Below are 71,589 nucleotides of genomic sequence, written 5' to 3'. Positions count from 1 at the left end.
GTTCCAGCACCAAACTACTTCAGGTGAAGCTGGTAGGTAGGTCACTATCAGTTCTTGTCCCATCTTAGGCACCTGTTCTCTCAAGAGTTTTCAGCTTGTGTGATCTGGGTCCAGCTCATTCCTTCTCAAGCCTCGACCTCCCTCTTCTCGAGTTCTAAATTTGCTTCCTATGAGGCTAGTGTTAGGCTGACTGGAATAGAACCCTGCACAATGAAGTCAACTTGGGGTGAGGGTAGGGAAAGGAATGGAAGAGTGGGGTCCAGAGTTGATGTTCACTTACTTACCTATTGTCTCCTCCCTTTAGGACATTCTTAGACCATGGGATGTAGACCAGTAGATTGTGAAACAAATCAAGATGTGATTTCTTTGGCCCATCCAGTATTTTTAAAAATTTGAATCATTTCTTAACATCATAAAATTGAGGATTTGGGGCTTCTCCTAATAAAATCTGAAGATGTAAAAAAAAAAAAAACAGTTTTCATTGCTGCACGACAAGAATTAGCTAAAGCTAAGGGCATCTGCCTCTTTTAGACAGAGCCTGTACTTTCTGGTTTACCCCAGTCCCCACCATTCCCTGCTGCTTTACACCTAGCCTGCCTAGGTATTTGAATTTACAATCCATGCTTTGGACTTCCTTCTCTTTATTCTTAGTGACCGCATTTTGGCAAAGCCGAGCGTGATTCCCAGATTCATCTACTGCTTAATCATTTTCAAGCCTCTGTCAGCTGGGGAAGTGGTAGTCTTTCTTTCCACTCTGGTAGAGGAAGATGCCAAGTTGTGACTCATCTGAAGTCCCAACACAGGGTCTAAAAAAAATGTAGGATAAAATGTCAATTCAAAAAAAATAGTGTTTCCCTAAACCAGCAATATAAGATGTTTAGTATTTCCTATACTAAATAAAATACTAAATAATTAAAATATTAATTTCCTTTATAACAACACAGTTTAAAAATGTCCAGTAATTAACCCAACAGTAAATTCACTAGATCTTTACAAAGAAAACTAAAAGATATTAAAGTGCATAAAAGAAGATATAAATAAATAAATGATATGCCATCTCCATGGATCGAATAATAACATATAAATATGTTAATTTCCTCAAAATTAATGTATGAATTCAATATTTCAGTCAAAGTCCTGATTTTGTGTTTGTGAGGAACTGACAAACAGATTTTAAAATGTATGGAGGGGCGCCCGGGTGGCTCAGTGGGTTAAGCATCTACCTTTGGCTCAGGTCTTAGTCCTGGGGTCCTGGGATGGAGCCCCACATCAAGTCCCACATTGGGCTCCCAGTGGGGGCCCTGTTCCTCCCTTCCCCTCTACAGCTCCCCCTGCTTGTGCTCTCTCTCACTCTCTCCTTCTCTCTCTCAAATAAATAAATAAAATCTTAAAAAATAAAATAAAATGTGTATGGAAGAATATAAGTCAATGCACAGGTAAAGAAAATTTGAAAAAGAAGAGGGAAGAGAATTCACCTACCAAACATCATTTTACTACAAACACAGTAACACAAACAGTGGGGTGGTGAGGGAGGAATGGACAAATGGTTCAAAGGGGAACGATGGAGAGCCCAGGAACAGACCAATTACAAATGGACATTTGGTATATGATAAAGTGTCATCACAAACCAGTTGGACTAAGAATGGAATATTTAGTAGACAGAGTTAGGAAATTGGCTCTTCATAGGTAGAAAAATAAGATGCAAACTGTATTTCATGTCCTTTATACAAAAAAAAATAAATGTCAAATTTAATTAAAGACTTAGCTGTGAAAGGCAGACCTGGAAAGCTAGTAGGAGAAAATACAGGACAGTATTTTACTGATTTTGAATCAGAAAAGATTTTTTAAACAATAGATAGATTTCTTTTTTTCAAAAGTAAAGGATTTCTGCTCTGATGACCATAGACGAAATTGGCAGATGGGTGACGGATTGGGAGGAGGCATTTGCAGCATCCATCACCACAAAGGATCGATACCTACAACGTACAATGAATGCACACTAATCGACCACAACAGAAAACCCAGTAGAAAAATATTCAAAGCATAGGATCAGGCAACTCATGGAAAGAGAAAAATCTAACAACTTAAAAGGAGAAAAGGCCGCTCAATCCAACCTGAAGTCAAAGAAATACAAATTGAAATTAGAAGATATTACTTCATATCCACATGTGTGAAAAATGAGAAAGAAAACACTCTGAGATATGGGGGAATAGAAGCTCTCGTGCCTGGCTGGCAGGAGGGCAAACTGGTGTGCAATATGGCAGTAAGGTACTTAGGGAAAAGTAAGGGTTTATTACCCAGCAAGCCTACGCTTGAGGATGGGCTCCACGGACTGCACAGGTCTGATGGGATGAAGTATGAGAGAGGATAAGATCACAGCCCTGTCTCAGAGAGCAGGAGACGGAACAGCCTGGATGTCCATCAGTAGGAGAACGGATGCAACAGATGAATGTAATGAAAACAACGCATCAGTCAGAACGGAAGGAACTAGACTTATGAGCAGCCACACAGAAAGATGTCAACAAACATATTAACACATGAAAAAAGTAAGAAACTGAATAAGATCCGTATTTCAATACTATTTGTGTATATTAAAAATCAAACTCCCAAAGAGTATTATATACACACATAAGTATATGTATATAGTCATGTGTGGATATATTTATACTTTTTTTTCCAGGACGCACATATAGCTCTAAGCCTTCGTGATATCCACATTTGGGGCTACCTAGTTCTTTGTTGTGGGGGTTTATCCTATGCATTGTAGGATGCTTACCAGCATCTCTGATTTCTCTCTCCTAAATGCCAGTAGCACCTCTTCAGGACAACCAAAATTTTCTCCAAACATTTCCAGATGTTTCCTGGTGGGGATGGAGGAAGTTTGTCCTGGTTGAGAATCATTGGCTCAAATCACCTATCACTGGCTCAGACTATTAGAGCGGCTGGTGAAGTATTCAGAGGCAGGGACAGGGAGAAAGACTGTGTGAGCAAAGGAAAAGTATTACAACAACAAGAAGAGCAGCAATGGTGTGCCATGAACTCAAGAGAACGATTAACTCAACTTTGGGTACCTGAGGTCCAAATACAAGAAATGAAGAAACACTGAACAAACTAAAATTGTCCTTAGTGCTCAGAATCGGCTGGTGTTTGTTGGAGTTCAGTCTGCTACTTGTAAATATCCTTGAAGGGGAAAAAAATGGGTGGACCCTGTAATCTCTTGATTCGGGCTTTCACTGTGACTCTAGCCTTGGCTTTCCTTTAATGAGTCTGTGTGAAAGCACATTTTGCAAAAGCTCTGGTGTCGTGAAGACAGTGTTGGATTAACCAATGGACAGAAAAAGCACAGGCTACGGAAATCAGCAAAGCAGAGAACCAACCACTGGTGAGAAAAAGTCAACCCTGATGAAATTGCCTGGATTTTAATATTTTTTTTAAAGATTTTATTTATCTATATAGAGACAGCCAGCGAGAGAGGGAACACAAGCAGGGGGAGTGGGAGAGAAAGAAGCAGGCTCATAGCAGAAGAGTCTGATGTGGGGCTCGATCCCAGTTCGCCGGGATCACGCCCTGAGCCGAAGGCAGACGCTCAACCGCTGTGCCACCCAGGCGCCCCGAAATTGCCTGGATTTTAAAATTAGAAAAAGCTAGAAAGAAGCCTTTAAAAATACGTAGCATTTTCTAAAAGTAGCACATTACTAAAAGATATAAATGGGGAATAAGAAAGCTAGGGGAGCTTTATTAACATCGGGCAAAATAGACCTTAAGACAAGGAGTGTTACAAGAGACAAAAAAGGATACTTCATTATGTTAAAAGGGACAATAAATCAGGAAGATGGAATAAATAGAAATAAGGAGAAATAGATAAATCCACAAATTGTAAACATTAACACACTTCTTTCAGTAATAGAACAACCAAAAATAAATCATTAAGTATACAGAAGACCTGAATAACAAAAACACTTTATACCCTCAAATCACAAAATACACATTCCTTTGAGGACACATGGAATGTTTATGAAGATTAAACTATATCCTGAGCCATAAAACAAGTCTCAATAGAATTCAAAATGTAGAAATCTTACAGAATATATTATCTGACCACAATGGAAATAAATTAGAAGTTAAAAATAAAGCAACTAGAATAGCTGGAAAAGAAACAATACATTGTCAAACAACCCATTGATCAAAGAAGAAATCTCAAAGGAAATCAGAAAATATTTTGAACTGAATAATAATAAACACGTGACACATCAAAATTTGTAGGACCGTATGACATTAACTGTTTATAAGAAAAGAGGCCCCTGGGTGGCTTAGTTGGTGAAGTGGCTGACTCTTGATTTTGGCTCAGGTCATAATCTCCGGGTCCTCGAATCGAGCCCCAAGTTGGGCTCTGTGCTCAGCAGGGAGTCTGCTTGAGGACCTTCTCTCTCTCTGCCTCTGTCCCTTCCTCTGCTCGTGCTCTCTCATGCTCTCACTAAACTAAATAAATAAATCTAAAAAAAAAAAAAAAAAAAAGAGGTAGTTCTCAAATCAATGATCTAAATTTCTACCATAAGGAAAAAGAAGAGCAAAATAAACTCAAAGTAAACAGAAGAAAAGAAATAATAAGGAAAAGAGAAGATATTAATGAAATTGAAACCAGAAAAGTAAAGAAAATCAATGAAATCAAAGCTGGTTATTTGAGAAAAATGAATCAATGAAATTCATAAAGCTCTGGAGAAAAGATAAAAAATTGCCAGTATCAGGAATAAATTAATAATATCACTACAGATCTTACAGACATAAAAAGATTAATAAGGGAATATTATGAAAACTTTACACCAATACATTTGACATCATACATAAGATGGAAAATTCCCTAAAAGACATGAACTGACTGCCAAGGCTAATGCAAGAATAGATAACGTGAATAGTCCACAGCTTTTAAGGAAATTGAATTCCTAGTTTAAAAACCTTTCCAAAAAGAAATTTCCACGCCCAGATGACTATAGTGGTCAACTCTATCAAAAATTTAAGAAATGAAAACAAAGCAAAAACGTCTGCTCTCGTCAGTTCTATTTAGTATTGTACTGAAAGTCCTCTGTAAAACTTCTAAGGAATACACAAAAAAGATACTATAACAACTAAATGACTTCAGTAAGCTTGTGGGACCCAAAGTCAACATACAAAACTGGGTTATATTTTGATACATTACCAAGAAAAAGTTGAAATGTGAAATTTTTTTAAAAAACTATTTACAAGAGCATCAGATAATATGAAACATCTAGGGATAAATTTAACCAAAGATACATAAGATCTGTATTCTGAAACTAAGAACATTACTGAAAAAAATTAAAGAAAAGCTAAATAAAATGAAAAGATGGATCATGTTCATGGGTCAAAAGACTTAATATTTTCCAGATGTCAATCTTCACCAAATTGATTTATATGTTCAATGCAATAGCAATCAAAATCTCGGCAGGACTTTTTTGGGTAGAAATTGCCAAGCTGATTCTAAAATTTGTATAGAAATACAAAGGACCTAGAACAACTAAGGCAATACTAAAAAAACAAAAAAAACAGAAAAAAAAAACCCCAAACTAGAGGACTGACACTACCTGATTTTAAGACTTACAATAAAGCTACAGTTATTAAGACAGCATGGTAATGCCTCGGAAATAGACATATAGATAAATGGCACAGAATAGAAATTTTAGAAATTCCCACACATATATGGTCAATTGATTTTCAGCAAATTGGCCAAGACATTCAACTGCCTTGGAGAAAGAATAATCTCTTCTTAAAAAGAACAACTTGATATTTATAAGCAAAAAATTGAACTTGAACCTTACCTTACACCATATATAAAAATTAACTCAAAGTAGATCATAAGTCTAAATGTACAGGCTAAAACTATAAAACTTCTAAAAAAATATTAGTAATCTTGAATTGGCAAAGATTTTTTACAAAGGACACAAAAGCATGAAGTATAAGAGAAAAATATCAACAAATCAGATTTGATCAAAATGAAAAATTCTTCCTCTTCAAAAGACATTGTTAACACAAATGATAAAAACATGCTACAAACTGGGAGAATATATCTGCAAAAAAAGATGTATATGATAAAGGACTTGTATACAGCATATGTAAAGAATTCTTAGAACTCAATAATAAGACCTCAGAAATCCAATACAAAAAAAGGGGGGGGGTGGATAAACTGAACAGACTCCTCATCAAGCTAGCTCTAGGCATGCCGAAGCAGCACATTAAAAATATACTCAGTATCAGTAGTCACTATGGAAATGCAAGTTAAAATCACACTGCTACACCCCTGCATACCTCCTAGCACGGCTAAAATGAAAAGATTGATCATACTAAGTGTTGATGGGAACATGAAGGAGCTGGAACTCTCAGTTACTGTGTGTGGGAATGTTAGTGTTACGACCACTTCAGAAAAACGGTTGGCAGTTTCTTAAAAAGTTAATAGCATTCATTAAGTGTTCATTTAGTTAATTTAGCGTTGTTGGAGAAAATGAAGGGAGTTAAATTTGAACCTCACATAAATAATAAATAATTTTTAACATAGGTATGGCCTAAAAAATTAATGAGACATATATATTAAAAAAGTCACTTGCTGTTTATCTGAAATTCAGGGGCGCCTGGGTGGCTCAGTCGTTAAGCGTCTGCCTTCGGCTCAGGGCATGATCCTGGCGTTCTGGGATCAAGCCCCACATCAGGCTCCTCCACTGGGAGCCTGCTTCTTCCTCTCCCACTCCCCCTGCTTGTGTTCCCTCTCTCGCTGGCTGTCTCTCTCTCTGTCAAATAAATAAATAAAATCTTTTAAATAAAATGCAATTTAATTGGGTACTTTGTATTTTTATTTACTGAATCTGGCAACTCTACTTTCCCCATACGGCCCAGTCATTCCACTCCCAGGTATTTACCCAAGAAAAATAAAAATGTGAATCCACTTGTATGCAGTGTTCATAGCAGCTTCCTTTGTAATAGCCCTAAACTGGAAACAACTCAAATGTGCATGAACAAAAGAAGGGATAAACAAATTACGGTATATCCATACAACGCACTACTACTCAGTATAAAATAAAAGGGAATGAGCTATGGCTACACATAAGCTATGGATGAATGTCACATTAATTATGCTGAGTGAGAGAAGCCAGACAAGAAAGAGTACATACCAAATTCTACCATTTACATGAAATTCGAGAAAATGCCAACTAATCTATAAGGACAGAAGGCTGATCGGTGATTACTTAAGGCACATAAGGGTTGAAGTGAGATGCGGGGGCAGGGAAGATGCTTTGAAACTTCTGGGCATGATAGATATGTTCATTATCTAGATTTTGATGGTGGTTTCACGGGTGTTTACATATGTCAAAACCTATCAAATTGTATTCTTTAAACATGTGCACTACGTCGTGTGTCAATGACACTTCGATGAAGCTGTAAAATTTTGTTTCTAATTTTCCTGTGTGAATTTACTCTGTATGTAACAGCGTGTGAAACTCCGTGGTGGATGAAACAGGCATTTTACTTTCTTGGAAAGAGAGGACCAACAAATGTAAAAAGTTAAATAAAAGCACAAGCGTTCAACAAGATGAAATTTGGGACAATATTTGCAAATATTAAACCAATGTATTTTAATTTCTCCCACAACTCCTGTTCCTTTGAAGCTTTCTCCCCCAGAGAGAGCCCTAAAGCTTATAACCAGAGAGTGGAAGAAAACAGATATTTGACTTCATTAACAGGATGATGGGCTTGCCAACTAGGCCTGGTGGGGAAAGAATGGGTTTCTTACATTTCTTTAGTTATATCAGAGGATAGATTTGGAGAATTAGCTCAAAGATGTTTCTACCAATAGTGGAGAGCCAATACTCCTTCCACTTGTGACAACTAGATACTTATGGTTCAAAGAGTTATTATAAAATCACTCTTTATAGCCCATGGTGGGGAAAAGAAGAGAGGAACAGAGTTTGAAAGCAGATGCCGTGGTCCCCCTTTTCTACATCCTCTCAATGGCCTCTGTGCCCACCAGTCTTGCTGACCCTCTGCCCATACCTAGGGTTCAACCAGTGCCTCTGCTTGCTGTGGCCAAGAGCAAGAGTCTGAGGCCTCCCCGAGTCTTCTTGACTTTCTGTGTGATTTGAAGGTGAGCAGAAACATGTGTGTGCCCTGAGGAAGACATGGGGAAGGTAGTTGAGGGTGCTGGCTGTCTTCTTTAAGAGGGGCTGCAGCAATGGGAATCTTGATTTATTTTTTTAAGTAGGCTCCAACACGGAGCTCAAACTCACAACCCTGAGCTCAAGCCCTGAGCTGGGATGAAGAATCGGATGCTTAACTGACTGAGCCACCCAGGCGCCCCGGCTATGGAAGTCTTTACACATCAGTGAAAGCCAGAGTGGGGGTCACTGGTGAGCAGCAGTCGGAGAGGTTGGCCCTGAAGCACTGTCCACGCCAAGGGAAGGGACCCCACGTATCCCGACAGCACTTCAGACTTCAGACACCACCCTAAGAATCCTGCAGCTTCTACCATTCTACCATCTTACAAGGGAGTTGTGGGGGTGGGGTGGGGGATGATTCTGAAAGAGGAGGCATTTTACCTAAAGAAACTGAACATCCAGGGGCGCCTGGGTAGCGCAGTCGTTAAGCGTCTGCCTTCGGCTCAGGGCATGATCCTGGCGTTCCGGGATCGAGTCCCACATCGGGCTCCTCGGCTAGGAGCCTGCTTCTTCCTCTCCCTCTCCCCTGCTGTGTTCCCTCTCTCGCTGGCTGTCTCTCTGTCACATAAATAAATAAAATCTTTAAAAAAAAAAAAAAAAAGAAACTGAACATCCCCCGGAGATACTGCATTAGTTCATCACTTTGGACTAAATAGCTCCCTCACCCTACTCCCCCCGCCATCCCCACCAATACCCAGAGGATGTGTGCTCAAAGTAAGTCTAGACTATGGACAAATTAAAGAAAATATATTTCCAGTGCACATGTTGGTGTAATGTACGTACATTTGCAACCTATTACCAAGATAATACGAGATATGTTTCAAGGCATTCAGTGATGGAGAGCGAGAGTGGTAGCCAGGAAGCGAGAGCTAGTCACAGAGGTGGGGGCTGAGTCCTGTGGGCTGGGCAGGGTTTTAGCCAGGCAGCTAGGAGGGCATGTCAGGTGGGGAGAACTGCCTGAATGAGGGTCTGTAGGTGAAGACATGTGCAGTGAGGAGAGAGCAGAGCAGAGAGCTCCTGTTGACAGGTGGGCCTCTGGTTTCCCACTTGGTTAGCATGACCCGGGAACTCAGCAGTGAGTGAGCTCAGAAAAGGCTGCCTCTGAACAGGCATGGACTTGCTTTCTGGAAAGTTTGCAAAAAGAAAGCCAGAGAACGTGGCCACCCGAACATCAGTTGATCTCTCAATAGGTCAAGAAGCTGAACGTGGCCATCTGATGGCTCCTGGTGCTTACCGAGTGGCAAATAGCTTCAACAGGGCGCTCAGAGGGACTGAGATGATTCTTTATTATTATTATTTTAAGATTTTATTTGTTTATTTGACAGAGATAGAGACAGCCAGCGAGAGAGGGAACACAAGCAGGGGGAGTGGGAGAGGAAGACGCAGGCTCATAGCAGAGGAGCCCAATGTGGGGCTCGATCCCACAGTGCTGGGATCATGCCCTGAGCCGAAGGCAGACGCCCAATGACTGCGCCCCCCACCCCCCGGCGCCCCCTGAGATGATTTTTTAGAGGGCAAGTCGAAGGCACTAGAAACACCAAGGGTCATTCTCCTAGTAAGTCAACCTAAGGAAACCAAGGACTCAGAATGAAGGTTGGCTGGTACCCAGTAAAGAGAGATCTTACTTTCTAGTTTCTACTCGGTCCATGAAGAATACACTCTGAATCGATCACTGAGAACTGGCCTGGTTCATATTTCGTGTCCCTTCCTGCGGCCGGGCTGCTCAGCCAGGCAGAAATTGCTGAGAGGTCATGGAATAGGAAGGCGGTTTCTCCTTGCAGTTCTGATGCCTCGACACAGCCTGCCCTCCCACTCCCCCTGCCCCACATCCCGCCTCTTGTGTTTTTAATTGGTCGCCACTTTCAAGCACCTTCTCCCTCTGCCTCTCTGACCTAGGCCTCCTGCAGCAGGTCACATAGTCATGGGACAGACACCAGGCCTCCTGTCTGCACCTGGAGTGCCCACGTATCTCAGGTGAGTGCTGGGTTGAGAACCTACTGATTCCCCCCATATGGCATGAGGACAGATTGTGTCTGGAAGGGCTCACCGCTGTGAAGAGGAAGAACAGAGTTGTTTGGGCAGGACCACAGGCCAGGTCAAACAGTGCCCATACTGATTATACGTAAGGGTCCCACTTTGACCCCAAAATAAAGCAACAAAAAGCTTACACCCATTAGAATGGCCCAAATTGGGAATACTGACCACACCAAACACTGGCAAAGGTGGAGCAACAGGAACTCCCATTCATTGCTGATGGGAATGTGACATGGTACAGCCACTCTGGAAGACAGGTTGGTGGTTTCTTACAAAACCAAATGCACTCTTGACATACAACCCAGCAATTGCATTTGGTATTTATCAAATGAATTGAGAACTTCTGTCCGCATGAAAACCTGCACATGCCTGTTTATGGCAGCTTTATGAATAATTGCCAAAATGAGGAAGGAATTAAGATGCCCTTTGGTCGGTGAATGGATAAACTGTGGTATGTCCAGACAGTGGGATAATATGCAGAGCTAAAAAGAAATGTGCTGTCAAGCCAGGAGAAGACATAGAAGAAACTTAAATGCATATTACTAAGTGAAGGAGCCCAATCTGAAAAGGTTACACTCTATATGACTGCAACTATATGACATTCTGGAAAAGGCAGAACTATGGAGACAGTAAAAAGGTTAGTGGTTGCAAGAGGTGTGTGATCGGGAAGGGCAGAGATGAATAGGTGGAACAGAGAGGATTTTTAGGGCAGTGAAAATGCGCTGTAAGATACCCCATCATGATGGATCCATGTCATTATACATTTGTCCAAACCCAGACTGCACAACACCATGAGTAAACCCTAATCTACACTATGGTCTTAGAGTGACAATGACATGTCACTGTAGGTTCATCGACTGTAATAAATATACCAGTCTGGTGGGGGATGTTGATTTGGGGAAGGCTACACAGTGTGGGGGCAAGCGGTATACGGGAAATCTCTGTATCTTTGCTTGAATTTTACTGTGAACCTAAAAGGCGGAGGGCTCCGCCGGTTAAGCATCTAACTCTTTCTTATTCATGATCTCTGATGTAGAACTCAAAACTGCTTCGAGGGGGCTCCTGGGCAGCTCAGTGGGTTAAGCCTCTGCCTTCGGCTCAGGTCATGATCTCCAGGGCCTGCGATTGATCGAGCCCCCCACCCCACCCCTGTGGGGAGTCTGCACCTCCCTCTCCATCTGCTCCCCCCTCCTGCTTGTGCTCTCTCTCTCTCTCTCAAATAAATAAAGTCTTAAAAAAAAAAAAAAAGCATCTAACTCTTTGTTTCTGCTCAGGTCGTGATATCATGACCCTGAGATCGAGCCCGTGTCAGGCTTCCTGCTCAGCATGGAGTCTGCTTGAGAGTCTCTCTCTCCCTCTCCCTCTGCACCACACCCCTCACTTGCACTCTCTCTCTATCTAAAATAAATAAATCTTTAAAAAACTAGTCTTAATTAAAAAAGATTAAAAATAGGGGGTTAAAATAAAATAAAAATAAAAGCTAATGGGGGTTAGTAACAGGTTAAATGAATAATGTTCACATTTGAAGAAGACTCACAAATGTGAGAAAAACAGTATGACTTTAGGAAACGTTATAGGAATTCTGGGAGGCCTTATAATTTCATCACCGAAAGGGTATGTGAGACCCCCAGGTCTGCAATCACCCAGAGCAGGCTCACCTGGTGTACGTTACTTGCTAGGATCCCCGAGCAATCAGCAGACCAGCTGGGCTCAGTTCACTGGTCTCGTTCTGTCATCTCTGAGCCGACGTCAAGGTCTGATATACAAGGATTGGGCTTTTTTACTCATACCAGGCACAGAGACTTCAGACCCCCTCCTTTTCTCATTTCAACTATTCTATAATCCAGCTCAAGTTTCTTGGCCTCCGGAAGTGAAAGAGAATTGACACTCTCGACTACCTACCATTTACTTGGTACTTTCTGTACATTAATTCTGTCTCTGTAAGCAGGGATCCTAGTAGGGCCCAATCTACCCATTGAGAGCGGTTGAAGGATACCCCACCTCACAAGAAGCTGTTTGCAGACTCGGATTTGCATGGAAGCTAGAATGTTTTCTGTGATCGTATCTTGATTGCTGTTCACGGTTGGGGTTCAGACAAGTCTGAGCGACTTGAGGGCCATGGATTGGCAAGGACTTACAGAGGGCAGGGAGGAAAATGACCCTGGGGACTCAGAATCAGCAACAGTTCCCAAGGGCAGTGTGGGAAAACTGAACTGGGTTTGCTGTGGTAGGTGTCAGAGGGTCTTTCCTTAATCCTGCCATTCTAGAACATTCCACACTGGAAAGGGCTGTTTCACTAAATTCTGACAAAATTCTGACCAGGCCGTGGAGTTCACCAATTGAATATAAACAAGGGAGAGAGTATTTTCTATCCTTATCAAAGCAATTACCCAAGTCAATAACCTAGGGCAGTGTCCCACTGAAGTACAAGGCTCAGCAGGCAAAGATAGTTGTTAAGTGTGTGAGTCAAGCAGTCCTGCATCATAAAATCCAAGTCCTCTGCTGTTTATCCGTGACTCTCTGTCGCAGCCCCACCGAATGGCCAGCCTGAGCCGCTCAGCAGAAGCAGAACCCAAGCTTAGAACCCTGGCAGGGTTCTGGGGACTGGGGGCTGGTGGGGAGAGGGGGTGCCCCCCACACTGAGAAACATCAGGACTATTGATAATCTGTTGTCCGAGGAGGGAATTTCCTCTTGCGTAGAGGAGCTGCTGCAAATCAGGGATCAGTATTAATGCACCTCAGTTATACTCTCGGGGTATTGAACTCTGAGACATTCGGCTTACATTGCACTTAATGCTCACCATACCACTGAAAGGAAGACACGTATTTCCCCCATTTCACAGATGCATAAACTGCTGTCGCAGTCATACCGGGTAGCAAGCCGCTGTAAAGCTCAGTGGCGCGCAGCCATAAGCAGTTACTTCTCACTCAGGCACCTGTCGGTTGGCTGCAGTTCAGCTGATCTAAGTGGGACTCAGCTGGGCTTGTTTCCAGGCTGTGAGGTGAGTCCAGGCATGCTCAACATGTCAATCGCATGGCAAAGGGCTCAAAAATCCAACAGCGCAAGCATAAAGCCTTCATTTGGGGGCCCCTGAGTAGCTCGGTTGTTGAGCCTCCTACTTGGGATTTTCAGGTCATGATCTCCCGGGTGGTGGAATGGAGCCTGGCATTGGGCTCCGTGCTCAGCAGGGAGTCTGCTTGAGATTCTCTCCCTCTCCCTCTGCCCCTCCCCCCACTCTCTCTTTCTTAAATCACTAAATAAATCTTTTTGAAAAACTTTAAAAATAAAACCTTCATTCACATCACTTCTCCTAACACCCCATTGGTTAAAGCAAGTCCCGCGGGTAAGACACGTGGGCAGGGAAGAGGGTGCTTCCTGTGGAGGAGGGAAGGGGGTTGCTTTCAACTTCTTACTCGTCTGATGTCAAAGCTAGAGCGGCTCTCTGGCAGCCTTTGCTCACTGCCCCCTCCCATGAGTTCCCTGGTGTGTTGCTTTTACCACTCAATGAAGCAAGTAATTACGTACTTTTGTCCTATTGTTCAGGTCTTTGTGCTTTGCCTCCCCAGTGGGACTGATGAGGTATTAAAGCAGGGACGCTCTGGGTCGCCCCCGCCCCACACAACGCTGACACAGAGAAGGACCACAGTGAGTAATTACAGAAGGACTGGTATCTTCCTACCAAGAAGGCTGCAGTAAGTGCGCTTTGAGTATTCTGGCAGATCATGTGAAAACAAGCCCAAAAGAGCTGAGTGTGTAACTGTGGCCCCCCAGTGCTGGAGGAAGATGACAGCTCTTTGTTACTTCCGGGGATCCGCCACCAGCAGGTACAGCTGGATTAATCAGCGCTGTGTCCTCCTTGCAGACTTAATTAGCAGCTCTCGTGGAAACGCAGCTTCTTGTTAAAACCAGACTTTAAAAAGAAACTGTTCCAAGCTTATATCCTTACTTTCAGTTACATGTCATCCAGATACGAGACTAAAATCTCACTGTTTTAAATTGAGTTATAATTGACATATAGCATTTGTGAAGTTCAAAGCATACAGCGTGTTGATTTGATACACGGCTATGTTGCTGTAGGAGGGCTACCACAGCGTTAGCTAACTCGTGCACCCATCACATAATTGTCGTTTCTTTTTTGTGGTGAGAACATTTAAGATCTAATCTCTGAGAAACTTTCAAGTATATAATACAGTATTGTTAAAAATTAAAAATAGGGAGGGCCTGGGTGGCTCAGTCGTTAAGCGTCTGCCTTCGGCTCAGGGTGTGATCCTGGAGTCCTGGGATCGAGCCCCACATCGGGCTCCATGCTCCGCTGGGAGCCTGCTTCTTCCTCTCCCAGTCCCCCTGCTTGTGTTCCCTCTCTTGCTGCCTGTCTCTCTCTCTCTTAAATAAATAAATAAAATCTTTTAAAAAAATTAAAAATAGAACTACCATATGATCCAGCAATCTCAGTTCTGGGTATATACCCAAAAGAAGTGGAAACAGGATATAGAAAAGATGTCTGAACTCCCATGTTTATTGCACCATTATTCACAATAGCCAAGATATAGAAACCATATGTGTCCATCAATGAATAAATGGATGAAGAAGACGTGTGTGTGTGTGTGTGTGTGTGTGTGTGTGTAAATATATAATGGAATATTATTCAGCCATGAGAAAGAAGGACATCCTTCCATTTGCATCAATATGGATGGAGCTTGAGGGAATTATGCTGAGATAAGTCAGACAGACAAAAATAAATACTTTGCGATATCACTTATATGTGGAATCTGAAAAGGCTAAACTAGAAACAAAGAGTGGAATCGTGGTTACCAGGGCCTTAGGGGTGTGAGAATTTAGGATGTGGGTCAAAGTACAAATTTGCAATTAGAAAACACATAAATTCAGGATGCCTGGGTGGCTCAGTCGGTTAAGCAGCTCCCTTCAGCTCAGGTCATGATCCCAGGTCCTGGGATCGAGTCCCCCGTGGGGCTCCTTGCTCAGCCCGGAGCCTGCTTCTCTCTCTGCCTGCTTCTCCCTCTGTCTGCCGTTCCCCCTGCTTGTGCTCCCTCTCTCTCTCTGACAAATAAATAAAATCTTTTAAAAATACATAAATTCTGGGGATCTGATGCACAAAATCTCATTTTCTGAAGAGAGTCAAGAAACGAGAGTCAGAGTGATTGCAGAATGCCCCTCCCCTAGTCAAACTGAGATGATAATGAGAGTTAACACTTAACTAAACACTTACTGTGTACAAGGATCATGCATTCATCACCTTGTTCAACCTTCATCTTACCTAATCTTACAGTTATTATAATTATAACTTTATAATTATTATAATCATTCCCCATTTTGCAGCTGGGGAAAATGAGGTTTAAAGAGGTAAAGGGACTTGCCCAGGGCCCCAGTGCTTACAAATGGTTGTGTTGGGAAGTAAAACCCTGACAAAAAAATTTTGTGTCCTTTCATACTCACTGCTCAATACCGATGGCATTCTTGTTTATTTTACTGAAGTTATTTCAAACACTATAAAGTATAGCAAATAATATTTGTGTACCCACCAATCAGTTTTGTAAAATGCTACCTTTTTTTTTTTTTTTTTTTGTCTTTTGTCTTTCAGGGATTGGTTTTAAAACACCAAAATACTACAGACACAGAACATGGCCCACAGCCATCCCTCCTCTCCACTCGGGGTAACCATTACTTGAATTTAGTATTTTTAGTTCCAGCATATTTTTAATGTTTATTACATGTGTAAATCAAGACAAACATTATATAGAATTATTTTGAATGTTTCAAGATTTTCTTTACATAATATCCTTCTAAAATTTGCTCTTCATCCCACCTGATGTGTTTGAGATCTAACCATGTTGATGCATATAGGAATATTGCTATATATTTTACTTTGTGATTATACCATTAATTATTCATTTTCCTGTTGTTTTTTTTTTGTTCAAACAATACATCAATGGATATTTTCTGTCTGTGTTTCTTCACGTACATTTGCCAGAAGTTTTCTGTGAAAAGAACCAAAAAGTGATACTCCTGTGTCGAAGGGTGTATTTTCTACCTGATTGCTGTGTGGGTCTCCAGTGTGGTCATACCAGTTTCCACTGCCACCAGCAGGCCCTGGGAGCCCCACATGGTTTATATCCTCACCCACACTTAAGATTGTTAGAATTTTAAATATTTTCCAATCTAATGGCAGTAAAATGGCAGCTCATTTTAATTTATAGTCTTTGGTTGTTAGAAGAAGCGCATCTTAATACTCCATTGACCAGTCATGTTTCCTCTTCTGTGAATGTTTTGGTCTTACTATCTGTCCATTTTCATACGGAACCGTCTGTCTTTCTTACTGATTTGGAACTCTGGATACTAACCGTTAGTTACATGTGCTGAAAATATATTCATTCCCCTGGTATATGACCTATCTTTTCACCTTTTTAATGATGTCTATAATTGTACAGAAAATTTAAATTCCAATATAGTTAATTTGCTAAACTTTAAATATATTAATCTTTTATTTGAAAGGCAATGCATACAGCTTAAAATTCAAGAGATACAAAGAGCATATAGTGGCAAGTCCCCTCTTGCTCTTCCTCCGTCACCCAGTTTCCTTTGGCATCCTTCTAGAATTATTTTATTGCCCATAAAAACAAACTATAAATATTTTCACCTTTGAACCCCAATATTAACATCCTGTGTACACTGTTGTGTGTGGTGTGTTAGGGTTTTTTCACCCGTTATCTATACCTTGAAGATGATTCCATATCAGTATTAAAGAGTTTACATTTTACAGCTCCAGTATCCTGTAGTATGAATATATTATAATTAATATTTAAACAGTTACTGATTAATATTTGGTAATTTGCCAACTTTTGAGGAATACAAACAATGTTGCACTGAGTAACCTTATTCTTTTATCATTACACACATGTGTGCATATGTCTAGGGAAAAATCCTTAGATACTGTAATGCATGGTCAAAGGGTATGTGCAACTGTATTTTTGATAGATATTGCCAAATTCTTTCTGTAGGGGTTGTAAAAATTTGTTCTCCACAGCACTGGAAGAGGGTCTGTTTTCTATACCATGGGTGATACTATAAATCAGACTTTTGGATTTTTACCAACGTGAGAGGTAAAAAATAGTATCTCAGGGGCGCCTGGGTGGCGCAGTTGTTAAGCATCTGCTTTAGGCTCAGGGCGTGATCCCGGCGTTGTAGGATCGAGTCCCACATCGGGCTCCTCCGCTGGGAGCCTGCTTCTTCCTCTCCCACTCCCCCTGCTTGTGTTCCCTCTCTCACTGGCTGTCTCTCTCTGTCAAATAAATAAATAAAATCTTAAAAAAAAAATAGTATCTCAGTGTGGTTGTAATTTCCGTTTCTGTTACTATTAGTGAAATTCAAATAAATAAAATATTTTTAGATCTTTTAAAGACCATTTGTATATATTTTTCTGTGATCTATTTGTTCATATCAAATTATTGGTGCTTTATTAATTTGCAAAAAGACCTTTATTTCTTAGTGAAATTAGCTCTTTGTGATGTAAGTTGTACATTTTTTTCCAAATGGTTCCTTAGCTTTTTGACTATACTTAGCTGTCGTTGTTGTTGTTTTAGTAACCTCTACACCCAACATGGGGCTTGAATTTACAACCCCGAGATCAGGAGTTGCATGCTGTACTGACTGAGGCCGTCAGGCGCCCCCATGGTGTTTCTCTACTTTTGCTAAATTCTTCCCTGATCTGAAGTCATCAAAATATTTCTCTTGGGTTTTCTTCTTAAAACTTGTAGTATTTTCCTTTATTACATTTACTTTTTCAATTCATCTGAAATTGATTATTGTTTATGGTGTTAGGTAAAAAAGCAATTTTAGTTTATTTCCTGCATATTATATATATATTATAATTCGTTATTATATATATAGTTATATATATTTTAGTTATAACTATATTAGAACATATATACATATGTGTATGTGTTTGTGTGTGTGTGTGTGTGTATTTGTATCACTTGTTGAAAAATCCTTTCAGGGGCACCTGGGTGGCTCAGTCGGTTAAGCATCTACCTTCAGCTCAGGTTCTCAGATCGAGCCCTGTGTCAGGCTCCCTGCAAAGTAGGGAGTCTGCTTCTCCCTCTCCCGCTGCTCCTCCCCCGGCTCATTCTTTCTCACACTCTCCCTCTCTCTCTCAAATGACTAAATAAAATATTTTTTAAAAAAAGAAAAGAAAAAGAAAAATCCTTTCTGTCCCGATAGAGTAGTAATGGAACTCTTGAAGATAATAAAATTTCCACGAATATGAGGATCTGAGTTCTCTATTCTAGTCTGCTTGTCTATCCCAGCGCTTTGTGACCTTCCCACATCATGAAAACATAGAAAAATATCATCTTCAAATTGCACATTGGAGTAAACAGAAGAGGCTGATGGACCCTCCTGGGGCTTCAGCTGCTTCAGGCCACCCCAGGCCTCCCTAACAACCCCAAGAACTGACTGGATCAGTATCGCAGCACATGTTTAACAAAATGGAGGACTGTTGAGTCTGCTTACCTTAATGACAAGCTACTTTATTTCTATAATTATAGTTGGCTCTCAAGTTTTGGGGGAATGAAAAGTTATATGCAGATTTTCAACTACACAGGGTGGGGGAAGGGGATGGTTCCTGTAACAATAAATCTTGATATTTGTCTGGTAAGGCAAGTTACTCGTCTATTTTTTCTTCAGGATTGTCTTAGCTAATTCCTTTCTGTCCCTTTGCTTTTCTAGAAGAAGTTTTTTTTTTTTTAAAGATTTTATTTATTTATGTGACAGAGAGACAGCCAGCGAGAGAGGGAACACAAGCAGGGGGAGTGGGAGAGGAAGAAGCAGGCTCCCAGCAGAGGAGCCCGATGTGGGACTCGATCCCGGAACACCGGGATCACACCCTGAGCCGAAGGCAGATGCTTAACAACTGCACTACCCAGGCGCCCCTCTAGAAGAAGTTTAAAATCGGGTAGCTTACAGATTAATTTTTGGAGACTTGAAATATTTATGTTATTCAGTCTCCTTTTCCATGAACATGGAACACATCATTTAGTCATTATCATATTCCTAAAGCTTTAAAAAGCTTTCAATAAAGTTTTACAATTTTAATTCTAAAGGTTTTTTTTTAAGATTTTATTTATTTGTCAGAGAGAGAGCAAGAGCATGTGCGAGTGTGCACGCATGCGCACACGAGAGAGAGAGAGAGAGAGAGAGAGAGAGAGCACACACAAGCAGGGGGAGTGGCAGGCAGAGGGAGGAGCAAACTTCCCCCTGAGCAGGGAGCCCAATGTGGGACTCAATCCCAGGACCCTGGGATCATGACCTGAGCCAAAGGCAGATGTTTAACCGCCTGAGCCACCCAAGCATCACTATTCTAAAAGTTTAACAAATCTTTTGTTAGATCTATACTTTGGTATATTATTGCTTTGTGGATATTGTGTATAAATTGTGCCTTTTTCTCTTGCAAGAATGAGGAGAACATGATAATAATAACAACAATATTAACAATACTACTGCTAATACAATAGTAAATATTTACCTCCTATATAGACAAGCATTATTCTAAGGACTTTACATATTTTAACTTATTTGATCTTCAGAAAAAACTTATTAAGTAGTTTTACTATTATTCCCATTTATAAATGAAGGAACTGAGGCACTGACAAATTATTTAATTTGCCCAATGTCATCCAGTTGGTGGATGGCAGTCTTGCTTCAGAGAATGAATTTTTAAAAATTTGAGGATCCCAGAGGAGGAGTCCAAGACGGCAGAGGAGTAGGAGACCTTAGTTTTGTCTGGTCCCAGAAATTCAGCTAGTTCGTTATCAAATCATTCGGAACACCTGTAAACTCAACCAGAGATCTAAGGAAAGAATAGCTGCAACTCCAGAAATAGAAAAGTGACCACTTTCTGCAAGAATAACAAGATGGAGAAACTCACCTCAAAAAAGAGAACAAGAGGCAGTACTGACTGCCAGGGATATAATCACTAAGGACATAAGTAAGATGTTGGAACTAGAGTTCAGAATGACGATTACAAAGATACTCACTGGGCCGGAAAAGAGCATAGAAGATACTAGAGAATCCCTTTCTGGAGAAATAAAAGAACTAAAATCTAATCAAGTCAAAATAAAAAAGGCTATTAAAGGGTGCAATAAAAAATGGAGGCTCTAACTGCTAGAATAAATGAGGCAGAAGAGAGAATTTGTGATCTAGAAGACCAAACGATGGAGAATAAAGAAGCTGAGAAAAAGAGAGATAAAGAACTACTGGATCACTGTAATAAAAGATGAAGAAGGACGCTGTACCATAATTAAAGGGTCTATCCAACAAGAAGATCTAACGATTGTGAATATTTATACCCCTAACATGGGAACAACCAATTATATAAGCCAATTAATAACAAAATTAAAGAAACACATTGATAATAACACAATAATAGTAGGGACTTTCACACCCCACTCACTGCAATGGACAGATCATCTAAGCAGAAGATCAACAAGGTAACAAGGGCTTTGAATGACAGACTGGACCAGATGGACTTCACAGATATCAACAGAGCATTTCATCTTAAAGCAACAGAATACACATTCCTCTGGAGTGTACATGGAACATTCTCCAGAATAGATCACATATTGGGTCACAAGTCAGGTCTCAACCAGTACCAAAAGACTGGGATGGTTCCCTGCATATTTTCAGACCACAATGCTGTGAAACAACCAACATTGAAGAAATACAAACAATTCTAAGAACATATTATGAACAACCAAATGCCAACAAATTAGGCAATCTGGAAGAAATGGATGCATTCCTAGAGATGTATGAACTACCAAAACTGAAACAGGAAGAAATAGAAAACCCAAACAGACCCATAACCAGTAAGGAAATTAAAGCAATAATCAAAAATCTCCCAACAAATGAGAGTCCAGGGCTGGATGGCTTCCCAGGGAATTCTACCAAACATTTAAAGAAGAGTTAATACCTATTCTTCTGAAGCTGTTTCCAAAAATAGGAATGGAAGGAAAACTTCCAAACTCTTTCTATGAGGCCAGCTTTACCTTGATCCCAAAGCCAGACAAAGACCCCACCAAAAAGGAGAATTAAAGACCATTATCCCTGATGGACATGGATGCAAAAATTCTCACCAAGATACTAGCCAGCAGGCTCCAACGATACATTAAAAGGATTAGTCACCATGACCAAGTGGGATTTATTCCTGGGCTGCAAGGGTGATTTAACATGCACAAACCAATCAACATGATACATCAATAAAAGAAAGGACAAGAATCATATAATCCTCTCAACAGATGCAGAAAAAGCATTTGACAAAGTACAGCATCCTTTCTTGATTAAAACTCTTCACGGTGTAGGGAAAGAGGGAACATACCTCAATATCATAAAAGCCATATATGAAAATCCCACAGAAAATATCATTCTCAGTGGGGAAACACTGAGAGCTTTCCCTTGAGGTCAGGGACATGGCAGGCATGCCCACTCTCACCACAGCTGTTCAACATAGTACTAGAAGTCCTAGCCTCAGCAACCAGACAACAAAAAGAAAGAAAAGGCATCCAAATCGGCAAAGAAGTCAAACTCTCACTCTTTGCAGATGACATGATATGCTAGGTGGAAAACCCAAAACACTCCACCCCAAAATTGCTAGAACTTAAACAGGAATTTAGCAAAGTGGCGGGATATAAAATCAATGCACAGAAATCAGTTGCATTTCTATACTCTCACAATGAGACAGAGGAAGGAGAAATGAAGGAGTTGATCCCATTTACAATTGCACCAAAACCTAAGATACCTAGGAACAAACTTAACCAAAGAGGCAAAGGATCTGTACTCAGAAAACTACAGAACACTCGTGAAAGAAATCGAGGAAAACACCAAGAAGTGGAAAAATGTTCCATGTTCATGGATCGGAAGGACAAACATTGTTAAAATGTCTATGCTACCCAGAGCAATCTATACATGCAATGCAATCCCTATCAAAATGCCATCAACTTTTTTCACAGAGCTGGAACAAGTAATCCTAAAACGTGTATGGAACCAGAAAAGACCCCGAATAGCCAAAGGAATGTTGAAAAAGAAAACCAAAGCTGGCTGCATCACAATTCCGGACTTCAAGCTCTATGACAAAGCTGTAATCATCAAGACAGTATGGTACTGGCACCAAAGCAGACACAGATCAATGGAACAGAATAGAGACCCCAGAAGTGGACCGTCAACTCTATGGTCAATTCGTCGTCAACAAAGCAGGAAAGAATATCCAGTGGAAAAAGATAGTCTCTTCAACAAATGGTGTTGGGAAAATTGGACAGCCACAAGCAGAAGAATGAAACTGGACCATTTTCTTACTCCATACACAGAAATAGACCTAATGCCAAATATGAATACAAATGAAGCAAAAAAAAAAAAAAAGAGGAAAATGCCTCATCTTTATGAGTCTTTCAAAGTATTGTCAGATCTTCACTATCAGAAGCAGTTAATGAAACATGGGGAGCTTATAGATAGCTGTCCCTCCTGGTTCTGGGAGGGACCTCTACAGAGGGTCAGCACGCTCTATCCATCAGTGAACAAGCATGTGATGAATGGGAATTGTGCGCAGGCCCTAGGTCCTTCTACACTCACTGAGCTGGCTGATACCTGCTCTGTTTAACTACTCAGGGGACATCCCGGTCACAGGGGCCTCATTCCATAGGAGGTAGTGGTCCTAGGGAAAGTGGTACCACAGCCATGATACCTCTGCCCTCAGCTGTGCAGATTGATCAGTGAAATAGACTAAATATATGATTAAAATCACAAGTTTTATCCTCTGGAAAGCAAATTCTATTAAAGTAATGACATCTTAAGTTCTCCAAACAGAGCTATGAGATTCTGGCTCTATTTTAATTTTTGTTTAAATAATATATGTGTGTGTGTGTGTGTGTGTGTGTATGTGTGTGTGTGTGTTTATGTGCAAATATATATATTTTATTTTATTTTTTATCAATTACAAAAGTAACATGTGAATGACAGCAAAATCTGGAGAATATGAGAAAGCACAAAAATCTCCTTAATTTCCCTGGCTGAGGACTCCCATTGCCAATAGGGTTTACACGTCCAGGCTCTGGAGATAGATGATAGCCAGATTAGCAGTCAGTATTACTTTGTAAACTTTTCAACTTAAACCTTGTTTTCACCTAACAGAACAACTAATTAGGTCAAAAAATTTGTTTTTCTTTACCATACTTTTAAAGGCTGAATTATATTACATTATATGGCTGTTTTGTATTTGGTTTATCCAATCCTCCCAAATGGGATATTTATGTTATCTCTGATTTCTGGTTATTATAAAAAAATTATGACCCCCAAAAAAGGTCTTGTAGTCAGATCCATAGTTTCCATACTAATTCCTTTGGGATAAATTCACCGCAGTAGACTTGCGGGATTAATGAGAGTGTACCGTTTAAGACTTGCTGTTCACGGCTGGCTTTGCTTGGCATCTCAGGTTGGGGATGGCACGACCACTCAGCTTAAGACGTTTGGGTTTCCAGCAGGACTCACAGCAAACGCTGGCCTCCAGGGGTAAAGGTGCATTCAGGGGCTCCGAAGCTGGCTTCCCGCTGCCGGCCTGCTGCACTGGGACCCTTGGTAACCAGACGCCCCGCCCCCTGCGGTTCTCACCCTGAAGGATTAAAATCAGGAACCCTCACGGTCTGGCCGAGGTCCTCGGAACTCTAGAGGTTCAGAACCTAGAACTAGCTGGAATCCAGAACTCCTAGAACTAGGAGTGAGAACTGACGTCTCCAGGTTGGAAGCAGCTCTGAAAATCTCTTGCGGGGTCTGTTCGTGGAAAGGGGAACGTAAAACTGCCTCTTGAACTCATCGATTTTAGATAAAGGAGTCAGGGGACTCTCCAACAGGTGCTGACATTCCATAAAATACGAGTTCTGTTCTAGTTTACGAAGGGCCCTTTTGAGAATTCAGCTCAAGTGGCTTAAATATACATAAGCAAGAGAAGCTCCAGTTTGAATTAATTGGGTCATTCTTAGCTTGTTTTTGTTTGTTTGTTTGTTTGTTTTGTTTTTTAATTTTTCATTGCAAGTGAACTCAATTTTGTTTCCACTCTTTACAAGAGAGTGTGTGGACTTTGAAACCATATGATCTAGGCTAAAATCCTAGCTTTTACACTTCTTAGAGATCTGCCTTGAGCAAGTGACTTAATTTCTTTGTGCCTCAGTTTTCACATCTGTAAAATGGGCATCATAATACCTACTTCATAGGTTGCTGCAAGGATTAAACGAGAAAGCAAAGGTTGTGCACCTGAGGGCCTAGCATCCAGTAAATGCTTAGAAAACATGAATCCTCTTTTCCTCTCCTCTTAGCTCAGCAGCAAATCCAGTGTGGCATATGCATTATAAATGTGGAGTCCTTCCCAAGTGTTTTATTTACATTTTCAGGTTCATTGACTATCTCAAATCAGCAGGAGGTCTTATATCAGTCAGGCATCCACTTACAATAACCAAGAGGTAGAAACAGCCCAAATCTCCATTAACAGATGAACAGAGAAGCAATTTGTGGTATATACATACAATGGAGTATCATTCAGCCATAAAAAGGTAGTGATACAATATGGATGAACCTCGAAAATATTATGCTAAGTAAAAAAAGTCAGAAACAAAAAGTCACATATTGTATGATTTCATTTACATGAAATATGCAGAATGGAAAAATTGATAGAGAGAGAGGACATAGATAGATAGTTGCCAGGGGTTGGGACAGGTGTAACAGAGAAGCTGCTTAATGGTAAGGGGTTTGACTTTGGCGTGATGGGAATGTTCTGGAACTAGAGAGAGGTGGGGAGCACACATGTCCTGAATGTACTGAATGCCACTGAATTGTTCACTTCAAAATGGTTAATTTTATGCGATAGGAATTTCGCCTTAATAAATTATTTTTAAAAAATCATGAGCAGACCAAAGCCATTCCTGCCAGAATTCCATTCTAGCATGGACCCAAACTCATAAGCTCCTGGTCCACTACATTGCTTTCTCTGCTCAAAGTCACTCTCTGGGCCAAGCTCTTGAGGGTGACAAGGGTGCAGTGTGAAGTGAGTTGGTTGGTGGGGGGAAGGGGAGAGGGGAGGAAGAGCCCCAGGGCAGAGGGAAAGCCCCGCAGGGGTGTGAAACTCTTTCTGACTGTGACCCGCAACACCACTGACTTTCTAATTGGTCTCAGCCAGTCTTCATTTCTTTCAGGATACATTAATCCCAGGCACCAGACTGGGACCAGACTCATGTGGCCTCGCTGTGCTATATGAACCCGCTGATTTGAAAGGAGTTCTAGAAAATTGGCCAGGAAAGACGCAGGGAAATCTGAGAGCTCGCTCTGTCCTCAGCTCCCACCTCACCCCACCCCATTACTGCTGCATCGCCCAGTGCTGCAGTCATGCCAGATGTGAGGGTTTCATGGCGGACATGCTGCCCCAATCAGGCTCTGAGACGGTAATGCCTTATCCCCGCCCTCCGCCACCCTCCAAAGCCCCAGTATCCCACTCAGTGGATCAAGTTGCCTGTGTAATCAGCAGTCTAAAGCTGGTCAGGGTGTGGAAGAAGGACCTCAGCAAATCCGCAGATGCTTTAATAGTTTGGGGCCAGGACCAAGCAAGAGGTGAGGGAGGGGGATGTTTCCTTTGTTGGAAGGTTGAGCTGGGGGTGAGAGAAAGCAGAGATCTATGCTTTAATCCTGAAAGGTACCAGTATTAGCCAGCCTGTGTCTGCTCAGGGTGGATGGCAGATCTCTGTCCCCGAATGGCCTGGGCCCCTGGGACACCCGGACTCCTGTCCTCCCCAAGAAGACCCCCACCGCATGATGTCACTGTAACCCTAAACCTCCCCACGCCTCCCCTCTTCCTCTGCTCCCTTGGGTCTGATGGGACCTGGAAGGAGCCATCAGGCGCTTGCTTGCTTTTTTACTAACAGCTGGAGAGTCTAGTTCTCTGTGTAAAAGGACCAGTCAATTAGAGGGAAACAAAGCAGATTACAACCCTACTTTTGGAACTAGGGCGTACAATTTAAGGGAGCACTTGTGTGACCTGGAGAACAAGCGCCTCCTTAAATTTCGTGCCCCTGGTGCCTCTCCGGCCTCAGCCTAGACTCGCCCCATTGATCCTCAGCCTCACCTGGTTCAGTAATCTGCACACAGAGATCAGTAATCTGCACGTAGGCTCCCACGAACTCAGTCCAAGAGGCTGGTGACTAACACCAGAAGGTCAGTTGGTTCACTATTTATAGAGTGTGGTTATTTTAGGCAGCCGTTGATTGCACAGCGGAGGAGGGGAGGGAGCTCTCCTATTAACACCAAACCTTTGCCCAACTTCTACCATGTGCCCCGCGCTATAGCGAAGTGCCATCCACTCGGTGTCTCCTGTAATCGCCACCACAACCCTACAAGACAGGTGCATGGATATGGCATCCCCGTTTGATGGAGGGGAAACAGGGACCTAGTAAGAGTAAGGGATGTGCTTGGGACCCTGGAGGAATCCACCAGCAGGGAGCCCAGCACAGAGACGCGAACAGTCTGAACTGCAGGGGCAGATCGAGCAGCCGAGGGACAAGATTGGATCAGGATCGAAAAGGGGAAATGGACAGGCCCGCAAGCCCCTGGAAGGAGTAATTGAAGACAGTTCCCGGTTTTCCGGCTTTCACCACCGGGTGGGTGAATGACGACTGAACAGCCTTCGCTCTTCCGGACAGTAGAAGCTGCTCTCAGACACGGAGCTCATTCCTGCTGAAATAAATACTTGCCTGCGGGCGGCATTATCTGGAAGCCCCAGCGAGTGAATGAAGGGAGGGAAGAGGTGTTTTCGCAGATTTATCAGGCAGCCTCAGTGCCTGCAGCCTTGGAACCTTCTGCCTTGAGCCCCTGTGAACGGGCTCTGAGATCTTCTTAGGCCGTCCGTATGGACATGTGACTTCTCAGCAAGTTTCCCCATATCCATGAGGATCAAGTCCAAACTCCGCACAACTCCCACATCACTATCTGAGCCGCCTTATCTCTCTCCAGGCTCATCGCTCCCAGGCTGGCCCGCAGCAATTCCTCGACGTTCTAAGGTCCCCTTCTGATCCTGGCCTTTGTTCCCTTTTCTTGGAAAGCGCCTCCCCTTCCCCTCCCCCCTTCCTCAAGCCCTTTCACGTGTCCGGTGACTGACCGCTCAGGCTTCAGTGCTCTGTTCAGAGATCACCCCCTCGGTGAAGCCTTTCTCCCCCCGACCCCCCACCTCGAAGGCACTGGGTCCTCCCTCTCACCTCCTCAGAATCACGGAATCGTGTGCTTGTAGGCCTTCTATGCACCAAGCAACGTGCTGGGTGCTTTAATTATGACTTAATTGTTTTCCGAAATGTAGCATTTATATCCCTGGGGACACATGAAATGTGTCCGACCCAATGAACTTTAAAATTTTGAATAGCAGTGCATTTGCTTTAGTGTTCATTAGAAAAAAAAATAGGCCTCACACACTAAACCCAAGATCTCACAACTTCTGCTGCTTAGGACGAAGCCAAGGTGGGTGGCAATGTTAAGGAACTAATTGTACAGGCAGCGGGAGACGCAGCAAACACTTTAAAGGGGGGAGGTGCTAATACCTGAGGTTTGGGGAAATCTCATTTAATCCGTACAACAGCCCTGTGAAAATGCTATCTTCGCATTGCTGAGATAGAAGCCGGTGGGTCACAGAGGTTAAATGACTTGCCTCTGGTCACAGCCCTGGCAAGGAGGGCATAGGGTTGGCTCTCAGTCTGGCCTGGCTTCTCCTGCCCTAGCAGAGCTCCTGTCCCAACTTTGTCTCCCTCTCTGGGTGGGGAAGGTCCTGGAAAGCAGGAACACGCCTTTATCGTCCCTGCGTCCTGTGCCCCGTGCACGTCCGGACACAGCAGAATTCACTAAGGTTCTGTGGAAAGAATCTCCTGCCCGAGTGCCTGGCACATGGTTTGCAAGGCCCTCACCAGCATTTCACTCACTTCACCCAACACTTGTCGGAAGAAAGGTTTATTAGTTCCATTTTCTGCTTCCCAGGTGAGATCACGGCCATCAAAGTCTCACCTTCAAGCTAGGAGCATCAGAGAGGGACCCAAGTCACGGGGCCCACAGAGGCCGGGGGAGTCTAGTGGGGCAGGGGGGTGGGGGCAGAGAGGGACAGAAGGGAACACTGATCAGGTCCCCCTCTGCACACCCCAGGAGAGGGAACTTCACCCTTGAGCGCTTCTCCCCTTTCCAAGCTCAGAGCCCAGGGGGCCAAAGGCGCAAGAACTTCCTGTCGTTGGGACTTAGATAAGATACTAAGAGCTGAAGCCTCGTCCTTGAGCCAGCTCAGATCCAGTTTCCCAATTCACACACTTCCTGGGGGTCATTTGCGTTTTTCTTTTCTTTACTCATTTTCTCACTCATGACAAAATAATGTAAGTTCATTATCAAACAATTGGGAGGAGGGAGATACATACAAGTAGTATAATTTTGATATAGTCTCATGTGACTACGGATATAGTTATAAATATATAATATAAATAAATATATAACGTATATAATTGTATATAATTTTCTTTATCAATATTTCTTACCACTCAGAAATGACTAACATTTGCATGTGTAGACAGAAGGCCCAGGAGGAAGAGGAGAGGAAGTGAGGAAGGCTGTCCCTTGACAAGGCAAGCTGTGTTTAAAAAGGTCTTAATTTTTTGCTGCTCCCTGACTGGGGGCTTCCTCTATAGACACCTGGGACGGACGGAGTCTGGAGGTCCCTGGGCCTAGGGGGGAGGGAGAAAAGAATTGGGGCGAGATCTGAGAAGCAGCCGCTGGCTGCGGTAGGCCAAGGAGAAAGCTGGACAGGAAGGCTCGCCAGGTGATCCCCTGGGGCCCACAGACTGAGTTGAGACGGAAGTTGTCTTTCTTGGGCTGTCCACTCGTGACATTTTCAAATTTTTAGGAAAGCCCATGACTTTAACCGGCTAGTCTTGGTGCTCTGGGGACAAGGAGGAAAGGGTAAAGCACCAAATAAGCAAGTAGCCATGTGTGGACCAGGAGCGAAGGGCAGGAGGCGGAACCACTCCCAGAGACCCTCAGGAGTGACTCCGAGAGAACCAGACTTCCTGTTACCCTAGACAGAGGGGGGTGAGTTTGGGGGTTTTGTTTTTCTGTTCTGTCTTTTCCCCCAAGTTTTTATTTAAATTCTGGTTAGGTCGCATATAGTATAATATTCGTTTCAGGAGTAGAATTTACTGATGCATCATAACGCCCGGTGCTCCTCACAGTACACGCGCCCCTTAATCCCCATCCCCCATTTAAGCCCACCCGCCGCCTCAGAGGGTGAGTGTTTGGTTTGGCTTAAGATTTTATTTTTTTAGGGCGCCTGGATGGCTCGGTTAAGCGTCTGCCTTCGGCTCAGATCATGATCCCGGGGTCCTGGGATCCAGTCCCTAGTTGGGGGGGGGGGGTCCCCTGCTCAGCGGGGAGCGTGCTTCTCCCTCTGCCCCTCCTCCACCTGTGGGCGCACATGCTGTCTCTCTCTCTCTCATAAATATATAAATAAGTAAAATCAATCTTTAAAAAGAAGATTTTATTTACTTATTTTGGGGGGGAGCAGAGGGAGAGGGAGAAGCAGACTCGCTGCTGAGCAGGAAGTCGGACTTAAGGCTGGATCACGGGACCCGGAGATCATGACCAGAGTCAAAGGCAGAAGCTTTAACCGACTGAGCCTCCCACATGCCTCCAAAGGGTAAGTTTTAAAGGAAATGTCTGGGGCACCTGGGTGGCTAAGTCAGTGAAGCATGGGACTCTTGGTTTTGGCTCAGTCTGTGATCTTGGGGGTCATGAGATGGAGCCCCGCCCCCAGCTCTGTGCCCAGCTGGGAATCCCTTTGGGATTCTCTCTCTCCCTCTCCCTCCTCCTCTGCCCCTCCCCCTCTCCTCCTCCTCTCCCCTCCCCAGCTAGTACTCTTGCTCTCTCTCTCAGATAAATAATTCTTTTTAATAAATAAAGGAAATGTCTGGAGAATATAGACACTTTTATAGACACAACACACACACACACGCACACCTCTTCTTCCCCCTCTCCAGGTTGACGCGGGGAAACCAGAAGTAAAAAATAAAGTTGGCCGGAAAACACTCATGCTCGCCCTGGCCTGGGACCACGTGTCCCGGAGAAAAGCTGGGCCTGGGCCCCAAAGCCCACCGTCAGGCTGTCTGGGACTGAGGACTTTAACCGGTCGGTTGGGAAAACGCTATCACAGCCCATGCTTGGCCTCTGCCGGCGTTTACAGCCTCCGATTGTCGGCAAGTTTCAGCTTGACTCACTGAGGAATTTGGACCTCAGGTTCTAAGAGACAGTCTCCTTCATCTCTGGAAACACAGAGACGTAGTCCAGAAAGCAGGATTTCCGAAGACGTCCTTGGCACCGAAGGGCGTGCACCTCGGTTTCAAGCCGTTCCCTTTCCCAACGACCCCCACCCGCCACCGCCAACTCACCCCAGTTCCCTTCCAGCTCTCCCTAGGGACTCTTTTTCTTTGTGGGTGTTACGGATCTTTTCCTAACTGTACAGTTCAGCTTATGCTAAATCGAAGGTTTAGGAAAGAATTTAAAAAGTTGCTCACTGTCTCTACTAACATCTCGTAAAGATTATATATATATATATAATTTTGATTCCTTCTCTTTTTACATTTCTTCCTAGGCTTATTCCTGGAGAGCGAACAGCGTTGATACTATATTGTAAATGGGATTTTTTTTCTTTGCATTATTTAGGAACAGCTAAAACTTCTGGAATAATGGTAAATCATTGTGGGGATACCTGAATCTTTGTCTTGTTCCTGATTTTAATGGGAGTGCCTTTGCTGTATCACTTCTGTTTTTTTTAAAGATTTATTTATTTTAAAGAGAGAGCGCGCAGGGGGAGGGGCATAGGGAGAGAGAAATTCTGCAGCAGACTCCCCGCTGAGCCGAGAGCCCAGCCCTGGGCTGGATCTCAGGACCCTGAGACCGTGACCTGAGCCAAAATCCAAAGTCGGCGGCTTAAGCTTAGTGGACTGAGCCACCCAGATGTCCCTGCTGTGCCACTTTTAAGTATGAGGTTGATTCTTATTTATAGCAGTTAGACTTTGGGGTTGAGACCGATGTTCTTCACCAAGAAAAAGAAAGCATACTTTTTAAAACCAAAGTTTACTATTTAAAAATAAATAAAAAATAGTAAAAAATTAAATCAGAAATGGATATTGAAATTTATCAAATTTTTCAAAAATAGCAGTCAAGAGGACAGATATTGATGTGAATTTTATGAGTAGATTTTTAAAATTAAACTATCCATATATTTCTAATATAACATCACTTGGCATTTCATGGTCTACGGGGCTTATTTGCTGGACTTTTGTTTAAAATTTTTGTTTCTATATACATGAGTGAAAGTCGTCTATACTTTTCTTATAAACTCTGTGCTGAATTAGCCTTATAAACTGAAGTGTGATGCAATCCATAGTTTCCTGTCCCCTGTCCCAGAACAAGTTCTTTATCATGGGAATTATCTCTTCCTTCAAAGTCTTTTTTAAAAGAGTTTTCTCTTGTAGTCACTTAGCCCAGCATCTTCTGTGAAGGCAATCAACTTCTCTTTCATGGTTATTGGTTGTTTAAGTTATTATCCGTTTCTTGATTCAAGTTTGGTAATTTACATTTTCCTGGAGAATCATACCTTTCAAGTGTGTCGCCGAGTTGCACACAATTTAAAAATTTCTGTATCTGTAATTTTCTCCACTACTCAGTAACGTGTAGAGATTTAAAATGGCAGGACCATCGGGCACCTGGGCGGCATAGGTAGAGTGCTACCCGCAATGCCTAGAACGTGCAAATAGTCAGTAAATGTGGGCTCTGTTTTTATGTATCTAATATTAATATATTAATGAAATGTTTTACATCTTTGTCTACTAAGTCTTCAATTCAATGTATCTTTTACATTTATAGCACTTCTCAATTCAGATGCTAAATTGTCATCAGGATTACTTGATCTATATTTAGATTCCATAAAATCGACAGTTGAAAAAGTAGATTCACATGCCTATGTTGTTCTCAACATTCTTAAATATTTATCAGTACTGAATCAAATATCATTTTTAAAAATGATATTAATTAAAATTAAATACAGTTATAAATTCAATTTCCCACTTCCACTAGCCACATTTCAAGTGCTCGGCAGCCACCTGTGGCTACCCTCTGCTGGGTTGGCCAGCGCAGCTCTATGTCCTTACTTATTTTTGCCTGCTAGATCTGCCAAATAAAGATGTATTAAAATGTCCAACTACTTTGAAGGAATTATTGTTAATTTTATTTACATGTGATAATGGTATTTGAGTATTTTTAAAAATTTTATTGAGAGATATAATTGATATAATTATATTAGTTTCAGGCGTGCAGCTTACTGATTCGCTAACGTACATATTGTGAAATGATCATCACAGTAGTCTGTTAACATTGATCGCCAGGTGAGTATTTTTTAAAGCATTCCTGTCTTTTACAAATACGTGTTGAAATATTTATGAATAAAATTATGTGATCTTTGAAAATGGTTTCAAACCAATATAGGGAAGGAGGAAGCAGGCTTGGGTATAAGTGAAAGAAGTACTGGCTCTGGGTTGGTAATTGCTGAAGCTTAACTACACAGGTACATAGGAAGTCATTACACCTTTCTGTTTACTTCTTTATATATTTGAAATTTTTCACAAGAAAAAGACAAAAATTTTTTAAATCTAGACGAGACTTTCCATTTATGAATTCTATCAAAATTTCCAGTACAGGGGCACCTGGGTGGCTCAGTTGGTTAAGTGTTGACTTGATTTTGGCTCTGGTCATGATCTTGGGGTTGAGGGATAGAGCCTCAGGTTGGACTCGGAGCTCAGTGGGGAGTCTGCTTAAGATTCTCTCTCTCCTTCTGTCTCTGCCCCTCCCCCACTTATACCCCCCCTATAAATAAATCTTTAAAAATTTTTTTCCAGTACAGGGATGCCTAGGTGGTGCAGTTAGTTAAGCAACTGATTCTTGGTTTCTGCTCAGGCCGTGATCTCAGGGTCGTGAGATGGAGCCCTGAGTCAGGCTCCACACCCATCAGAATCTACTGAAGATTCTCTCTCCCCCTCCCTTTGCCCCTCCCATTCATGCTCCCTCTCTCTTTCTCAAATGAATAAACAAATCTTTAAAAAATTTTTCCAGCACATTCCTTTGTGTATTTCATTGCTAGGTTATTTTGTTATTTTGTAACCACAACTGAAAATTTAAATAAATATGACTACTTATATATAATCAGAATTCAACTTTTATTTTTTTACTGTGGATCTTTAAATTTTTTTCAATGGGAAGTTCTTTCTAGGCTTCCTCATAAAAACTCACAATTTTTCTAGTCACTCTTAGGTTAAAAAAAAAAAAGTCTTAAGATTACTTTAAGTCACAAATTTAGGTGGTGGTTAAAGATGGCTACAGATTCTTTGCCATTCTTCCTGTGGAAGGGCAGAGTCCGTTCCTCTGCCCTTGAGTTGGGACCGTCCTTGCTTTGACCAATGGAATGTGGCAGAAGTATTGCTGTATAACTTCTGAAGCTAGGCCTTCAGAGCCTGGTAGCTTCTTTCCCACTGTTGGTACACTCCCTTTTTAATCCAGTCACCACACTCTGTGAAGCCTAAGCTGCACGGAGAGGCCACGTGAAAGGGAATCAAGGTCCCTGGTTGACAATCCCTACAGCTCCCAGCCGGCAGCTGTGTGAGTGAGCCATCTCGACAACATTCAGCTGGCTGTCAGAGTGGAGTGTGGTTGCTTCTCAAACACAGCCTTTTTCTCTGCTGCCATCGGCTACTTTTTCTCAGACACAAGTTGGGTAGCACTCTATCATGTGCCCATTGGCTGCAGAGTTCTCCCACCTCACCCTCTGACGGTTCCGTTGACGATGCCTCCCTAGGCATGAGTAAGGGAGGAAGCATGCCCGACTTGTATTGGTGCTGAGACAGAACCATGTGAAGAGGTGGGGAGCAGGAGCTAATGGTCACAGCCAACATTCTGTGTCATCAGCCTGGTCCACCAGCAGCTGAGCCTGCTTCTGCCCAAACTTCCTGTTCTGTTAAAAAAAAAAAAAATGTCTTCCCTCCACCACATCTAGATTCTTAATATCTCCCTTTTTTCTTGAGGAGGAAAAGTGAGGGTGATGGTAAGATCGAGGAAGAAACAAGATTCCCTTACCATTTTCAGACAGGATGGTGGGGGCCAGAGGTGAGATCAAGGCAAGGGATGCGAACAGTTCCCTGAGTAAAGCTTCCCTATTGGCTACTTGAGACCAAAACTTCAGAGGCAAGAAAGACGGGAGCTTTCTCCCGTCACTGGCAAATCTCAAGGTTCTCATCTGGTTCTGAAGTGATGTGTGGTGAGAATATGGTGCTCTTTTCACCTCTGCCCTGAGTGTTTGGGGAGTGACTTGCTTGCTTTGATTTGTGATGTGTCCCACATGTACTTCACTGGGTGGTGGGGAGCAAAAACCAGGGCACCTGTGGGGACAAGGGAGTTGGCCGTGGGAGGCTGATACAGGCAGTGACGGATATTCAGCATATGTTTATCACATGGGGTGATCTCGAGTCCCATACCCTTATGCCTTATTCCTGGACTGTCCCACCTCCTCTCTCGAAGCTTCTTCTTCCAGAATGCCTTGAACACTTCAACTCTGATATATTTAGAACCTGCCCTATAATCTGGAGGTCAGTGAGTCACAAGGCAGCATGACTCATCGGATAGGACATTGGTCTCGATATCTGAATCCTATCATCTGGGACCAACAGCCAAGTTTTCCAAATCTGCTTCATTAAATGGAAATAAATAACTTCTGTCTCTTAAGGCTCCAGTGCCAGTCAACGAGGCGATGCATGGAAAACCGCTATCTAGGGGTCTCAAGTGCTGTTGGCTATGGAAGGTGGCCTCCCAACCCCATCCGTGGTGTTAGCGGGGGTCTTCCAGTGCCCTGGAACCTCCCCACAGTGGTCATACCTGGGCCTCCCGGTTATCTGAGGGGTAAGTCTGGGGGAAGAAATGGAGCGTGCTCAGTTTTGGAACAGTGTCCCACTTATTTTGGTCAGCTGTGGCCGGTCTCTCGGGTCGGGCTCTACCCCATGGGGGAGGCCTACAGCGTTCAGCTCTGCCTGGGATTGGTGAAGTAAATCGATTTCATTCAACAGTGGAATGTTAAGAAGCTTTCTCCCACCCCTGAAGATATAAAAGCCACATCTTACAATCAGCCTCCTTTGTAATAACATGGATATTTTCATCTCCATCAGTCCATCTCCTGTCTTATTTTTCAGTTGATTCCAAATTCTGTAAGAAGAAAGAGATGTTAGTTACTGACTCCCTGGGACTCCAGCGAAGCCTTCTCTAGAATGGAAAACTACAACCTCAACCCCACCAGCAGATCCCAGATCCCCTTTGGATCCTGTGTGATTACAGTGAGCCAAACGAGAAGGCATAATTTTACTAACTGACAGGATAATTCACACTCTACTCACAGGCCGTCCGTTAGTCAGTACCGGAAGATGATCTTTTCCTGCTAATATCACACACCGAGGACGTTAAGCTGAAACTAAAAATTAAGTAAAACACCGTGGTGGACCTGTAGATCTGCTCCAACCACTCCCGGTGAGAGGAGATTTATTCTCTCGAGAACTAAGCAAAAGAAGCCATGACAGGCAGACAGGTGGTAAGGAATGAGTGCGGGAGAAACAGACTAAAGTAAAACTCTGTGCTTTGAACACTTGGTTCCGTACCAGTTATCTCGTGCTGTGTAACACACAGCCTCAACACTTCACGACTTAGAAACACCCACCACTGTATTTGCTTACAAATTGCTCAGCAATTTGAGGTGGGCTTTTGGGGCCGGGAAGATAAATGTTCCACACATGCCTGGGCTCAAAAATTTCACTTTTTTTGTAACCTTTCTCAGGTAATCCAAGCAAACTGGAGAGCAAAAGAATAAAACAGGAACTTGTGAAAACACCGTATCCATCCTGCTGAGTGCCAAAGCCCAAGATGAGAGAGCTGCTGGAAAGGCAGACAGAACATGAGTCCGTATGGGATCAAGAGGATAAGGGTTTTAAAAAGAAGAAGAAAAATGAAAGAAAAGAAACCAAAATGTTGTCAGACACTTTGGCGCAATTAGAGAAAAAATATTTACATGACAGCACTGATGAAAAAATTAAAGAAAATAATGTTCTGTATTATCATGGTAATGTATTAATGACAATGATGTAAATATTGACTACTGATTTGGGAAATCAGTGGCAGTGGGGGGATGTGTCAGATAAGCCTCGTTTACCAAAATCAGGTGAATAGATGTATAAGAAAAACCTGTGACAATCATATGATGATTATGGAGCAAAATGCCAGAAGACAGCAGCCGAAGAGTTGGAAAGGTTGCTTCTGGAAAACCAGACAGAAGTATGGGGAGGGATGGGACAAATGACAATGGCAATTTGTAAGCTCTACATAACCAGATTTTCAGCCTTGACAAAATTAATGTCGAAACCTTTTTAGAACAATGCCTATCTCTGCATCCTAGGTTGGGGCTAGAAAGGGAGCCTCTCCTTAGAGGACAGTTTCCAAAGTGCTAAGTGCTCTTTGCATCTTGTCCCCTGGCTGTTTCCTAGGGGCCCCAAGTCCATTTGGAAATGAGTCACAAGACGAACGTCCACCTCATCCTGATAATGAACCAGAGGTCAGTTCTGGCCTCCGGGTCTTGGGTTGATAGCTTTTCTGACTTGGGCATTTCACTGCGGAAATACGCAAAGGAGAAGAATGCACACAAGCTTCGGAAGTATGTCCGGTACAGCTGCCAGGCCTGTCAAGTGCCTTATACTTGAGACATGATCGTATACCAAGCACTTACGGTAAACCACCCCTGGGCTGAGTAGTTACATATATTACCTAGTTTCCATCATCTTAAGAAGCACGTATTACTGTCCCACGGTCCAGATGAGGAAACGGACCCCGAGGAAGGTTAACAGTGTTGCTAGTCAATGACATAGCCAGGGGCGGGACCCAGCCCTCCGTGCAATCCCAACCCTGAGTTTATCATCACCCTCCAGAGCCAACTCAGCCCTCCGCACCTGATTCTGCTGGGCTAGAGAGGCGCTACCAAATGTATTGTCCTTCTGCACACATTTCTTAATTTAAACCGACTCTTCCCTAACACTGACCGGCGTGGGGTGGTGGGCATGGCCAGCTGCCTGAGCGTGCAGTCACACAGGACCTCACGCCGAGAGGGACCTCATCCTTGGCTGAAACGCTCAGCCATCAGCATCCTGAAAATCTGAATCTTTTAGTCTTGTCCGTGAAGTCCAATGGGACAACAGAGCATGTGTGCAAGCAGAATGGTCAATCCGTGGGCCCACAGTCCCTTGCCACCCCACTCACATGGAGCATTGGCAATGCCCCGTGAGTACTGAATTCAAGTAGACCCACAAGCCGAAGTGCAGCAAGACCCAAAGCCTAAGTACAGGTGCGTGAAGTCTACAACTGAGTCCGTCGTGGTACTGACAGCCCCAGCAGGACACGCTTCCCATTCAAACCAGAACTTTCTTCGAGCTCCACAAAAGGAATGACTGAGGAACCCTATCTCACCCCTTTTCACTCGTGTTACCTCTGTGTTAGCCACTCACCGAAGCTGGAACGATGACATAGAAGGAAAGGTCAGCCCCTCGTGCCTCTTCTTTTCACATCCTTACTCATCAGTAAGGTAGGGTACGGATAGAACGCGCACACATCGAGAGAAATAAAAACTGAGTTTTGTGCAGCATTTCTGCTCTTCCGGCAGGCACAAAATAAATGTATGAGCTACAAAACGAGCTGTGTAATTTCAGCAATCCCATGTGTGAGTTGGAAGCTCTTAAGTTTACATTTAAAGTTTGCATTGCGCAATAGAAAGATGAACCATAAAATGCATGCTAATAATTTAAATTTAAATCTTACTTAGAATAGCACTACCCAGCAGCATTTGAAAAGCCCTAAGTCAAGAGAGACCATAGAAGGAAGGACAGCTTCATATTTAGTGTCTATGGCACTTTCCCTCTGCTTCCTGAACGAGGGGCCCTGCAAATGACCCTGGTGATGGGAGAAGTGGGTCGTGATGTTAACTGAGAAAAGAGACCCCACATTTTTAGGAAACAGACCCAGGGAGCCCCGATTTCTCTGTAATGGAAAGCAACACTCCTTTGGGGTTTGATTGTCTTTTATTTCTCCCTTCCCACAACCAGTAAAAAAAAATACGATCAACACGGGTACAAGGATCCAACGAAAAAAATCCGTGTGTAAAGAGGGCCACAGCCCTGCCCAGGCTTCACTGACATATTTACAGGGTGTGTGGCCCAGGTGTGGCTGTAGAGGCACATTGAAAAGGCGGTATTACAAAATATACAAAGGGGCTTTCTTTATATTTCATAGTAGAACCCGGCCTCATTTCCAAATGAGAGCACTACAAACACAAATCACACTACTCCTTACCTTATAACTTATGAAAAATGCTGTACAGATGTGACTATAAATAGAGTATAAATGGCTGTTAGGGAGTTGGTATCTACAGGGGTTAAGGGTCAAAGGAGGGCTCAGTTTGGCATCCCAACCTGCTAAGGTCACACACAAGCCAGGATGGAGGAGAACAGGGTCTTGAGTGTGGCTGCACTGAACCCCCTCTCCCGGGGCAGACTGGGATGGTTCCGGGTGCGAAGCGGTGCAGGGGTGCAGGGGTGCAGGGAGGTGGTGTCAAGACAGCAGGTGGCTCTAGAAGGCACAGAGAGGGCATCAGAGGGCAAGGAGCAGCACAGCCCTTGGACCGGCAGCCACACACGGACCCCTACTGCTACTTGATGATCACCGTTCTGGGGGCAGTCTGGACGTGTCCCGGTTTCTGCCCTTTGAGAAAAGGTTGAATCTCCAAAGGCATGGAGAGAGGGCAGGAAATCGGAGCTTACCTATCTACGGGAATGTGGGAGAATGTTTGGGAAAGAGTTTCTGGCTTGGATGGATGAATGGAAGCTGTTCACCAAAAACCACAACCCAGACATCTACCTCGCACAGAGTGGGGAGGCAGACAAGCTACAATTGTCCCCTGGCTTTCCCAGGGCTCGAGGTGGCAGTGTGGGGGGGGGGGGGCTCAGAGGGGCTGCATATCTTATTCCAAAAGACTCCACGAGGATGATTTTCTCTGACCTAGAGGGCAGCACTAGGCTCTAGCCACAGTGGTCAATCCGGCTTCTAGATCAGCCAAGTCAAGAAGAGCCCCAGACCCTTTCAGCAGATTATCTCCACCCCCAGCACTCCCCATTCCCTAGCTCTCATCTTCCAACTGCCCAGCTCAGGACCAGGACCACTCGCATCTCAGAAAGATGGAGCCAACCGGCGAGCTGAAGGGCGCCCTGAACCTGTCTTGGTAGCTCAGACGCGGCTCCCGCCCTGAAAACTTGGGCAAGGACACAGCCAGAAGCTTAGATGAGCCACACCTGCCCAGGTGAGGACAGCCAACAAGGGACTTGGGGAGCTCTGGCAAGGGGGGAAAGGCCCACCCCTGTGGTCCTCACCAAGTCTCCCAACAATTACACTATTTCCCCCGAATGGGTCTGGTCTGGGGCAAGGACTCCTCGGGGCAGCTGCTCTTGGTTGGAGAAATCTTTGGTAAAAGAGAGAGGTCTGAGTGTTCTCACCATCACATACACACTTCACACGTGCATCTTTTGAGAACCTTCCATTAATCCCTCCCTTGGGGCTTTCTTTGGAGAGGACGGCTGGAGTCTGAAAACGGGTCCTGTGGAGCAACCCAGCCGGGGCAGGGGTGGGCAGTGTGATCATCTCTAGCCATTGTCTTTCCCACTCTTCCAGGACTGCCCGGCACCCTCCCGCCCGGGAGCCCGAGAGCCCGAGCTGCGATAAGCTACCGGGAGGGCTGATACACCGGGCCAAGGGCAATGACAGTGGGGGGCTGATGTGAACACCCTTTCTCAGGACAGAACGGCTCCCCGCCAGGCAGAGAAAGGCCCGGGGAGCCCCAGTGGGCTGGGGGGGCCCCTCCTCCAGCCTCTGGGTGGCCCCTACAAGGCCGTGCTGCTAGAGGTGCTCTTTGTGCCCGGGGCCTCCCCCTGAGCCTGAGGAGGCCCATCCTGGGCCTCTTGGCTCATGGCCACGTTATCGAAGGCCTCGGGGGCCTTGATGGGCAGCTCGGGCTCCTGGTCCAGGTTCTGGCAGCAGCGGCTGCAGCGGCAGCACGAGGGACAGCCGCAGAGCAGGCAGCAGGTGCGGCAGCACAGACGGCAGCACAGGCAGCAGCGGTTCCGGCAGCAGCCGGACAGCAGCGAGAGCAGGTCATCCCAGGGCTTCAGCGAGTGCATCCACAGCGGCAGGAAGTTCCAGGTCTGCAGCTTCCCCGGCAGGATGCGCGAGCAGCGCGACTGCAGGACATTGAGGACCACCACCACGAGGATCAGGAAGACGATGGGCACCCCCACGCCCACCAGCACCGGCCAGCCGGCCAGCGAGAGGCCGAACACGGCCAGCGGGGTCAGGAAGAAGAAGAAGAACAGGTAGAAGACGGCGAACCAGCGGTACTCGGCCGAGACGGTGCCCAGTCCCTTGGCCAGGCGGATGGGCAGGCGGGTGAAGGGGATCGGGTACCACAGAACGATGCCCGAGATGTTGAAGAAGAAGTGGCACAGGGCGATCTGAAACACAAGAGGGGGGACAGGTGAGTGGGTCTGGTGCCTGGGGGAGTCGGGAGACCGAAGGGTGGTCTAGCAGGCCTCCTGAGCAGGGCAGGGGTCTTCCTGGTCTTCACAGCACAGCTCAGGACGGGGCCGGCCTTACCTGAGAACCTTCTCTGTGTGTGTGTGTGTGTGTGTGTGTGTGTGTGTGTGTGTGTGTGTGTGTGTAGGGAGGGGGAGGGCAAGGGAGGCGACCAGATGAATCACAGCTCAGTCTGCCTGATGTCCTTCAGGCAAAAATCTAACAAGGAACTTCATGAATATGCCTGCTGCCCCCCAGGGTCTGACCCTGCTGCTTCCTTCCTTCTGGCTGAACAGCTCCGAGCTGGTGGGGCCAAAGGAGAGGCCTGCCTGAGAACGGGCTCTCGGCTCCACAGCCCCATTCTAGGCAGGGGAGAGAGGGTTACGGTCCATACAAAATAACGGCACCCGCTGCGGAACTTCATGCTCACTCTGTGCGAGGCAAGTGTTCGCAGCACAGGATGTGGATTGCTTCAGTCCTCCCAACACACCCTCCGAGCTGCTGACCCTCGCGATCCCATGTGACCTTGGAGGTGACTGAGCCAACTGAGGAAGAGGTGAGGCTCTCTGCCCGAAGTCACACAGGTAGGAGATGGTAGAGGTGGGATTCAAACCCAAGCAGCCCGGCTCCGGAGGCCATACACTTTGCCCCCTCCCCGTGTGCCCACTAGGTGCCAGGCATCATGCGAGGGTCTCGGTACCAGCCTGCCCAATCCGTTAGCCACTAGCCACGTGGGGCAGCCGAGCACGTGACATGCTGCTAGCCCACACTGAGACGGGCTGCAAATGTAGAACACAGCACTTGATTTCCAAGACGTGGCCCAAAACGGTCGAACATCTCAGATTTTAAATCAATTACATGGTGAAATGATAATCAGATACACTATTAAAACTCATCTCCCTGTCTTAGTGTTTTTAAATTTGGCTACTAAACATTTCCCATTACGTAGATGCCTCAAATGTATATTCTACACTCAGATTTCTGTCCAGAGTCTCATCCTGAGAATAATCCTGATGAGATATGGCTCCCAGGTTTCCAACGAGGAAACTGATGCTCCAGGTTAGGTCACTTGTCTAAGGTCACTTGTGTGAAAAGGCAGGACAAGAAGGCAAATGCCATAGGTCTTCTTGCCTGAGTAACCGAGTTGATCCAGGGAGATCCCCGATTCTTCTAAATTCTAAGCATAGAGCACAAGTGACCTCCCATATCCAGGCAGAGTTCCCCAAGAGGGGAGCCAGGAGATGAGAAGTGCCGTTTATGCTTCTTAAATACTCCCCCCCCCCCCACCAAGTAGTGGCCATCCCGCCTCTGTTCAAACCACCGCCAGTGATGGGCGTGGTCTCACAGTTTTGAACATAGAGAGAAGCTTGGCTCCTGTTCAAAACCATCTGCTTGCAAGACCACGAATGGGGCAGTAGCCCAGCAGAGCCCCCAGCCCACCCAGCTTTCCTAACCTGCAGCGAGCTCCTCAGGGTATTGCCAGGGCTGGCCAGCGCAGCCAGGATGGCGGTGGTGGTGGTACCGATGTTAGAGCCCAGCGTGAGCGGATATGCCCTCTCGATGGTGATCACACCAATACCTGGCAGGAAAATACAGAATCGATAGTATCAGCCCCAGGGGATGATGGGAGATGGTAATGGCAACAACACGGGGAAGCCAGGAAGAAACTCACCGATCAGCGGGGTCATAGCAGATGTGAACACGGAGCTGCTCTGCACGATGAAGGTCATGCCAGCCCCCACGAGGATGGCCAGGTAGCCAGTCACCCAGGCAAAGGGAAAGGGAAAATCTAGGAGACAGAAGGAAACGAGATCTGTCACAGGCCTTCTATCCTCAGAAGGGCGGGAGCCCAGCAGGCACCTCCAGAGTTCCTGGGGGGGCATGGGCTGGGCTAGACCGTCAGGCTGTACAGCAGCCTCCCCACCCTGCGCCATGGTCGGAAATTACCAGTCGGATTTTTAGAATCCTTTCACCTTGCATATGCAGATGTGGAGCCAAGAACACGCTGAACTGACGTTCAGAAGCAGACAGGCTAAACACACGAGTCCTGGGCTGAATGTTTCCCCAAAATTCCTAGTGCTGAAACCCTAACCCCCAGTGTGATCGTATTAGGAAGTGGAGCCTTTGGGGGCTAATTAGTTCATGAGGGTGGAGTCCTCATGAACGGATTAGTGCCCTTATGGAACAGAGATCGTGCTTCCTTTCTACTCATTCCACAGGACACAGTGAGGAGGCGGCCGTCTGTCAACAAGGAAGTGGGACCTCACCAGAAGCTGACCGTGCTGGCACCCCAAGGCCAGACTTCCCAGCCCCCAGGACTGTGAGAAGTACAGTTCTTTTGTTCAAGCTACCCAGCCTACAATAATCTGTTAGAGTCTCAGAACTAAGAGGCCACCCAAATAACCACCTTCCTCCCCAAAGCACTTGGAATGCTGGGACCTCTGTCCTCCTGCCTGGCCTGTTCTCCCAATGCCATAGATCCAACCTTTGTGAAGGAGCAGGGAGGCAGGGCGGCAGCTCAAAGTCCTATACACGGAGCTCTCGGCACCACCCACATGGGATCAGGCCCTGCATACCCAGCAGGCACCGAGTCACCCAGCTCAGCTACATGGCAGCCTCGGGACGAGCCTGGGAGGCAGATATCCTTGGCCCCATTTCACTGAGGTTTCATGGGGAGGCCTTGGCTTGGCACGCTCCCATTGGCCAGGGTGCCCTACTCATCAGGAACTTTTTCCTGGCCAGTGGGGTTGCACTGGCTGCCTCAAGACGCCGAGATATTATCCAGAACCACGTTCTCTTCCCAAGAGTTGAAGGGAAGTGGGGAGCAGTGTGGGCATCCATTACCCTTTCCTAAGGCATCCTGACAGACCCTGAAAGTCCTAAACCTGTCGGAAGGAAGGTCTATGTCACAGATCTCTGGATTTGAACTGGCTCTTCCTCAGGACCTTTCAAATGTGATAGAAGCTTGTGCCTACTTCCCAGGAAACTACCCAAGACCCCAAGGAAGATTAAGGGCAAATGGCATCTTAACTTCTTCGGCTTATCAGATCCAAGAGAGAAACTCCATGCAGGCCATTACTAGGTAAAAATCCCCTGGGAGAGGCCACAGTGACGCCATGCCCTAGGAAGCCCAGAATTCCCGGGGGGGGGGTGCCTACCAGTGTTGAGAGTCTTCTTGATGACAACAGCTACCTGTCCCCGGAGCACGGAGCCAAGGAGCTTCACAATCATGATCAGGCAGCCGCAGAGGACCAGCAGGGAGACTAAAAGCAGAATGACGCCAACAGCGAGATCCGGGAGGTTCGAATCCACAAAGATGTGCTGGCCTGAAAAAGCCACGGAAAGCCCTCGTTAGGAGCACCATGGGGCCTGACCTATGGCTTGGTTGTCTGCTTGACCTACGGCAACCCAGAAAAAAGACACTTCCCAGCCTCCCTTTGCAGCTAAGTGTGACCCTGAGGCTCTGTTCTGGCCAGTGGGACCTCATGAGGCCGGAACGTGAAATGAAATCCTGGCAGTGACAGAGCTAGTCGGGGGCTTTCTTCTACCTCTAAACCCCAGGTTGTGTTTTACTCACGAAACTGAGGATACTTACAACGAAGCGTTTGAGGAGCAGAGTGGGGTAGGATGGGCAAGTCAGAGTTAAGGTCAACCACACGTGGATTACTTACTGCTCAGAATGAATCTGAATGGTGTGGAGGGGAGGAAGAGCAGCAGAAGTACACACAGGGGTGTATAAGGCAAGATTAGAAGAGTTGAAGATGTCGGGGCCGAGATTCCTGGGGCAACAGTCTAGCTTCAAGAACTGGAGCATGATGTAGGCTCACTGCCTCGATCAGTGCGAGGGCCCCAGGGCCTTGAATGGGGCCTGCTGGAGAGCAGGGACTCATGACTTCAGGGGGAACGTAGCTGTTCTGCTGTGTGGGCCCCACACCTCCTGTAAATCTGGCTGGCATCTCCCTTGAGCCCAAGGGAAACCAAACCAGATGGAGGGAGCACTCTGGAATCTACTGATGAGTTCTGGTGCATTATGGAACCGCCAGAGGAACTGGGCTTCAAGTCCTAGTTCCGCCCCTCACCGAGGGACCTCGGACCTGTCCCTGAGCCTGTTTCACTGCTGTGAAAGTGCCTAGTTCGTGACTTGGTATAACGCTGCTGTTCAGTGAACCCTTAGCGCGCTGCTTTCCTTCACTTACGGGGCTTCGCACAGAAAAAGAACACCGTCAGCACCCCCCGGACAGCCCATGCCCGAGGCTGGCGCTCTGCGGAGTTCCACTCACATTTGGCAATGTTCTCCCTGAAGGTCACATTCTTGGTAGTCCAGACGTTCAAACCGTCCGACCAGCAAAGGGAAGACGAGGTGCAGTTCTCAGGCGAGGGGACAGTGACATTCATTTGAGTCTGGATGACAAACATCGGGAAATGGTATATATAGGCCACAGACTCACTTCCTGTGGGGACTGGCCCGCAATGTGGCAAGTAGGAGGGAGACACACATCAATGTGTGTGTGTACGTGTGAGGCGCTGTTTCCACAGGTGCCTCCACAAACGGGAACACAGGTGGCCAAAGGTAAGTGGGAGACAAGAAAATAACAAGCCAGGAATAATGTATCCACAGTGTAGGGTGGGCAATATGGCCTGGGTCAGTCCTACTGCGTTGTCTGTCCACCCGGCATTCAAAGATTTGATGTTTCCTTAAGGATTCTCACGGGCCAATTTTGACTTCCTCTTACCTCTCATTTGCCCACACTGAATTAAAAGTTTAGCTTAAAGCACAGATGCAAGAGTTTGCCCACCCAGCAACCTTCTTAGAAACTTACCACATTGGTAAAAGTTTTGCACCAAATATTGATCAGACTCTTGTTTTTGGCTGCTTCAGCATTCATCGCGATGTCGTTGAGAACTTTCTTATCCAGCTGTGGAGACAACAGACAGAGCGTCAGCACGTCCTCAGCACTGAGGAGGGACAGACACGTAGGAGGTTCTATTCAAGGGGCTTCAACAGTATAAGCCCGACGGGGAGCCCCAGCAGGGGCTCACTTCATCTGCACCCCCAGGATGAAGCACCGCACCTGGACACTGGCAGGTGCTTGACAAAGAAATGAATGACCGTATAAACAACGGGCTGGTAGCCAGGAAGCGTGAGTAGATGGTCCTCGGATGACAGCAAAACCCAGAAGGCAAGGGTGATAAAGGGCAAGCTCTAAGCTGACCCATTTTCCAAGGCAACCACCATGAAACCTTTTAAAATTTCAATGATATTTCAATGACCCTAGGGAGCAGAGAAGCTAAGATGAGATGAAGGGAAGGACAGGAACCTTCCTCTTTGGCTAGCAGCAGGATAATACTTTATCCGTGAGCCCACAGGTGCTGAGGTCGGTAGGGGAGTAAAATGACCCCAAGCATCCAATGGAGTTTGAGTCTTGAGAAGCACTTGTCACCCCTCCCCGCCCCCCGTTCCCACCCCAATAAAGATGACACGTGTTGAAGTCAAGGAAACCAAAAAGGCCAGTTCCTCTATCAGGTGTTCCTGAAGTCTTGTCTCCCGTGGCCGGCCTTCAGAGGCAACCAAAGAGCAGCGTTTATAGACCCTCGTCCTGCACCGTGTCTGCCCAGTTGGGACGGGTAGGGGGCTGGGGGAAGAGGGGAAGTTAGTTGCTTCCTTTTGCTCTGAAGAAAGCTGGGTTACCTGGATTATGAGCTTCGTGAAGGGGTCTGTGATGACTTTCAGAAGTGCTGGGGCATCTTCTCCATTCTTGAACTGAAAAGTCTCCACCACCAGGTCAGTCAGGATCTCCAGGTAATGGGTGGCCGCCTCCAGGGGCAAGAGCACTAACACGGACAGCCAGTTGAAGAAGTCATGGACAGTAGCTCCTGCAAAAGCCCTGTAAGGGTCCCACCCCAAGCCAACAGTTGGATTAGTCAACAAGCAAGTGGGCACCAGTCTAGGCAGGTCATGGGTGGCACTGTCTGCCCGGGGGTGGGGGAGTCACCTATCTATGCCTACATTCACATTCTCACAGCAATCCCCACGTGGGTGGTATCAATATCCCCATTTGGCAGATGAGGAAACTGAAGGCCAGCAAGCATAGGGGACTAGAAGACCACTGCCTGGGTGCTGAGTCCAGGACCCTTCATCTCCCCCTGCCCAGCAGAGCCTTTCCCACCAAGCCAGGCAGCACTCAGTTCTCTCTGCTGGGGCAAAGGGGGCAGACAGGTTATGGCTGCGACATGAGATAAGCCACCGTTTGGAAGTGCTGCATCGAGACCACTTCTGAATCACACCCACTGAAGACAATCTTCCTTCAGAAAGGTGGGGGCCGGTAGTATGACGGTAACCAAAGCCCTCAACTGAATTCTTAACTTCGTTAAGCTCCTGACACTGATGAAACATTCGAATGGCCTGCACAGAAAACAAGGCCAATATACACCGAAATTTCTATCTGAGAAGGTTTGCACGTTCCCTTAAATTCCATCCTATCTCCAGACTAAGAAATGAGATTTTTTTCCTCGATAAAAAAGTTTGCCTTTAAAACACAACTGCATATTGGGGCGCCTGGGTGGCTCAGTCGGTGAAGCGTCTGCCTTCGGCTCAGGTCATGATCCCAGGGTCCTGGGATCGGATGGAGCCCCACGGATCTGAGCAGGGAGCCTGCTTCTCCTTCTCCCTCTGCCCCTCCACCCCCCACCCCCACACACACTCGTGCTCTCTCTCTCTCTCAAATTAATAAATAAAATCTTTTTTAAAAAACCAAAACACCCAAAACCAAAAAGGGACATGAACACACAGAAGCTAATGAGCATACGCGGGAAATGCTTAACTTCAATAGTAAAATGTATTTAAAATTTATTTACCTGTAAGTACAAATCTTTACCTACCCTATCAGCTAATATTTTTAAAAGTGACTTATTCTTCCTAGAGAAGGTAATTTTAGACTTCTTCATAAAGTGATATAAAGGGATATAAATATTTCTTAGTAGTTTGGCAAAATGCTTTAAAAGCCTTATAGGGGACAGATATAGTCATTTTTCTAGAAACCTACACAGGTATTCCAAACCACCAGGAAAGAATGATGCACATCTCTGAAGATGTTACTGAAAGCAATCTATTTAAATAATGTAAACGAGGGGTGGGCTAGTTCAATTATATTCCTATGTGCAGGCACTTTCATAGATCATGTTTATATTTGGCAAGTTTATATTTCATATGTAGCAGTGAAAAGAGCCCAGAATCTGGAAGAAAACCTAGACTGAGTCCCAGCCATGCCCCTTAGGGAAGTTATTTAACCTCTGTGTTTCTGTATTAATGAAATGGGGCAAAGCTGTTCAGCTTCTTGGAAAGTTCCAATCAGCAGCCCCCCTGGATAATGTGTATCATTACTGTGACCCTCGGGACATTTCATCAGGGACCAGAGAAGGGTAGCCATGTCTGCACAGACATGAGCAGCTTTGAGGACCTCTGTCGCCAGCCAGTTCACCAACGGAAGAGGAATGACATTTGCCGCCCACCCAGCCAGCCTGCTTAATGCTGTCTGCCCCACCCATGCGGTGACAACGTCTCGTGGACCAGCTACTTCTGTTTTATGAACTTCTGGAACAAGCCCATCAGTTAGAAGGCAGGCTGAGAATGTGCTTCATCTTCCCATTGACCTTTGGAAGGAAAGGGTCCCCTTTGCCTGTTTCAACCCGCCCCCTTTTTCAGATCTTCTGCATCCACAAAAACTACATTTGCCTTTTATTGGCATGCAAGTGAGGAACAAAGGGAAGGTGGCAGGGGTTGAGCTCAGCCAAAGAGGAAGCTTTAGGAGCTTATAATTATTTCTGACTAAGCGGGATAGTAAATGCTACCCTAACTGGCCTTGTTTTAACCACACCAACACGGCAGGGAAGCTTCTAGCTAGGGCTTGTATTTGGGGAGCTCTGATTGCATGCCAAGTACCTTGCTAAGCATTTACCTGTAGGACTGGGTTTAGTCCTATGGACAGCAGTGGTGACAGCCAATTATCCTGGCTATGCAGACCAGGGGGCAGAGCTTCATCAGCTGTAAGTGTATGACGCCAACCCCCAGCTGTGCTTCACTACGGCTACGTCTAAGAGCTCGAGGAACAGCCAGCATGTTCTCATCGGCGAGTTAAAGGTTGTTATGACAACCTGGCCCGGCAAAGGCTGATTCTGAGCCTCCTACCTTCTGAACTCATTCCGGTCTCCCGCCTGCATGAGCGCCACGATGGTGTTGGTGATGGAGGTCCCAATGTTGGCCCCCATGATAATGGGGATGGCAGCACGCACAGTCAGCACTGGGGGGCGGAAGAGAGAAAGTCAGTGAGTTAGCAAGCTTAGGAAGGCAGCCTGGCCATGTTCCCGATGTGGCCCAAGGCAGGCTGACCTCAGTCAAGCTGGTAATTGCCAAAGCAGCCTTTCCTAACCATTTTGGGGCCGGCACCAGGCTATGAATCTGACGCAAGCTAGGACAGCTCATCACAGAAATATGCACGGGTACCAAAAAACATTTCCAACACGTAATTTCAGGGACTCCGCAGACTCCCTGAAGAAGCCCTTCTGTGGACCCCAGTTTAAAAGTGCCTTTCTAAATTTCTCTGTCCCTATTACAGATGCAAGGCCAGCTTAATGGAGAACAGGGAACAATGTTTAAGGGCTTGTGTATTTATTTCTGCAAATTTCTTTTTCTAACACAATCAGTACACTGCCACAATGTTCTAACATATGAAAGTAAAGTTGTATTTTAAGATTTTATTGATTTATTTTAGACATAAGAGTGTGTGAGTGGGGGGAGAAACAGAGGGAGAGGGACAAGCAAACTCTGCACTGAGCACAGAGCCCAACATGGGGCTCCACCCCACCACCTGAGCCGAAATCAAGAGTCAGACACTTAACTGACTGAGCCACCCAGGTGCCCCAAAAGTAAAGTTATTTTGAATACCTTTTTCTAATTTAGCCCAGAAACGTTCTAGTTAATTTTGCTAAAAACACTGGTTTAGGACGAAAATTAACCTGTTCAAATTGCGCCCCCCCCCCCCCCCCAGTATCTGTCCCAACTTAGCCAGAGCAAACTATCGGCAGGCTCCAGTTTGGAATGCCAGCTTCCCAAGCTCAGTTGTCCCCAAGCCAATTTGTGATGGGGATTATAAGTCTTTATTCTCAGCACTGAGCAATGACGGTAATGTTCTCATCGAGATGGCCCAATATGGCAGCCACTGGCCATGTGTGACTATCGATCCCCTAAAATATAATTAGGCAACCTGGCAACTAATTTTTATATTTTAAATTAAAATTAAATTTAAATAAAATCAAATAGCCATATGTGGCTAGTGGCTGCTGGAGTGGACAACACAGTTCTACAGAATTCGGAGCTGAGTCTTCAAGCCTCGGCGACTATTTTCACACCCAGCCACGGGGATGGAAACAGGAGGCTGCCTGGGATGAGGCAGGACACGTTATCATTGCACAAGACAGGAAGACACTGGTGACCAGCCTGGACATATTCAGAGTAAATCCCAGGCTCCCCAGCTGGACAGGGAAATGCGTGCGGTGTGTCTGGGCCCAAAGGCTTCTGGACTCACGTGAGGAGGCCACCATGCTGACGACGATGGACGAGGAGGTGCTGGAGCTCTGTACCAGGACAGTCACCAGCACTCCAATCACCAGCCCCGCCACGGGGTTGGACATAATGGAGTTGTTGCTGAAGAACTGTCCGGCCACCTTTCCTGAAAAAAGCAAGCGCACGGCCACAAGGACGTTAGGTGGGCAATGGATACACCGTTGTCTCTTGCCACGGCCAGCGGCTGGGGCAGGTGGTGAGGCCAGCCTCCAGCTCGGCTCGTACCTATGGAATCTTACTTCCATGTGCTTCCTCCCCGAGCTGCCCTGGTGCCATGTCTCCACTCTGACCTAGCTCCCCACGTACCCCCCCACCCTCATTCCTCGTCCCTTCACCCCACATCCTCCCATACTTCTGCCATTCCTTCCAGCAGCAAGGCCCCCTCCAGCCTTCTCTGGTCAACAACATGGCCTCCATTCTACTTGGCCCAATGGGTGTCAGTGAGTCTCCTGATGCCTTAATTCAGGTCTCTGGGATGTACTCCTCATTCAGAAGATATATCCCCCAGGAATGGACATTCTCATTCTTCTCCATCCACCTTACCCAACCCCCATTCTCCAGCCCCAGCCTAGCCTCCAATGCCTAAGACCATCAATCCATTCCCCAACCCATTTATTGAAGACTGAGGCCCAGAGGGTGGAGGCCACTTGTCAGGTACTTAGAGAGTGAAACCCCTTGCTGACTGCCTTGGACCAGGGGGACTGGGAGTGGCACCCAGGAGGTCGGTCTGTCCCTCATTCACCCCCCCAAATGCTCCCTCCCCCAATTCTCCCAGGTCACAAAGACGAGTTCTAAAGAAAGGCACCAAGGGGTACAGAAATCCATGGTCTTGCATGTCACTGGGATCTGAGTTTGGACCCCAATATGCCAGCTCTAGGCTGTGAAACAAAGGGCTGGGCAGTATGACGTCTTTCAGCCTCACATGCTCTTCGTAAGCGAGCAGCTTTTGGGAAGGAATGTGCGAGACCCCAGGAGGTATTCAAAGTGCTGGCAAGCAATGTCGTCACCCATCAGGGGAACACAGGCGACCACGCACACGCGGATCTCACTCCTGTGCCCCGCCCACCCTGCACAGCCACACTCAGGCCTGGAAGATGTTTAGTCACCGCTAAGGATGCAGATCCACCAGCCATGGGACCCTGTCCTTCTCCAAGGAAGGCCCAGCCCCGACTTCCCACAACTGCTTTGACCTGAGAGCACTCCTAGTGAATGATCTCTTCAGGTGGGAGGCCCGGGACAGCAGGGATCCCTGACACAAGTCCTTCTGTCAGACAGCTTCCTGTGCAGGCTCGGTGGACACAGGAGGCCGACAGCTTGGAATCGGCTCCAGCCCTGGCTGCTGGCCTGAGCTACCTCGGCCGGTCCCAGCCCCTTTCCAGACTTCAGTCTTCCCTTCTGTAAAATGGGGGCATGACTTCACAAGAAGTGAGGTGACTTCCCGTCCTGAAACAGGCTGAGAGGCTACAACTGGAGACGGCTTGCTGAGTTGTGACCACGTGAACCAAGTACCATGAAAAAACCCCCCCACCCCAGATCTCTGTGGCTTTCCTCCGTACCTCCAACCAGCTGGAAGGCACTGCTGAGGACGTCCAAGGAGCACACGAAGAAGTAGAGAAATCCCAGCAGCAAAATGAACTTCCCGATTCCTTGGAAGACACAGAGAATCTTCCCCTTGGTGTCTCTCTCTGGGGTAGGGGAAAAGGGACGAAGGCTGTTAGTGCCTGAAACTCAAGTTCAGCAATGAGCTCAGAACGCCCCCTCTTCCATCCCCCACGCCTCCTCCAGGAGGCCATAAGCAAGGCCTAGACATGGCATACAACCATGACTGCAGCTTTCAAAGCAATTACCACCGTAGTCCATTTAGCTGAAGCCTGTGGTGAAGTGTCTCTAAAGGATTAGCTTCGGGGAGGAGGGTTCAGTGGAGTCTCCATGCTCAGCCAAACCAGTGTTGCTGGGGGAGGCAGTTAAGGGCACTTGGCACCTGCTAAGTGTGGGGTCAGAGATAATGGCTCTCCTAAGCACCTTCAGAACAGCACAGAATACTTTCTAGAACGTGGCTGCAAGGTAGCAATCACAGCCTCCATTTGCAGAGGGCTTGGGCACTCACACATCCTGGAATGCTGTGTCCTTGGATGCTATTTTCTCTGCTATTTCTTACGGTGGTTCTCACCTCCTCCCTCCCAGCTGTCTGGTCTGCAGACAGACCTACACCCTGCACCCGGAAAAGAAATGCAGCATTTGCTTGCACGCCAGCAGCCGTGCTGGCCGCATATTCTATCTCCTGGAAACCCTCCTCCATGCCCACGTTTAGGTGAGGAAACCCCTCCCCCATCCAGGAGCTCTCAGAGCTGGGGCGTCTGTTCACCGCTGCACCCAGAGCACAGCTCCCGAGACCCTGTCGGCCCACAGGGGTTTTAAGGAGCAGCACAGCGCTTGGCCTGGTTTGTACCCCAATGCTGGCACATTCGCTCAAAGGAGAGAACAAAAGATCCCCCAGTTCTCACACTGTGCTTGGACTCGAAGCCTCCAAGGCTGCCGGGAGGTATCCCTAACCAGGACCTTTGTGTGCAGGGCCTCGGAGCAACGGCAAGAAAGAGGACAACACTGTGGAGCCCGAGAACCCAACCCCTCACTGATGGGGGTCCCCCCTGCCTTTTACCTGACCACTTGATCCCGGTGTCCCGAAGCTCGGGCAGGTCCCAGGGGTCTGCCACCTCGGCGGGCTCGTCTATCAGTGCCACGGTGGAATAGGACGGCAGAAGCTCGATCTTGGTCACAGGCGCCCCGGTATCATCTACCCAAACAAGCAACGGAGGCCATGAGGAATTCGGGTCACACCTCTGAGTCTCCCGGGGTCCTCTCAGGAGGCCAGGCTGGGGCAGGACGGGCAGCACTTACTTTTGTTGGTCTCCTTGCCTTTCCCAGGGCTGGTGGACTGCGGACTAGTGGTCCCTTCCACATATTTACCAGGGTTGGGCTGGGCATTTTCCAGCTCGGGCCAAGGAGCCATGGTCTGTGGACGGAAAACAGAGCTTAAAGCAGCAGCCACTAAACGGCGTCACACTCAGGGGCTATGACAGGAAGAACCAGTGGCCGCAGAGATTCGGGAGACATGCAGGGGTTTGTGCTTATATATCTTCCAAGGGTGGGCTGTTGAGCACCACATTTCCACCTCTGGGTCTCCCTCAACAGCTCGCCTCCGCTGTCGCTACACCAAATCACTTTAGTGTTTTTTCCAGTCTAGCCTCAAATCGGCTGACCTTGCTTTGGTTTCTCTCACTTCCTTCTGTCAGCCTCTGTCTTGACTCTTAGTCAGCAAGGGGATGCGAACCCATCCATTTGCATCAACTCACAGAACACCAAGTCCTCAAATCCTCCGATGGGGCCCCCATCGGCTTGTTATTTCTAGACTGCAGGTCTCCGCTGAACCTCATCCAGTGGACGTAACGTACACGTAGATGCTCATACAGGTCCTACCTACTTTACCTACTACCAAGTCTTCTGTGAGCAGCGTGACATGCTGGAGCTGGTTAGAATCCCAGTGGTGCCACTTATCAGTGGGTGTGTGTTTAAGAATGTCCTTTTTTATCTCTGAGCATAAAGGCATAAATGTCTCCCCATCTATAAAATGTGGATAGTTCTTCATACTTTGCAGGGTTACGAGATTAAGGGTGATACCTAGAAAGTGCCTGGCACCAAGCAAGCAATGAGGGCTATGCTATGTGGCCTGGATTAATGACCCATTGTCAGAACCACATTCCTTCTAACCTTTGATAGAGACTTCCTCATAACCCATTTTCTCAACAAAGCCTTTCTTGCTTACATGGACAGGAACTGTGGCTCTTGACACACTTGGAAATCCACTCCTTGTGGTCCTTGTCCTTTGACACACGTTAGACGAGCGCAGGACAAAGAACTGGAATAAACAATTCTCAGAAGAGGAAGTACAGGTGGCTAAAACACGACAAAATAAGAATTTGGCCTCATTAACGAGCTAAGATACACAAAATAGAACAGGGAGATAAGTTTCGACCATCAAATCAGCAGAAAGTTATTTCTTAGGTATAATATGCTGTGCTGGAGAAGATGCAGTGAGATGAGCAGCACGATAAAGTGATTTTTTTAAATACATCTCTGACCTAGTCATTGCACTTCTAGGAATTAAGAATCTAGGAATATTTTCTCCCAGAAAATACAGAATACCTCCTGTTCTGATCACTTCTTTGAAGAGATGTTCCCAGAATCTGGGTCTGACTTTTTTTTTTTAAGATTTTGTTTATTTGATAGAGACAGCCAGCGAGAGGGAACACAAGCAGGGGAAGTGGGAGAGGAAGAAGCAGGCTCCCAGCGGAGGAGCCTGATGTGGGGCTCGATCCCATAACGCCGGGATCACGCCCTGAGCCGAAGGCAGACGCTTAACCGCTGTGCCACCCAGGCGCCCCTGGGTCTGACTTTTCTTAAGTGGATCTACTTCCTGCCTACCAAATGTAAGCTCTACCCCAAAACAGAGGCTTTGTCTAGTTCATCACCGCATCCTGAGGGTCTGCAGCTCTGCTTGGCACATTGGTGATGCCCAATAAATGGGGGTTGACTGAATGAATGGGATGCAGACAGAAAAGACATTGCCACACTGTCAAAGAGATGAAAAGTAAAAATAGGGAAATTGCTGTATTAACCATGGTACGTCCACGCGGTATAACAGCATGCCATTAAAAAGGTGACAAAGAATCAGAAAAGGAAAAAGAAAACCCAGGAAAATGCTTTAGCTAAATTCTTTGTCCCACTCACAGCATGTTCTCACAGGATCTAGCAATGTTCCATGGGGTTCAGAGTGGGTGATGGGATTGTGGGTGACTTATTTTCTTCTGTATGAAAGTCACGAGGAAGAATGTCTTGGAGGCACCGGCTCCCAGGAAAACACAAACCAGACCTTCCATTTCAATTTAACAAGCATGCAGCACAGGACCTGGCACACAACAGGCCTCACGTGCTTTCCGAGTAGGACGCTGGGACCTGCCTGGCCAGCGAGAGCCTGTATTTACTGAGCCAGGCTGTGCTCGACCTTGCAGCCACCCATTCGGGGAGTTATTATTTCTCCCATTATACAGATGAAGAAACTGGGGCACAAGGAGGCTAAGTAACTTGCCCAAGGCCCCAGGGTGTAGAGCTGTGAACCTGGGTCAGTTTGAATCCTGAGCCTTTTCTGGCAGCTGCTCCTGGGCTGGGTGTTCTCTGCCTGGCATTCAGTTGGTTTCTAGGAGAAGGGCTGTCTCTCATGTGCGGCCTTCTGGAGTTGCTGTGCCTGCCACAGGTTCGACTCCTCCCTTAGGCTCAATGAAAAGCCTTCTTATAACTAGCTGACAGTCAAGGCGGGGGTGGGGGGTGGGGGGGGAGGGCAAAGAATGCTGCTCTCAAGGCCGCTGGACCCGGGGGCAGGGGGGCTTACTGGGGTGTGCTGGGAGGCAGCTACAAGGCTGGGCCCAGGCAGGGAGGTGTGGTGGAGCTGGGTGGTTGGGGAGGGGACCAAGGCTGGCCTGAGAGAGCCTTAAGCTCTCTCACTCTGCAGGTGAACTGGCTCAGATTTGGAACAGCACAGAGATATGAAAAGACAGAGCCAGGCCCCCATGCTTCCGGGAGCGTAGCTAAGGTGTCTACCTCTGTGATCTCCCAACACAGGGATCCTTAGCCCCAGTGTTTTGGGGAAAGAAACAATCTTGGAGCTCTTGATTTTAGTCAGACACTGGGCTGGGTCCTTTACATAGCACAGAGGTTCAGAATCACACTCCAGCTCTGCCCCAGATACACTGTGACCAGAGCAAGTCACTCAACTGCCCTGTGCCTCAGTTTCCCCTACAACAGTCCATAACCCGTCGGGTTATTAGGCAGCTTCAATGAGCTCATTTCTGCCAAGTGCTTGGGACAGTAATCTGTCGGATCGATTGGTTCAGGTTCCTCCTCCCAGCAACCCTGTGAGGGGTTAGTGTTATTCCCATTTTACAGATGAGGAAACCAAAGCACTCAGAGGGGTAGAACCACTTGGCCCAGGGCCACAGCACGACTCGAGAGTGACTCCAGAGTCCGTGCCTGCCTCTCGTCTCCAGGCCTGGAAGGCTCCTGGACGGGATGAGTCACGCAATCATGGCACCCAAAGTGCACTGTATCTGATGAAAGCCCCATTACTAGGCAAATGGGGAGATGCCTCCACACCAGGGCGGCAGAAGTCAGCGTCCCACTTCCGCATACAGAGCTCAGGGAGGAAGCGAGAGCTCCGTGGACTAGGTCTCAAAAGCACCCGCCACTCCAGCTTCTGGCACAAAAGCATTCCACCTGCAAACCTCAGCCTCCTGTCGTTTCTGTCCACAGCCCCTGGCCCCTTTGAGCAGTCGGCACTTGCCCATCACCCCAAAGGTGCCCCTCTGTGAACTTAGCTGTTTGCGATTCCTGCTATCAGCCTCCCAGAACTGCAAGGTCATCTCCGACGGCCCCGCACCCAGCCAGCATGAGGACCTGACTCCAGCTGGGAGCATCGCGGCTTGTGGTCTCTGGCTCCCGGTGCCACCTCCCCAGGCTGGGCCCCAGCACCTCCTGCCTCGGCCAACACGGCAGCCTGTTTAACTGGTTTGGGCCCCAGTGTCTCTCAACCTTCCTAACGCCCAGTTGTGATTGCACGGACTCCCCATTTCTTTACTGTCCACTGCTCCCTAAATGATCTCCCTCCTCCGGTCACACTGGCCGACATTTGGGACCCTGAATCCTCTCTGTAGGGTGCCACTCTGGTCTTGCCTAGGTAGCACCCCCCTTCAGAAGGCCCTCCCCCCATCTTTCTGTCCAAGTCCTCCCTCCACCCCGGCCTGCGTCCTGCAGGCCTCTGACCACCCCCGTGCACAGGCAGGCCGCGCCTCTGTGACTCACAGGGCTCTCGGCCACACACACAGTCATTGATTTCTAATAACAACTACCGTTTCGTGAGCACCAGCGAGGTGCCAGGTGCTGTGCTGGGCCTTGGCACCTTCTCACCTGCGATCTTTACGCAAGAAAGGGGTCGTGCTCATCCCCACTTGCAAAGAGGAAAACCTGGGGTGCAAAGAGATGAAGCAACTTGTTCAAAGTCACCAGGCAAGGGAGCGACAGTTTTTAAACACAGCTCTACCTGTCAGTGAGGTTGGGGCCCTTACTCACAATATCCTTGGCCACGACATACACGTATTTTCCTGGAGCACTGCTTTTACTCCTGTAACTGGGGGACAGGGAGAGTGAAGAGCGTGACTGGTGGATGACTGACACTGGAGATGGGATATTTACATGGGGCACATTCTCAGCCTCGGCGCTCCTGACATTTGGGGCCAGATGATGCTCTGCTGGGCGAGCTGTCCTGTGTATCGTGAGATATGCAGCACCCCTGGTCTCTACTCACGACATACCCCTCACCCTTAGTTTTGACAACCCGAGAAAGGTCTCCAGACGTTGCCAAATGTCCCTTGGGGGCTGAGAACTACCGGTCTAGAGGTTAAGAGACCAGACTTTAGATTCCAGCTGCCTGGTTTCAAAGTTTCGGCGATGCCATTTGCTGTGTGACTTTGGGCTAGCTCCTTTGCTTCTCTGTTTCCCCGTATGTCAAATTAGGATAACGTGACTGATGAAGGATTGTTATGCTTAAGTGTGTTATGTACTCCAGTTCTCCGAATAGTGTGACACGCTGTAACCCTGTGTGGTTTTCAGCTATTACAGTAAAACAAGCAGGGACATTATAATCTAGAGCACGAGACTTCTATGACTTCAAAATGAAGACAGGACACAGAATTGCTTTGAGCTTGCAAGGGGCTACTCTAAGTAATCACAGGCCTCCAACAGGGTTCCTATATATTTGGCTCATTCCGCTTGAAGGTAGTTTGAAGGAAAAATTTGAAAATTATTGTGACTTTGTACGACCTCTCCTTTTATAATCTTAATTCACTCTAAAATCGTTCTCCTACCTCTTTTGCACATCTCTACAGCCTTCTCAACTGGGATTTAAGTTCTAGAGGCAAGACCCATATATGATGCTTCCTCTCCTGGTGCTCAGGGGACTACATACACGTCGTAGGGCGCCTTACATTTGTGAATGGAGCAGTCCACATGCAGGGTTTGCTGAAGGGATGCACTGGATCCCTGACTGGGGGACAAATCAAGCCTGCATTTTATGCATGGGTGGCTGTCCCTCCGCACCATAAGGAAGGGGGGTTGGGCGACATCTGCGGGACGGAACAGCGGCATCACGGAGGGGCCCCCTGGACATCACAGCAACCCTGCCTGGGAAACGCTCATCCGCACTTAGGTGTAAGAAGGGTGATTATTTGCCTTTTTAAATCCAGTTCAGCGACTGGATTTGAGTGATCAGAATAATTTCCTGGAGTGAACACCAAGTGTCCAGCAAATACAGAAACAGACACTCCCACGGTCCAATGTCCAATCGTTTAGACCACCGCAGGCAACGGGTCAAGCAGACACTCACCTGCACTCACGCAGAGAGGAACCGGGGATCATGGCAAGGGATCGACCCGCTGGCGTGTCTTGAATACAGAATGGCTCTGCAAGGCCTGTGCTGGCCTCATGCTCCGCCAGGCCCTCATTTTACGATTCCACCAGTACCACCAAAAAGCAAAAGAACACTTCCATTGAATGTCTCCACGCCTCCTTCTTGGAACTCTTATCTTCCCTATTCCAGGTCCAACCATCCGCTGCACAAACACTTCCCTGATGAAGCAATGCTCTCCCCTCGAGCCAATACTTCCTTTTCTGGTACGTTCATGTCCTCCATCGTTTGTTGGGGGTTCACAGTGCTGGATGCTGCCTGGTAAGCAGAGGGGGTGCAGGCCCACACACCCAAGCCCTGGCCCCCAGAGGCGCAGGCCATCAGGAGAGCCATCTGACCTAGCCCAGAGCGCTAGGCAACTGCGGGCCACTCCCCCCAGGCCCTCCCTGCCCCGACAGCGCTGCCTGCTCTTTCAGGACCCGGGAAGTGAGGGAATGTAGGGCACCTGGCACCAGTCACTATCCCCAGCAGTGTGGCTATGCGGGCTCCACTCGCCTGGCCTTCCCAGGCAGCAAAGCCCCAGCTCTTGGGCGGGCTGACCCTGCGGATGTGGAGGAAAGGGAGGACCTGGAGCCAACTCCCCATGATCGGCCCTGAGGCGGGCTGTTCAGGGCCTCCTCCTGCAGGCTCCCGGAGCTGCCCCATCTGCTGATAGGATAGTGCCCCGCAGTGGGTGAGGCCAGGCTCCGTGGAGTCCTGCCACGGCGTGTGACCCTGAACCTCTCTAAGCCTCAGTTTCAACATCCCCAAAATGGGGATAACATCATCTCCCCTACTGAACTGTTGTAGGACTGACTGATTAATGGGCATAGGTGAGGCCCTGAGCAGAGTGCCTGGCAGAGTAAACACAGAGAACTTTGTGGAATGAATTCCATCACGAACAATGCATAGCCCAAACGCCACCGTGCCTAGACCATAAGCTCTTCAGCTCAGTGCTCAGCACAGCAGTGAACCCTCTGTAAATATTTGTCCAATAAAGGAACCCAAAGCACAAGAAGAGAAAGGCGCTAACTTTGTTTTGTGATGGGGGAATGTCCTATGTGATCCGTGACCTCATTAAATTTTACAAAACCAAGTTCTTTCCAGTTTACAAAGAGACTGAGGCACAGAGAAATTAAGAACGTCCCATGGCTACCTGCAGATGGAGTGAGGACTAGAACCCAAGAAAGCTGGTTCCAAAGCTGGGGCCCCTTCCATAGACCTCTCAGCCAGGTGCAGAGAGGGAGGGAGGAGGAAGCCTCTGGGCCCCATCAAGGCCGCGTGCCACCAAGGGGCCTCAGTCCAGGCTGAGTCCCAGGCTCCAGGGACTTGTGGGAGAGCTGGCAGGCCTCCCTGCAGGGGTCCCTCCTGCCTACTCAAACGGCTAGAAAGGCCAGCCAAGAACGCTGTAATGACAGGCTGCTATTCCCAAAGGCTTCTGCCATAGCAGAGACCTGGAATCGACAGAGGCCAAGCTGTAAAGAGTCTCAGCTAAGCAGGAAAAGGTGACACTGAAAAAGCCGGACAGAGCCCCAACCTGAATTGAAGGCCATTCTCCCCGTGGGGTGGCAGACACTGGTCTGTCTGGAACCTGCTTCTCCAGGAAGGGGCTCTGGGCATCAGCCAGGGGTCTTTAGAGCCTTTGAGGCCGTCCAAAGGCTCTCTCCAAGGGCATCCTCTGATCTAGCTGTTCCCTCTCCCTACCTTCCCACGGGCACACTCCAGCACACTCGCTATTTGCCAGGAAAAGCAGAGGATAAGGTTATCCATTTTGGCTGTTTGGTTCTAATACCCACAAAGATTTTTTTTCTTTTAGTGCCTAGGCATGAGGCTGGAGGCTCTGACCACAGATCTACTCCCTTGCTCCCCACCACTCATCCCGACAACAGAGCCAGCTTGTGCCAATAACCCTTTTGGCTCGACTTCCCGCATCCACATGTGTGTCCCATGCCAAGAGGAACTCTTGCAGGCCAAGGAGAGGACACTTCTCGGCTCTTCTCAGACCTGGGTAGCAGGAAAATGTAGGGCACCTGGCAGTCACCCAACCCCTCCACTCTGCATTGTTTGAGCTTCTCCAACCAGGACAGGGGCTGGGGCTGCCTGTACTCAGCACAGCAGCCGCCATCTGAAGCGGGAAGTGGCGGCGGCAGGGGCAGCGCCCTGCAGAGAGACGGAGACAGGCACGCTGTCTCCTCCCCAGCAGCGGTGGCCTCCGCAGCACAGGGAGGAGGAGGACCTCTGTATGCCTGGGACGCAGGACAGTGTCTGGCACACAGCAGCCACCCAAACAATGGCTGAGTGTTGTTTCGGGAACCGCTGCAGGTCCCCTACGCAAACTAACCCGTTCCATCCCACACGCACTTTATTTTCTGCAAATTTACTTTTCAGTTCTTAGACTTTTCATACGAATTCTACCGAGGAGGAAACCAAGCCACAGAGACATTAAATGCTTCGAGTTATACAGACTCTACACCTTCAGGAACAATTCAGACTCAGCTAGTCTGAGTGCAATGGTCAATACGCTTCAGAAATCTTTTCATACATTGAAAGAATGACCCAGACTTCAAAAATTCCCAAGAGGGCAGTGGCTACTTTTTTTTTCAGCTTCCTTCAGCCATCACATGGCAAAATAATCCCAAAGACACAGTAGTGGGGTGGGAGTACGTGGGACAGGAGACGGAAGCAGTTGGCCTGGGTTTGGCATTGATGAGTGCCTTTGGTTTACACTTCTGACTATAGGCACAAAAAGGGTAGTTTTAAAAAGACATTTACTCTCTCTTTTTAAACCCGGCCTATATTACCAAGCCACACCCTCAGGATGTACTTTCAATTCACATTTATGAACTTTTACTATAAAGCCTGAAATTCACTTTTAACTATATCGATTCTTGTGCATTGTGTTGGGGGTGGCGGTTAAAAGAGTAATGACCAAAACCACTTTAAACATATTGCAATCTGTTTGCAGCCCTCTTTCTGCACTCTGGTGCATTTCTAAATTCAGTGGGATGTCCTGACTATTTCCTGTTGATACGGTCATCCTGCAATCCGAATGGTGGAGTTGGGGGGAGGGAGGGCAGGCAGGGAAGGTGGCTGAGAAATGGTACTAAAAGTTTATTCCAAATCACTGATCCCAAGAAGCTGTTTTCTTCATTAAACTGAATCCAGGCTATTTTTATGTCAGCTTTGTGCCTAACTGCTATAATCCAGACGTCGTCCTCCCACCACTGGGGACTTGTTTCAAAGAGATGGTTGAATGATTTGGGGTGGATTTTGAAGGGGGCAATTTGTTCAACATCCAAACCTTGTACAAGCATGCTCTTCCTGCCACCAGTTCCCAAAGTTACAAAAATAAGATCGTTATCAGCAGGCTGGCTGGCAGGAACAGAGAGATTCAAACACTCTTAACAACCTCAAATAATGGTTTCTCCTCTAAGGCAAAACTTTTTCAAGAAGACCCAACCCAGAACAACCTAAGAGCTCCAGCTCAGGGGCTGGGGGTGGGGGGGGGGGAGAGACAAACAGTTCGGAAATAAGCAGGGTTAACACAGAAAGTGCTTGTGAATAGAAACAGGGAAGGAGAGGTGACTCTCCTTGATGAAATCTACAAGCTACCTCCATGAAATCAGCATGCTTGAGAAAGCTGCCCGCCTCCCTAAAGAAAAGGAGTGATTCTAACACTCTTGCCTCAGTGCCAGCTACCCATGGCAGGCATCGCCTCCAGGAATCTTGAAGACTGAATTAACTCCACTCCACATGCCACCTGTTTCTGGCCTGGAGATGCTGGGTGTCCCCCAACCCGACCACACCTGTGCACATTTCCTCGAAAGCCATTCCCCCAGACCGCTCACCTGATCCCCTCTGACTCTGAAAACACTGAAAATTGTGGGCTCTGATCTCCCAACACAAGCTGAAAAGACTGGCCCTGTGCGGATGGCCACCTGCCCTGATGGGACCAGCAAATGAGACTGTATCCTTCAGTCAGATCAGAAACTCCGCACACAAGAACGGTAGCACATGGAAGTCACACTGGTGGGAATGGCATTACTGGACCCACACACAAACCTAGAATTTTCAGCGCAGTAAAGACTGGGAAAGGGTTCCCATCCTCTTCTCACGAAGAGGGGGAAACTGAGGTCCAGGGGCTCATAGCCACCTGCTTTAGGTCACACCACTAGTGAATGACCAAAAAAGAGAAGAGCCCCACTGTCCTGATCTCCAGGTGACACCTTCTTTTCCCCCCATTTTAGCCTCCCCAAACCACGAATTCCAAAACATGTATAATTTTAGAACCCCCAATTGTGGGCTGATTTAATAACCAGGCCAGCACGAAGAGCGCCGTCATGGGAGTTTTAACAGCAAGAGCAGCCACACTGAGAACAAAAATACCATCTGAATATTTAGGGAAGGTGTATTATTTTCTCTTCTGCAACCCAAAGCCAGCCAAGTTCCTGGAGGGTCACCATCGAGGGGTATCTAAAAGAATGAAGTGCGTGAAAAATGAAGGTGCCTTCCAGAGCGAGAAGGGAGAAAGAAGCGCCCTGGCCCCGGCGGCGGTACTCACCAGCGCTCCCAGCGCAGGTAATGGACCGAAGGAGGCACCCAGGTGGAGCTCCGCGGCCCGGGTATATATAGCGAAGGTGTTGCGCAAAGAGGCCGGCGGCAGCCGCTGTCATCACGCCCCTCGTACATTCCAGGACCGCCTGCCGCCGCTGGGGCACTGCCTACCTGCCGGCTTAATGAGCCCATCGTGACCTCGCCCCGCTTCGCAGGAAAGCCGGGCGTCCGGGCTGCGGGAGAACCTCACACGGTCCCGCGCCCCGAAGGCAGAGCACGTCCCGCGCGCCCTCCCCCCGCCCCAGTGCGAGCCCAGCAAGTGGAGGGCTAGCCCCGGGCTCCCCCTCGCCCCACAACCCCACCCCGTCTCCTGCTTTCTGCAACGCAAGACCCTGAATCTTCTAGTTTAGCTCCTGTGAGGCTAAGGAGGTCAGAGACGTTGAGACACAGATAAAAGCCAACTGGAAACTCAGGGACAAATCCTTCCAAAACAAAGCCAGGATTGTTCGGCCTTATCAGTCTTTGGGGTGCTTTCTGCCCTCCTAGCCTGGACTCTGCAGTTAAGACACTTGGCCAGCTGGAGCCCTGGGTCTGCCACGGACCGGGCTGGATTAGCCAGGCTGAGCAAGGGGAGAGGGGCTGCTCTTACCTCTAGAAGGGGGCCCCTGTGGTCTGGGCTTTGGGAGACCGTGTCCCTAATTTCACCCTCTTTTGCCTTGTGTCCTCCCCATGTGGCCACACATCCTTGTCCATCGTGGCTATGAGAAGACATGTCCCAGGGAGAGCCGGTCATGACACTTACCCTAACAGCTACCCAGTTATGTGAGGGCTGACCTCCAAGGATCACAGAAACCCCTTCCTAGAAGTGAGAGTAGCTTCCTTTCTAGTTGAGGCTTCTGGAAGGGTTAGGGGGCATGGCATAGCATTACTCGGATTTGCTTAAAGGGGGTCAAACCTCGATCTTATTCCAAAACCCAGGCCCCTTCCCTCAGCCGCATGGTCCTGGTTTTACAGTGAAGGTAAGCGAGGCTTAGTTTACTAGTTGCACACAAAGGACTTGAGGAAGGGCCCATTGGTTTCATCCCCAAACTAAGTGTTTTCTCCTCCTTCAGGGGGAGGAAATCAGGAGAGCTGCTTCCTAGAACCCACAGAGCAAGCCTGTCCCGGAGGCTGAGAAGTCAGTGGTTACGCACACTAACTCCGGGTCGAAGTGCCTCGCTGTTTCCCGTGCTACCCCTGCTCTCCCTGCCTTCGTATGCCCCTGTGTAGAAGGGGAATTATGCCCCCATCAGAGTAAAATGAGCTAAAATAGTTCTGGCACATAGCACAGCACCTGGTGAGCGCCTGAGGCGCACTCAGTCCATATTAACCACTGCAGTTTTCACCGGGAACCTCCGGTGTTGGGAGAAGCCTGAGTGGGAAGCTTTGGTTAGTCTCTCTGGAACCTCGGGACTCTGAGATCACTTGTCCACAACCTCAGATGCTAGGCACATCAGTCCAAGGGTGAGGACAGAGTGCCTGGAGAGTGGGCATAGAAAATCAGCCCGGGCTGTTCCTACTAGAGGGATAATGGTTGTGCTAGTGGGTGCCAGATGTCAGAGCCAGCCCTGGGAGACAGTGATCAACCAGCACCTTTCCTCGCATTGACTTCTGAAGCAGAGACTCCTGGTGATGGCAGTCCACGGGCACGTGTTCACTGAGCTCAGCTCCCCCTCCAGCCCTGGCCAGGCAGGCTGCAGACACCATCTCAGGGGCTCACAGGGGCGGCCTTACTCGGACATCCAATCCGACCAGCCTCCCCCCGCCGGTAACTGGGCTTTGATGGGGAGCACAGAGCTAACCACTTTCACGTTGCCTTTGTATCACTCCCACCAAGGAGCTAATAGATCAAAATTTCAAAGAACATTAGAACATTAGAAAGGGACAGCTTTCCCTTTTCTGTTCCAATCGATAAGGCAAAATGCTGGTTCCATCAGGAGGCTTTCTTTCAATGTGTGTGCATCCCGGTAATAGATGAGGGATGTTACCTATTTCATTCCAGTTTGGGATTGTGGTTTTCCTATTTTTCCACAAAGTCTGGAAGAAATCTAGGTGCTGTGTGTATGTCACTCTCGAATCCCTCCCTTTAGGGGAGCACAGTTTGCTGTGGGGTATTTTCCTGTCTTCGTCCCATCTCAGATAAAGCGCACTATCCCCTTGAGAAGAACTTACACATACTTTGAACAGCTCATGTTTACACACAAAATTCCGAAAGTACTTTCATTTAGCACTTTTTCTGGGCCTGCGGTTGTGCTGTAAGGTAACACTGATTGGATTAAATGTATCATTAGATCAAGGCCCACCCAGAGTCTCGCCCGAGGCTACACAACTCTGTGCTAATAATATAGGCCCACAATCTTTGCTGAGCCTCTGGGGCTAGATGTGTTTCAGAATTTAGAACTTTCCAGTTTTAGAAAATTAGATGTGAGACCCTCTCTGGGGACTGGGCAGCACCTGCAATCAAACCTGCTGATATTTTTGCTGTGAAGATGCACGAATAGATTACTACATGGCGTGACTTTATCAGTTCATTAGGGTTTGGCACGACAGGAGTTTTTGAACTGCAGATTAAAGATGGTGTCGCTTATGAGCCAGTACTGTTCTAAACACTTTCCATATATGAAGTCATTAGTCCTTATAATACCGGGAGCGAGGTACAAAGGCCAGGAAATGGGGCCCCAGAGAAGTGAAATAACTTTCTCCCGTGTTGCAGGACTACTAGTTGATGGAGTTAAAGTCTTAATCTAGTCACCCATTCTACCCACATAACCAGCAAGCATTTTCACTAATTTCGTATCTCCTTTTCCTTATAGGGATGTTTGGCTGCCCGGAAGAACACGTATGAGCAGAAAGAATAGAGTTCGGGAACATATATGGACACGAGATTTGTACCCAGATCACCGCAGAGCAGCAGGGTAAAGATAACCTGCAATAAACGGACATACGGAACAGCAACAGATCAAACCTGGCCCTCTCTACCCGGGACCCTCCACACCCAAGCATTTATCTAAATGTCAAAGCCAAAGTAGGACTCCTAGAAAACAGTGTAAACAAATGTTTATGAACTCGGGGTGGGGGCAAGACTGCTTAAATAGCATACAAAATGCATTAACCATAAAGGAAAAGATATTTTTAGGACCGTGAAAAGGCCAACCAGAGTGGAGGGAGAGGCCTAGAGCCCCTAGAACTGACCAAGAGCTTATTTCCGAATAGGTAAAGACTGTTCAAATATCAAGAAAACCCAATTTAAAAAATGGTCAAGCAGGGCGCCTGGGTGGCACAGTGGCTAAGCGTCTGCCTTCGGCTCAGGGCGTGATCCTGGCATTATGGGATCGAGCCCCACATCAGGCTCTTCCGCTGGGAGCCTGCTTCTTCCTCTCCCACTCCCCCTGCTTGGGTTCCCTCTCTCACTGGCTGACTCTATCTCTGTCAAATAAATAAATAAAATCTTTAAAAAAAATGGTCAAGGGACTAGAACAGGCCCTTCACAAATGAGGATAATAAACACATTAAAGGTACTCTGTATCACAACAGAAGGACATGGGAGAATTAAACCACCATTAGATTTAAACCCAGCGTATACACCTCCAGTCCCAGACACGTGCCCAAGAGAAACGCGCACGTATGTTCACCAAAAGACAACGTTGCCCAAAGCTGTCCTTGGCAGCACAGCGTACAAAACAGCTCAGAGGTCCATCTCCATTAATAAGATGGAATATTAACCACAAAACACTCCTACAAGGAAATACCATTAGGAAATTGCCATTTTGGGAGTCAAAAGTGGCCAGATAACATGAGATGAAAACGGAACAATTTCTTATTACGTGGAAGAAAATGGATAAGTGTTCTCACAAAGGTAACCGCCTAAGTTAGAGAAACCAGATATAAGGGTTCATACTGTTGGACTCCACTGGATTCCGCTTGTATGAAATTCCCGAACCGGCCCAAACTAAATCCCGGTGCTCAGAATGCATGCTTAACTGGGAAAACTATGAAGAAAAGCAAGGACTTACCACAGAAGTCATGTGGGGGTCGCTGTGTTGGGAAGGAGGGGGGAAGATTGAGGGGACATGCTGGAATTTGAGGCGTTGACAATGCTCTTTTTGGGTTGTGGCCATTTGCTTTGTGATAAATCCTTGAGCTGTACTAATCCTATGGTTTTTTTTTCCCCCATGAATATCTCACAATTAAAAAGCTTAAAAAAAAAAAAAACCCTGGTGGTACTGGGGAGGGGACCAGGAAGAGAATAGTCTCTGCGTTCTATCACGGACTTTGAAATGCTTTGAGGCCCTGGAGGTTTGAGCCATTGACTAGCTGTGTCATGTAAATATTTATTATAATTGTCAGCATAGCTGGCACTTCGTATGTAGCTTGTTCTGTCCCAGATGTTTCAGTTATGTGATACGCTTTTAAATCAGAACACACACAGACTTTTCCTGCCAGCCACAAACGGACGCCAAAAACCTCCCAATGACTTCTCCTTTTCTAAAATCTAGTGACAATCTCGTAATTTCTTAAGCGCCTCAGAGCCGTTTTTCTACCTGAAATAGGCCCAGACAGCTACGTTTTCAATTCTTCCTGTGTGTGTGCGTATGCATGTGTGTGTATATATGTGTTTGGGGAGGGTTTTGGTGATTTTTCTACTTCTTTCCCTTGTTGCCCGGGGTTAGCAGTTAGGCCATTAGAGGCTCTTTCTGAGTTGTCACTCTAAGTATATGTAGCAGGAACCTCCCGCATTATCATTATCCGAAGCCATCATTATATCGCTATTTCTAACCTGTTGTGGATTAAGAAAATAGCTCACCTCATTCATTTATCCATTTAATTAATGGTCATTAAAACCGTGTAAAGCAAGAGTAAGTAAGCCTGAAAGGTCTAATGGGTCTATTTATGCATATCTTTTACTGCCCAGGCTTAACACATTTACTTTTGCTAATCAGAAAACATCTTCTTACCACGTAGTACTGAGCAAAATTCTAAGGCGTTTGAGGCCACTGACATTAAAATCCCATTTTACAAAGACATACGATATGGGAATAAAAGTAACAAGTTAGTACCATCTACAGAATGCCTGGGGTAACCGGTGCGGATTAGATCATCACAATGGGCCCCCCAGCGCATGGTGGCCAGGAGTCCAGTGCAGAGAAAGAGGTGGCTTACCTGCCATTCTGGTGTTCTTTTTACTTCTGTCATTTATGCCTACCCCAGGGCCTTTGCTCTTGCCATCCCTCTGCCCAAAACATTTTTTTCTACGTTTTCACATGGACACTCTTCCTCATCATTCATGTGTCAGACTTTGACTGAGCATTTCCCCCACCCACAGCCATCATCACCCCAGTTCTGTTTCCTTCACACATTGTCATAGGGCCTCTTTTTTCAACACTAGATCTCTAAAGAAATGGCTCCTTCCTGGGTTGAGGGACTGGGCTTGTGGGTCCAAATCACTCCCTAAATATTTCACTTGACTTAAATTTTAAACCAGGGGGATTTAAAGTTATTCGAATGTATAACTTGACCACATTATTTAAAATTAATTTTTGATTAATTGCAATCCCAAGATATGATACTAATTTAAAGTTTAGGAGGAACTCACAGCTCTGAACTTGAGCCTGAAGGTCATCCTGGAGGATCGAATCTCTCTTCTGCTCTCTGCTGGGTCTGGGTCCCACGCACCTGGTTGGAGATGCCAAAGGAAGAGATGAGTGATTGCTGAGCACCTGTCACACAGAAAGATCTCCCACAACCCGTGAGGGCATCTCACAGTCACACCATGGGTGACTACCAAAAAAAGTGAAAGTTCTAGAACCCAGTGTGGGAGGAGCTATGGGGAAAAGACAGGGGTGTGCGTATTATCTCAGGAGATGATGCTGGCAGTGACGATGGTGTTTAAAAATGGTCTCTATTCTGCTTTACTCCAAGATTGTCTCATGAGCCTCCCCCAGAATGTTCCTAAAAGGTAATGCTTATGGTGGCAAACAATTGGAAACCACTTAAATGTATAACCTTTCTCCCATCGATATATTATAATTCTGTCATGTAGGCAAAAAATACATTTACTGCTTTATACATACATAATAAACCTTCTGTTAAGGCAACCATGAGCCTGTGGGGTACCGCTGAAAAAACAGGTTATGGAGGAAAGAAACGGATTGGAAAGTATATACCTCCCTTAACAAGGATAATAACAGGGTATAATCGAATGATTTCTTGTTGTGGATAGGACTACCATACATACAAATTTAAAAATTAGGAAAAAAAATTTTTAGCCATCTTTCCATTAGGGGATGCCACCTGTTTCTCAGTTCTATGTCCATTCACTTTACCTGAAAAGCTGCCGAAATGCATCTTAAATTTAAAATAACACAAACTCCAGCTCTTTGGGCACCTACTCTCAATCACATAACCATCTAGAAGGACTATACCTGAGGTGAGGTGAAGGGGAGGCCTGGTCGCTACCAGGATGACCATCCTTTCTCGTCCTTCCTTCTTCCCCCATGAACCCACCCCATTACCCACCCACGCTTTACCAGCTAACTGAAGACAGACTTCTTGCCCATAAAAATAGTCCTCTCACACTATTTCCTTCATGAAAGATCTATCTCCTGGAAATCCAGCAGCCTAAGAGAGCCTCTCCTAGCATCCCTGCCTCCCAGCTTACCCACCTCCAGCCCGGTGTTGCTGTCTTTGGAGGGGTGAGATGCACCAGGGCCCAGGGAGGGAAACACCTTCTCTTTAAAGAGCGTTACTGCTTTTAGAGCTCAGTCCTGCTTAGATGAGGAAACAGATAAAGTGCCTGAACAGAGTGGGGCAGGAGTCTCTCCCTCACGGGCGGGCTGCAGGTAGGAAACACACGTGGGAAAGCCAGACACTAGAAGAAGCCAGACACTAGAAGACAGGTGCCAGTCTGGACGGGAAACGCCCTGTCAGGGCTCAGCTCCAGGTTGCATGAGAAGACCTGGAGTGATGTTGCCAGATCTTTGGACTTTTCTGGAGAAGCCTGATAACCAGTTTTATGAAATTTACCACTTAAAAAACAGACGGGCCAAACAAAGCAGGTCTGTGGCCTGCCAATTTTCATCCTGAACTCAGAATATATTCTCCGGTGTGCCCAGTGCCCTTCTGACCGGCATACAGGGCAAGTCCTCTGGCCTCCCCAGTGCTTCCTCCCGCCAATCTCCTGATGCACTCAGTGGGGCTGGCAGTCTTTACGAAGTAGAAATAGTACAGAGTGGCCCCAGAGGGGAGGATGGCGCTCTCCCCTGGGAGATGGCTGTGCCTAGAAGGGCCCCTGGGAACCTGGCTCTCATGCTCTTCCTTCGCTCAGCACCCTGCCCTGAGTCACCAGGCCTGGGAAAACCAAGGTACCCAGACTGATGGGAAAAGCCGAGGCCTTGCCCTGTGCATTCCAAACTCTCCAGCAGCAAGACGCTGCCAGTGACGGAAGCAAGCACAGACCGGCACTGCCCGCCGGACTCTGCGAGGTCAGGCTGGGCCTGGAGAGGCGGCAGCTGTGTTCTGCACCTGCTGGCTCAGCCCCCACCCCGGGGGCCGGCAGGCAAGCAGCTTGGCGCTCTCCTGGGCGCAGCCACTGCGAATGGGACTGGGACTGAGGGGGACTGTACCGTAACAGCCCAAAGAAAAAGTGGCTCCAAAAATAACACCTGAACAAAACCACTTTGAACTTTTGCATTTGTTCGGAGCTTCAAGGGCCCTCTGACGGTGCTGGTAATTTTAGAATTGTTCGGCCAGGCCCACTGACAGAGAATCTATT

At 46.8% G+C, this 71,589-nt stretch overlaps 1 protein-coding gene and 1 long non-coding RNA gene across 4 annotated transcripts in view; both read right to left on the bottom strand.

Moving 5' to 3' along the window:
* LOC130543226 (uncharacterized) overlaps nt 1-26,497 on the bottom strand; it is a 26,955-nt gene extending 458 nt beyond the window's left edge. Inside the window, exons 1-2 of the long non-coding RNA XR_008958396.1 lie at nt 26,417-26,497; nt 1-806 (exon numbers count right to left, since the gene is read on the bottom strand). The exon at nt 1-806 is cut by the window's left edge and continues 458 nt beyond it. This is a non-coding gene — a long non-coding RNA (uncharacterized LOC130543226). The remainder of the gene's footprint in view (nt 807-26,416) is intronic.
* A 7,112-nt stretch (nt 26,498-33,609) lies between these two features.
* On the bottom strand, nt 33,610-63,847 carry SLC34A2 (solute carrier family 34 member 2). Of its 3 annotated transcripts, none has more exons than XR_008958456.1 (14): nt 63,787-63,847; nt 53,573-53,687; nt 53,334-53,468; nt 52,231-52,359; nt 50,637-50,780; nt 49,241-49,352; nt 46,745-46,940; nt 45,876-45,971; nt 45,336-45,456; nt 44,214-44,381; nt 42,728-42,844; nt 42,510-42,634; nt 35,529-40,994; nt 33,612-34,369 (listed from the first exon to the last, which is right to left on the bottom strand). XR_008958456.1 is itself a non-coding variant. In XM_057309779.1 (13 exons), the coding sequence occupies exons 2-13, from the start codon at nt 53,682-53,684 to the stop codon at nt 40,368-40,370; spliced, it is 2,082 nt and encodes a 693-aa protein (XP_057165762.1). In that variant the 5' UTR covers nt 53,685-53,687; nt 63,787-63,847; the 3' UTR covers nt 33,610-40,367. The 3 variants fall into 3 exon arrangements, 1 of the variants encoding a protein (XP_057165762.1); XR_008958457.1 differs by lacking the exon at nt 63,787-63,847 and adding an exon at nt 54,498-54,628; XM_057309779.1 differs by having other exon boundaries at nt 33,610-40,994.
* Nucleotides 63,848-71,589: the final 7,742 nt, after the last annotated feature.

Source organism: Ursus arctos, unplaced genomic scaffold, assembly GCF_023065955.2.
Source record: "Ursus arctos isolate Adak ecotype North America unplaced genomic scaffold, UrsArc2.0 scaffold_9, whole genome shotgun sequence".
Lineage (NCBI taxonomy): Eukaryota > Metazoa > Chordata > Mammalia > Carnivora > Ursidae > Ursus > Ursus arctos.
Note: the sequence above shows the minus strand (reverse complement) of the source record. Positions and strands in the feature narration are given on the sequence as shown.

Bases quoted from the DNA above. Each gene is read 5' to 3' on its own strand.
- SLC34A2 (XM_057309779.1), bottom strand. From the start codon at position 53,684: ATGGCTCCTTGGCCCGAGCTGGAAAATGCCCAGCCCAACCCTGGTAAA. The intron at 45,972-46,744 runs GTAACCCAGCTT...TTGTCTCCACAG, and splicing joins TCACGAAGCTCATAATCCAG to CTGGATAAGAAAGTTCTCAA. The intron at 42,635-42,727 runs GTGAGTTTCTTC...TTTTCCTGCCAG, and splicing joins TGCTATGACCCCGCTGATCG to GTATTGGTGTGATCACCATC.